Genomic DNA, 60948 nt, shown 5'->3' on the forward strand with positions numbered 1-60948 from the left:
TTTCTTGAGAGCTCACAAGCTGTATGTTAAAAAAAAAAAAAATGCTGGGTGGAAACACGAATGTTAAAATTAAAGTTTCCTAGAAATTCGGCACTGCATCTGTGTGATTCTGTTCTGCTGTGACGCTAAATACGACGTGGATACGAGGCACAAATATGCCAAATTTTTAAAAGAAAGAATCCCTACAGGTCTATAAAACAAATGCGGACGCGGTTCAGTGAGTGCTGTCAATGCCTCCGTCCTTGCATCTAACTGACAAGGCTCACTGTTGTCAAAATGACTTTAGTAATACAGACAGACCTCTTCTTCTCTCACTGTTCTATTTTTTGTCTTTCCGCCCGTGTTAACATTTATCCGTGTGGTGTCTCTGAGAGTTATTTCAATTCTCTCTGAGACTGAACAGGACTCATCAGATAAGTGTCCCCTTTAATTAAGAGAGGTTGCATACATTAACGGTACTGCTTGAAAGAGGTAAAGGGCCAGACATAAAAATTAAAAATGAACCTTAATGGCTTTGTCTCTGAGGGACATTCAGTGAGCTATCACTGCATCATTCACACAGGAGGATGGACTCAGATACAATGACTCTTGTCGTACATCCCTTATTTCTACCTTAACCAGCAGCATATGGAGGGAGAGGAATAGTTATTATATTTCGTCTAGCGTGTGTCCATAAATTATATATTTGTAGACGTAGCTTTTCAGGTGAACATTGTCAAGGGTACATCAAGCAATGGTTGAGGTTCATCTCTAAGGACATTCTGAGAGTTAAACATTAAAGACTAGATCCAAAAGGAATGAACTCTGCCTGCTAATTGTGCAAGAATTATGCAGCATTTGTGCCTGCAATATGCTCCTCTTTTTTTTTTCTTTTTTTTTTGTACATCTATTCACAAAGGTTGTTGCACTAATGATATGCAAACACAAACATACCCACAAAGTATTGCAGCTGAGTGTAATTTACCTTTGTTTTAGATTGAAGTTTCAAGTGTTTTGGGTGTTTCTCCACATTTCACATGCCACTTGGTCCATTATGTGCATGGCAAATAGCCTTCAGATTGTGCATCTTTAATGTGCACACAAAGAGCTCTCCACAATCAAAGTTTAAGATGATATGAAGGGAGAACTGTAAATTTTCCATTATGGGTTTTAATTCAGTAATGTATTCCTATCATATAAGGTATTATATGTAAGATAATTAAAATCTGTCATTTTTGTCTTTTTTGTGATACACTGTGATACACTATTAAATGATTTTACTGAGTTCAGGCACACAATTAGATATGGTAATTATCATATATTAATGTTGAAGTGAGTAGATTCAGAATATTTTAAACAACCATCAATTTGTTTGGTGTAACTTTAGATAAAGATTGGACTGTGTTTCAATGGAAAAAGGTCATGTGATCAGATGAGTCCAGACCGACCCTGTTACAGAGTGATGGGCACATCACGGTGAGAAGAGAGGTGAATGAAGTGATTACCCATCATGCATCATGCCTACAGTACAAGCCTGTGGGGACAGTGTTATGATCTGGCATTGTTTCGGTTGGTCAGGTCTAGGTTCAATAATGTTATTCTTCCCTGACGACACAGGCATATTCTCAGATGACAAAGCCAGGATTCATCAGGCACAGCTTGTCAAAGAGTGGTTCATGGAGCATGAGACATCATTTTCACACATGGATTGGCCTCCACAGAGTCCAAACCTGAACCCCACTGACAATCTTTGGAATGTGCTGAGAAGACGTTGCACAGTGGTCTGACTTTACCATTAACATCACAACAACTTGGCCAAAAATCCTCTGGACAGATATAAATGGTGTGATATTTATTGCAATATTGCTTAAACATTGTGTGACATAAACAATGCTAGGGCAAATGCATCCCTTAATCAAACCCAAAGGTGGACTTCAGTTTTTGTTGACTGGGCACTGTATTTCCTGTCAATAATCTACAGAAATGTTTGTCAAAATAGACCCCTGCTATTAATGTAGCATGTCTGAAATATGTTTTACTAATACATACACTTAAAATAATGCTATGTGTCACTTAATATATCTGGGATTTTGCAGTTACATTAGTACTGATGTTGTGTTTGGTGCTCACAGTGGGATATGTGTCACAGCCACTACAAACTCTAAAGGATTCTATCCATCTTTATACACAGCGCAGCAGCAGTAACTGTCTTAACAGCACATCAGATGCAGTGTCATGGTCAATAATGTTATGTGTTCAGCAACTTTTTCACTCTGAGATGGCGGGTCAAGGGTATTTAGATGCAAAAAGCAGTCTAATCTTGAGTGTTTTATATCACAGTAACCAAAACTCAGAGATAACACACATACCGACCTGATCCCTCCAACATCTGACTGAATATTTTGAGCTTGATATCATTACACATTCATTCTAAGTCATTCAAATCCTCAAAAGGTCCAAGATTTGGAGAAAGAGCGTGATATAGAAAGAAGCAATGACTCAGAGGTGAGTTTGCGTTAGTTAACACCAGCTTTCTGCAGATGGTACTTGCACCTGTCAAACAGCATGTAGAAAATTTGTGCTGGTCTTTTGTGAATTAGACGGTTTTTGCAACAAAGCTTTTCTGCATAAAAAGGGACAGACTTTGTGCTGAATGTATAAATATCCCTAATTTACATTACATTGGAGCTCTCTCCTCGGCAGCGCAGTTTGCAGTGAATTCCAATATATGCAGGCAGTTTGTGCTTTACACACAATATTGTTTGTCTAGTCTGCATTGGTTTTGTACCTGAAAAGGCAGCACAATCCTTTTATGGACTTGGTCCTTCATTAAAGGTATTCTAGTCAATTTTTACTCACCAATTTGTGCTCAGATTATGGTGAAATTTGTTTTTATGTTAAGGGCATTTAAAAAATTCTGTACATACTTTAACAGTTTAAAATCTCATATTTTAGGACTACTGAAGCTGACCAAAAACTAGAACATCTATTATTGCCATTATAACCATGGCATATTTTTGAAACCACGTGTTTAGAATTTCTTTTTTTTTTTTTTTTCAATAATCTTTTTTATTAAGACACATTATCAGTCATACATATTCTCTCGTACGGAATAGGCATGTCCAGTTTTCCAAAAACCAAGACACTATAACAAAAACTTAATACTAACCCCCACCCCCCACAACACACACACAACACATTGGTCCATATTCACTTAATTAGGAATGTGTTTAGAATTTTAAACATTCATAAATCTATCATAGACTGAGGCTTATCTTCTGGAGAGGGGATGGCTACATCTGCCAAACAGCTTCGAGGGTTGCATGAGCTCATAATTCTATTCAGATCTGGGAAGGAAAAAAAAAGTAGTGAAAAAAAGCTCACTCTTGTCAGAGACATCGCATCTGTGAGTTAGGTTGTTGTGTTTCATGTTTTCACTGGAGGAGGCAAATGCATATGTTCTAAATACTGCGGGAGATAAATCCCCTGAATCCTCAGCCCTTTCAAACTAACCTGTTTGACTTGATGGATGAGGAAAATGCAGCATTAGGCTACAGCCTCCAAAATAGGATTATTCCATTATTTATGTCTATGTATGATGGTGGCAAAATGAAAAAAATGCCAATCTTTTTGCAAACATTAGTCACTGTTTTGCAGAATTGTCTATAACTACAGTCTCCACAAGGGCAGATATTAGGAGAGTTTTTAAAGATCACAGGTTGGAAATGCTCAGTTTGGTCCATGATCAAAACTTTAGATTTATTATTCAGACCATTTCAGTCCACTCTAGCTCTGCAGATGAATGATGACAAACAACAGGCACAACACAAAGTGCTGGGCAGAATAAAAGCCGGGGTACGCAGGGATCACTATATGCCTCTGCATTGACTTCCTTTAAGTATAGCTCACAACAAAAGGCATGGTGTAAACATAGACATAACAAACACACTTATACCAGAGAATAGCACCCACAGATGCACTGTCTGCATTCATGCCCTTTCACTCATGACCTGCAGGAAGATTTGGCAGAGTATTCAATAAACAAGGAAGTTGAGTAATAAGTTCCAACAGATAGTTCTGCAGAGATAAGAGACACAGTAATTGGTTTGTAATGACTCAAACAGCTGCATGATGTACAGTTATAATTGATGCAGGAGCTGGCTGGCAGGAGAGTGGAAAACGAACTGTCAGGGACACTCTTCAGTGTTTCAGAGACACAGAGCTGCAACTTGCCTCTCACTGAGGCTTTCAAAAGATTAAAGTCTGAAGGCAAGGCGTCTAATTTCACAAACTGAAATGCATTAGGCATCTGTTTGTTTGTCTTTTAAAATTTGTCTTGGGATGAGCAGATGAAGGAATTTGTGTCAATACGTTCTTACAAAGTACCGACAAGATAATGCTGTTGACGCAGAGCTGTGAGAAGTGGAAACAAAAAACAGTCAAAAACAGGCACAGTATTGAGATACTTCACATTAATCACAGATTAGAATAATCAACATACTTCAATCAAATCATTGATTTATAGTGAACGTCTGATGCGGGAGTCACAGAGCTGAGGCATAGGGCTGTTAAAACAAAGACGCCACGGCACTTCACAATGTTTGGTTCCATATGAGACGAAATTAAATAGACTTTGGTGGATCATCATAGCAGTGGCGATTTCTCATAGACTGCAAGGGAAGCCCGGCTTCCCCTAAAATTATGAAAATTAAATGGTTAAATATGTTCGGTTGTGTTGACATTTTATTGACTACAAATGTGTTAGAACACGTTCATCTCACAGATGAGTTCGTTCAGAATCAGCTTTATCACAAATCAACGGACGCGATGTTGTTCACTTCTCATACATTTCCATTGCGCTGTTTTCTCATTCGATCTCTGTTCAGTGCATTTTGTCCGTAGACTGCCGGGCGTCTCTGGGCTTCAATGGGACTGAGTGAACAGTTTTTTTTCATTGCGTCAAAACTGGACGGTAATTGGATAAATGCCACGATATTGTCCCGCCCCTGGACGCCGGGCGTCTCTGGGGGTGAATGGAGCTGTGGGCGGAGCTCGGCCGGGCTGGGCGCCAGAATCCCACGTGCTGATTGGAGGATCAGTCGAAAGGCTGAATCCCGTTTGATTGACAGCTGTTTTCAGATCTACTCCTTCACTTACACAGTTTAGTTTAATACCGCCGCGCATTCTGCTGTGAGATGGAGAGAGAAACCACTACGAAATTACTCGTTCATTTCTTGCACTGTAAATAAAACACACTCATTGTACTTCCTTGTTTCAATTTAACATAATTTCAGCGTTTTCTTCTTTCAGTTACATAATTTAATCATTTCTTGTTCGAGTTTAATATCGTTTTGTAGATAGTTAAATCAATCATACTGTTGGCTAGGTCGGGGTGAAAGGAGCATCTCTAGTTTAAAAAGGCTGAAGTCTTATAATCATAACACAATGGGCCAAGGTAATCTAAGCAGCCTAGCTCTGATGGACATTCAGAGGACACTGGTCCAGTCCCTGGAAAAGACGCCTACTTGCAACGATAAGGTCACTGAGCATTTTCTTAAAAAGGAACGGAGGGCCGAATGTATGTTTAAATAACTTGACAATTTTTTTTAATGTAAGCCGACAATGAGCTTCCCCTGTCTGAAAGACGAGCAGCCGCCACTGCATCACAGTGTACATAACTAAGGGGAACCACTGCATCAAAACCTAATGACAGCTGCAGGAACCAACATCACAGGTAAGAAACACCAGAATAGGGAAATAAACGCCTTCCCTCTGCAGTTCTCACCTCTCAGTCCAAATCAAAAAACTAACTGTAAAGATGAATGACCTGACATTGTCTCCTCCAGAATCCCCAGCCATTAAAAACAAGTGCATATAGGTTTATTCTCCTGTCAATGCCCCGGACCATAGTGCTGATGAAGACCTGGAATTGGTCCCTGAGTATCTTCAGTGGTAGTTCACAGCTCCTAATGTGCTATGTGATTATGCTAATTGCTAACGCTAATGGTAGGTACTGTGTTTATTAGGAAAGGTAAGACTGAATTTCCCTACAGGGACAATAAAGCGAGTTCCAATTTAAACTTTTAACCTTTAATGCTGTTATGAAAAAGTGACACCACTGTTCCGAGTAGAGCAGTAGAATAGTCTCTGATCACATATTAAACTTCCTTCCCCATCTGAAAACAATGCCAGAAGTCATGTGCCCTCTCAGAGTACTTGCATTACAATAAAAGAACAGTAATAATGGATATTTTTATGGATTGTCAGTACTTGCTGCTTTATTACTAGTCGCTATTTTTACACTTTACTCTTTGATACTGCCCATACAGATAGATGCCCGAGGACGACCGAGAGCAGATTTCTCAGTTTGGCAGCATCCAAGCATTTAACTACCATTTTCCACCACTTGACCTTGTTTCTATTGTTTTGTGGCCTACAGGTATGAGAAAAATATTTTATGGACACATCATTAAACACCCCAAAGTAGTAGATGTTTGCAATTAAATCCTCATTCTTCAAATCATAACCCACTTTCCATTGGTTTAGGATGTAAATGTACATAGCTACCAGCATAGAAGAAGGCTCAGCACGTGTCTGTCAAAAAAAAAAAACCATGTACCTGCCATTATTATGCATCTCATAATACTGTACTAAGTATAGTTTAGGAGTATGAATGTATGTGACTATAGGGAGAGGCATGTTGTCATTTTCTCTCCTGTATGTGAATTGGCTGATGAAAATTCAATGTAACAACCCATCAGTATCATTTGTACGCATAAATTATGAGAAAACCGGATAAAATAAAATGAGATAGCAGTGCTTTTAAGACTTCAATAGCACAAGGACAAGGGACAAGGACATGCAGCAGCGCCTGTATTCAGTCAACTTATACAGGATGGTCTTGTTAATAGGAAAAACAGGTATGTGGATATAAAGAAAATACAATAAATTGTTGGAATAAAAATAGCTACCTGTCAGGTATACTGTACTATTTGCTGCTTCTCACATATGGTATAAGAGCACTCCAGCGAGACAAATACAAAGACTACTGAGGCAGTCGAGGAAGAAAAAGAGAGATAACCAAATGCACACCCATTAACTGAGAAGAACTATCAAACAGGCCAACACAGGTGAGTCACACATCATTTGAGACCATGAGGAAACTTTTCTTTCTTATATCAGCTCTCTGAAAATGACCCGGGTATAAAAGTACTGATTACTTTCTCCCTGGGGTACATTTGTCTGGAAGATTGTTTTGTCTACTCTTGGATGGAGCCTGCCTCATGAGTGTGGTGAGTGTGGATCCGAAATAACTTCCATAATTTGTTGCCAAGCGGATGCTCATAAAGTCAAGTTAGGAAATCCAAAAAGTTTTACTTCTATGAGCATGGGTCATTGTTGGACTTCTGATATGACTCCCTGGGGTGATAAGTGTGGGATGCACATGAACCCTGTTAATACAGCTGCACTAAACAATTCAAGCTCCAGTGCATCAGGTTCATTTAATGGGTCTGCACATGATTCACAACAATGGAGCTTACAGTCTAGTTTGACCGCTCGGCAGGAACCACCGTTGTCCAGGCGGTGTTTCAGAATGTTCACAAAGCAAATACCTGCCTACAAACTGGACACACAAAAACCAATGCGCAAATATACGAGCACACTACCTATTTCTGCACACGATTACTGCTGGGTACAGGCAATTATCACGAGTGGCAGTGTATAATAGGATATCTTGGCACTGGCTCCTGAAGGCTAGAGTGCAACTCTTCATGAGTTAATGGAGATCTGAGAGGACGGGTGGAAAGTGGAGTCACTTCAATGCATTTCAAAGCTGTGTCTGTCTGCCTGAAGCCTTCTCTGCTTCCTACTCAGTCAAGCTATCAATGTGTCCAGATTGAACAGAAGATAAGGGCGTGCACTGTACATACTCACCCCACTAATAGCTTTTGGAAATACAATACACATGAGTGGACAAAACATGAGAAATATCCTTCAGGTTATTATCCAAGTCCAGTACCACACCACCAAGCTAAGACTTCAAAAACTTTCAATGGATTAAATTACAGTAAGAACTCTCTGAACTCTCACTAAAAATTAATGTATCTATTAAAAGGGGAGCACCATGTGGGAGCGAGAATTGTGTGTATGCTGTGACTGAGATACTGAGTGATAAGAGTGGAGAGGCTCTTGTCATCATAACAGCATGGGGGGTCATCATCCTTTGTCCGGTCTGTAAGTGCTCTTGCTTTTTTTTGGCCCTTTGGTCACAATGGGATGAACTTCTGAATGACTTTTCAAAGGAAAAGATCATTCAAACCCTCCTGTGTCTCTACAGTCCCACATTTCTGATGAAGGCAATTCACAAAAAGTCAGCAGGGGATCTTGTGTTGAAAAACTGAAAGACCTTCCCAATGGCTCAGGTTTATGTAGTTGTATTATATTGTGCCTATATTTGCTGATATGACCACAAACTTTAAAGGCAAAGTATTTACATTAAAAAATCCTCAGCATAATACAATAATCCTTCACAATCTGTCTGGCATTTCTGGGGTTTGTACCTATAATCAATAACTGCATCACACAACATGTTGGGTGGAACATATCAAACACTGTTCATTCTGGTCTCTGCACTGCAAATAGTGTGGTTAAATTCAGACAAAACTCTGGGCAAAGACACCTATGTCACCTGTCTGCCTCAGACCTGTCAGTCAGATGCCGACAACAGGGGACGAGGAAGAATGTGCATCAGTTGTATGTTTTCTAGAGCGCTGCCATAGAGTTATGCAAAGGTGCAGGCAGCTATATGTGTGTTTAGAAGCATAATCTCTAGGGGGAGGGAATAATCTGAAAATAACATTTTATTTTTCTGTTTAACTGCTTTTTACATTGTCACTCTCCCATTCAGTATTCGACAATAATTCTCTCTGCTTCATTTGCTGAGCGGACAGAAGGAGCAAATTAACTTCACCTTTTAACATAAAACACCCATAAAGTACAACAATGAGCTATAAATTACGCTGATATGGATACACTGAGGGAAATGCAGCACAATTTACAAACCTAATTTCCATAAAAGTTGGGATACTTTCTATAACACAATAAGAGCTACAGTATTTATTTGAACCATGAAAGTACGAAAAATAAAAGATTTGCAGTATTGTCACTGATAACCTTAACTGTTATTTCGCAAACAGAAATAAATTCCATCTCTTTTTTTGTTTTTTTGTTTTTTGCTGCCACTGACAGACAATGTGAGAATTATTGGATGCAATCTGCAACTTCACCACTAGATGCCAGGGAATATTATACACTGAACCTTTAAATTAGAATGTTTTCTCTTTATTTCACTTCCTGACTTTTTTCTTTAAAATAAAACATCCCAATGCATCTGTAATTTTAAGCATGTACACAACAGATTCTTGTAACACCGCATATGTTCCTGTGCTTTAGACTCTCAGCTAACGTGTTTGCCTGGTTGGAAATATTAGGATCAATATCATGAGTGTCCTTCCCACAGCAGGGATGAGGACAGTTTTCGCATACGTACCCCAGAACCTTCACAAAGTAGCTCTCAAAAGGCAAAAAGGTGAACTGCCATCATATTTCATCGTCATCAAGGTCAATATATTTTTTACCGTCCAGCTGGTTTGTAATGTGGAGTATTTAGTGTTTAGGATATGAACAGGATACACTGGAGGAGACTGAGCTGCTTAGTAATACTAGTAGAGGGTACAAAACTGCCTGTTTTATTAACCGGTTGACCACATTATGAAGATTAAAACACTGAGTGATTCTGCAGAGCTTAATCAAATCTATTTCACCTGCAATCAGAATGTCTGCAGCCTGAATGGCCCTTCATTAATGTGGGCTATTTTATTAGGCCGATATATTCAAGTTCATTATGTCATGTAAAGGGTTTGGTAAAGGCCTGGTTGTAAAAGATTTGGGCGCTTGCCAAATTTTATGGTATTAGCTCTGTTAACGGTTGCTTGAGTCCACTTGAGACTATATGGTTCCTTTCAGTGGCTTAGAAGTACAGATGGATCAACAAAACTCTTCAGATGGTGATAAATGGCAAAAAAAAAATAATAATAATTTAGTATCTTTTAGCTGTCTATAGTTTAAAAGATTAAGAGCTTACTTGTGAGAAAATGTCTAGTCTCTTTATAGGTAGAATAGAAAAAGTGCACACATTCTTTAGTGGAAGGACTGCTATTTATGTAAAAAAGAATTACAGATTCACATTAATTTGAAAAAAATCTGAAAAGTATCTGAAAAGTAAGCTGCTTCTATACGCGTTTAACTGAACGTCACATCCCTATGAAGACGATTAAACCATTCATGATTCAAACAAAGAAAAACACTTCACTACAATGTGCAAATCAGTTTCAGTGTCAGCGGCTGAACTCCAACCACTATGACGTCTTCTCTCCGCAGTCTAGGCCTCTTATCTTGTCTGTTTTGTCTTGTTAAGTCTGATACCTTGTTTTCCTGTTGTTACATTTGTTATGCATGATATGCGCTGACAGATACACCTTAAGGATCATCTTTTTTTATGTGTTACTGTCCCAGCTATTTAGAAAGAAATTTTTCTGGATGTTGAAAAGTTACAATAAAACTGCATTAAAATAAAAGTAGCGTGCAACCAGCATTTAACTATGTAAGAAGTATAAAAGTACAGATATTTGTGTTAAAATAGGTAGGTAGTAATTTATTCATCCATTTAACAGAACATGATATATACATACCTACAGTTTGGATTTCTATATTATACATTGGCAAAAAGCAACAGCTTGTTTATGCCTACCCTATTTACAAGAAGGAAAGTTGCAGAAACAAAACAAGATGCAGCAGTTTTAAACAATAATATAAATAAAACAAATAATATAATCTAAGCAAAATCTTAGATTTATACAGATAATTGGCTTACTTTATCCTAATATTTTATATTTATTGAATACCTTAGTTTTAAATATCCTTTTAAATGTAGTGACTGATGTGCATGTTTTTAATTCTTTATCAAGGTTATTCCATAATTTTACTCCAAATACAGATATGCATATGCCTTTTGTGTTGGTCCTTGCCTTAGATTTCTACAAACATTTTAATACGAGGAGTAAAAGTCAGAAAAATAAATAACTGAGGAAGGTATAGATACCTGAATACTGCAATTGCACACAGTGATGGAGTATTTGTACATAGTTACCTCTCACCTCTGTATATTACAAACTGTATGTGCGATGGTGCAATTACAAGGGAGGAAAAAGGTTGGAGATAGTAAACCAGCTTTTTAATGAACCTAATGAGTCACATCTGACACATGGCTACACAGCAGCTATCGCAGTAATAGTAATACTGGGAGAGCTCAAAGACACCCACCTGCCTGGAAAATCTGTGCACACTGTACACAAAGGTGATTACTCCTGTGTTAGTGTACAAATGTACACACATACACACAGCTAAATGCACATACTGTCTGTACTATCACATCCTATACACTAGACACACATGCATTATTAGATTCATAGAGGTCTACCCTATCCATTCTTCCCATTCCCTCTGCATCACTGTCCTGAAGCCAAACTATTGCAGATAGGGAGGCGTTCATCATGGAATGAATACAGACATAAAAAAACAGGAACGCACATAATCAGAGGGAGAATGTAGGAAGTTAAATTAGAGTGCATGGTCATGTAAGGTAAGGGGAAAGTACAGTATTAAAATGAACAAGAGGAAAAACAAGAGGGACATGGAAGAAGAAGGCAGAAACACATTGGTCATGAGGAGGAATGAATAAGCAAAGAGCCTACTGAATGTTTCAAGATTTTCTACATTTTCTTTTAGTCGGACCAGGCTACATTCACCGCTGCCTGTAGCCCCAGTAGACCAAGATGACTTCACCGCCACACACATGAATGCAGCGTTTCAAGTGTTCCGTGCATCTTCAAACAGCTTATGAGAGCCTTATCATGTCAGTGCCAAGCAGAAAAACTTCACACAGACCTCCCATTGACGAATCTTTGAGTCTGTTTGTGCGTGTTCGTACGAATGTGTGCACACCAGCAATTTGACAGCACCGTCGAAATATCCTGAAACAAGCCGTCTTCATTTCAAAAGCGGAGGGGAAATTGTGTCAGTTTCACTTCACCATTCTTTGTAGTCAAGTGGTAGATTTAATTAAGCTCCCTTCTTTTTTAAGTAAAGTAATCAACTCCTATAAAAGTAAATAAAATGAATCATCGCTTTGATTTAAATCCTGATGAGTCGCTTGCTATAAAGCAGACGAGGTGATGTGCATGAGGTGAAAGGTGGGCCCCCTGGAAAGATGGTAAGTGACAAGTAATTTATTTTTCCGTCACACAAGGACTTATGGAGGTGACAGGCATGTCTCACCTGGCACCCGTCCACCCACGACTTCCCTCTCTTTCAGGAATAGAGAGGTTACAAATACCTTTTGCACATGCACACTTAAAGCAGGTTATGTATAAACCCAAATCTACACGATACTATCACTTATCATTGCAATGATTTCAAGTAATTACATTTGCTCCACATCGTTTGCTGCTCTTTAGCACATCTTGCCACCTGCATAATGAATGAGCATGGGACACGGTGCACAATAACTCATCCAATGAAATAGAAAATGCAGTTTCTATGTATGGACTCTAGTGGAGAACATCCTCATTTCCTTAAATCAGTCTCATATCAGCTGCGTGTCATTCGAAGAAAGGCTGCCTGACCACTACTGTCTAAAAATAAAGAGACAGTGTATTATTAAGCAGAGCAGAAATACAGCATGGAGGAGCACCTTGATAAAACTTAAAACCCCAAGGGTGAACAGCAATAACTCCATTGAGCTTCTAAAGCACTGAATATGGTCCCCTATTTTTAGCACTTCTGTGATTATGATGTCTGACTATGTGAGCTGGCAGCCAACACTTTGTCACTCACAGTGCGTGCTGAGGGTGTGTTTGCAGTGGAATCGGCAGCAGTGCTGAAGCAGGCATTCTATACAACTTCCCTTCTTTTTTTGTGTCACTCAGTCCTAAGAATCCATTGGAGCTGAGACATCAATACTTGCAACTGCACTGAATTTTAAACAACACAATGTGTTACAGCACTACAAACAGTCATGACAAGCTTTTCACATGAACGAGTAGTGAACTGCTTCTAATCTCGTACTATACCTAACAACAAATATCACTTGATTTCGACAGCAGGAATAACTTCCAGTATAAAGTCAGAGGAAAATGACTGATATTTGATAACATTGTTCAATATTGCTATGGCGATGTGACTTACAATACAGAGATATCATTGGAACATCAGTATCAGCTAGAAGTGCACAATAAGGTTTACTGCAGTTACAATGTCAGCCTATACACTATCACATGTGACAGTCATTTAATTACATTTAAAAAATTACATTTGTGTGGAATCCACTTATTATCTGAACCTATAATGAAGAAATGACTGATCAGTCTCTATTTCAACAGGTGCAGTTTATGGTCACATGACTATCTGACCAGGTTAAAGGGACATCTACTATAAAGATCCTGTATACTCACAAATCCAGATGCCTTACAACATAATGTGATCAAGACAGGAGGATTGTTTTGTGTGTTAAAGCCAGTAAGATCTGGATATATTGTTCTCCTTTAGAATCTTATAGCTTGTATTCTGAAATAATGTTAGTTCTACTATTTTCTGAGTATTGTGTTTTGACATCATGGTAAGTGTTTTCCCTGACTCCTACATTTGTTTATATATATATATTTATATATATATATATATATATATATATATATATATATATATATGATATTTTGAATTCTGTGACAATGACCTTGTTTAAAAAAGCAAATAGATCCTTGATACTGTTTGTTCATCTCAAACACAATTGCTAAATTGCCCACAAAACACTGTTTCTCATTCAATTGAGCAGCCCTGGTATCAACCATTCATTATGGACCTTGTGCCGTTGGTTATCAGCAAATAAAATGAAATTCACCAATGTTTATCTGTTGAGTTATATTCATAATAGTCTCATAAATTCCTATAATTAAATTTGAAGATAAAATAAAGTAGAACTTTATTTTGATACAATGAATATACCGTTTCTTCTCTGATAGGAGCAAGAAAGAAGTAAGTAATAAATATAACAAAATAAAGAAACAAAAACAGAGCTATCAGCCGCTGGCCAAATTGTAAACACTCATATCAGCCCAGAGTTTCACAATTCACACATCCCTATAAAACAAACCAACCTCACAATCTCCACTGAAATGACACCAGGTAATCTAAGGGCATTGACAGCTAGATGGAGCTTCATGTATTTGACCAAATAATGTGAATGCAACTCATTGCAGTTCAACCATTTGCACTAGGTTATTACCCCTGTTCACATCACAATGGCGGTTATAATACTGTGGTCAGCACTAGAACCCATACAGCAACCACAAGCCTGATCAATCAGACGATTTGTGGGAACTGTGCTTTTGCCGTTTACTGTCTTGTTAAGAGCAAAGTATTATGTAATATGTTTACACAAACCTGTGCAGTTCCTACATTTTCAAACCTTTCCTCCAATGCCATCTTTTGTTATGCTGTATGGAACACCACTCTCATTCAGGAATGCCAGCACTGGGCTTGGGCTCTGTCAGACACAGTCAGTGAAGCTCATCCACCCACAGACACCACATTCTGCATGGTACATACTGTGTAATGTGACAGTGCACAAGTGGAGTCTGGAACAAAGATCAAATCTGACATAACATCCATTTGAAGAGTTCACTTTATAGTATGACAACTATTTTCTGCCTGCTTCTTATCTGAGTCAAGTGTACATTTAAGTGCAGGAATGACATTCATGGCATACAGCTGGTAAATCGCAGTTAACATTTTCTTGTGCATACAAAAGTGATGCAAAATCTTTTGTTGGCTGTGATGAGTGACCATGATGAATCTGGAATGGTGATTCTTGACAAAATCCAGTTATTAGAAGAAATTGTACAGTTACAGTATGTGGAAAGAGCTCAAAATCTAAAATCAGTTGGAGCCTATAACTAAACACAAATGTGCAGCCAAACAGGTTGAACACACACCCATTTCCCTCTGCATATAAGAAGTCACACAGTGAAACATGATAAAATACAATGCATGAATCATGCACCTTTTATATTTTAAGAAATAAAAATGTATTTTAAGATGAGTAAAAAATAGAGGGTGGATTTACCTTCTTCAGAGCTGACATTCTAGGTGGATCCTCCTCCTGCAAAGCCTGTTCACATGCTGAGGTCCCAAGCCAAGTTTGGAGGGTGCGCAAATCCTAACTCAGCCCGGTGCTGATGCTGAGCCATGAGGTGGCTGTTTAGTATTCTCATCTCGCCTCCACCTCATCCTACAGCTGGCTCTGTGTGCGCACGCCCCAAAAAAAGCTGCTATGGCAGGACTCGACCACAAGGGGAGCTGGAGCCTAAAGCACAACATTAACAAGTTTAAATTAATATTAAGAAAATAATAGAGGTGGTTTATTTTCACCGGATATGAATGGAAATATTAAAGAAAATTTTAGTTGTTAATATTTCAAGAATAAGCACTCACATCAATCTATCTTTGATAAAATATTCTACTTTTACCTTATATGTTGAGATAAATCCTTTATAATTTTGTTATATTCTACTTGGTGTTCTAAACCGGGCTTGTATATATGCCGATTTGAAGAATACATAACATTTGTCATATCAGTCCAATAACCATGAATATAAAGGCTGTATTAAGTTTTTTACAACGAAAACCAAAGTAAATAGTCAGTAATTTGAATGGAAAATGGCAGTATCGTGGTAAAAGTCGAGTTCCTTCCTCTGCAGTTAACTCCACTAGTGTCTGTCTGATGGAGCTAGAGGACGCAATGCAGCCAAAACACACCGCTTGCACTTTAACAAGCGGTTTATACAGATTTTAAGTAAATCTGGCCATTTCTTTAGCTAAGTGCAACACTGAACCCTACGTAGTTAAAGTATCTCACCGCGTATGCTATCCGATAAACGTTAGAAAGCGAGCTAATTAAGCTAACATGCCGGTTAGCTGTGAGCTAACTCGGCTAACTCGCTAGTTTAGCACATTAGATACGGCTACCTCTACACCTGTAACTTCAAAGTTTACATGTTCTGTTCAGTTTGGTTAGATATATCGACATGGCACATAGGAAAGAAGGTGAGCCTCACCACCCGTCGCTCACAATTTTAACAACTACATCATTTAAAAGTCGTGTTTTGTAGCTAGTCTGTTTTTGTTTAGCTAGCTAGCTACTCACGTTTCTACTCTCGCGTTAGATTTTTAGTAAGACTGTAAACAAGTGCACGTGTTACACTGTCACATCGACAACTGCACACCTGTTTTATACTTAAAAGATTAACTGAGGGAATAAAAACTACGTAGAAGTAATTGTGATCTCTTAAAGTTGGAGAGTAGATCTTTATCGTTATGCATTTACCTTCAAGAAAAAGCCAATGTTTAACATTTCAGTTTATGCTAGTGTCGTGTTTTTCTTTGTCATTTGTGACAGTGTTTCAGTCCAAAGTCCTCCAGAAGCTCTACCCTGCACCTCCAAAACTGGAAAAGGAATCCGGTTCACCACACATTGTGCAGTCTCTTGCCAAAAAAACCCACGTTAAAAGAAAATCTCACCAAATCACTGATACTGGTAAGATTATACTTCATACTCCAGTGTTTTCCATCAATAGTTTGTATCTATATTTAGTTTGTTTACATTTTTCCACACTGTATTAACGGTACAGTACTGGGGTTTCTTCTTATGAAAATATATAGTGCTATTTTTAAGGAAAATCTATTTAATTTAATCTTTGTCTTTCCTTCCTCTTCCATACACATAAAATTGTTTATTCAATTAAGTGATCGTTTAAAGTGATAGTGTTACACCCCGGCTAGGGGACCCTAGGGTGCAACATGAAAAGTGTGGTCACCTTTCCTCACTCCCAAGCCACAGAGACAAACCCCAGACATGGGTTGTGCAAGTTTAACAAAAAGTGATTTATTTACATGGTGCAACATAAAGATACTGAAAACTGGACAAAAAGGCAACTGAAACTTCGGGGTGGGCTCTGGCCAAAAGAACAAACAAAACTGTACTACCAAGAAATGAAGCTGACCTGCAAAATAAAGAAACCATGGGTTGTAACAATAGAAAAATTTGGGAAATGTCAGTTTTTTCTGAAGCCCAAGACTAAATTGTCTTGTGTTGATCAAAATCCAAAAATACTGTTTAGAAAATACATTAGATATTCACATTAAGAAGATGGAATCAATATATGTGGACTTTTTTTCCTTATACGATTTATTCTGACCGATAATCAAAATTAACTCTTACTCATGCAGTTTATTTAATATTCTACAGCTAATTGATTAATCAGTACAGTTTTACTAACAGCTTTATATCCTCTTTTTTGTTTGCCCTGTTAGGTGATGCCGGAACTACACACAGTGCAGTTGGTCCCACCAAACGTATATACACAGTTCTACCTCCTCCAGCAGACTACATGATAGTGGCAGAGCAATCCGCCACACTCCCACAACAAGGAAACATAAATAGTGTGGAAGACCCAGCTGGTAAGATGACTGTAATTTTACATTTATGGACCTGCACAATGTGCTATAAAACCCAGAAAGATTTATGATATGTTGTTTCTCTAGGTTGGCTCTCTCTAGTATTAGAGTCACTCTTCTTGATTGTCTTTGCCACTCTGGTTATGGAAACAGGCTATGATAATCAATTATGTTCTTATGGGAGATATTTAACCCTTGTTGATGCCAAGTTTGTGACGGAATTGCGAGCTGAAACAATGCCAAGGTTAAATGCTTTTGACCTATGATGCAAAGAGCTGAGCTCTAGTTTAATTTAAGGATCTGCACTTGAGTTGATGCATCATTGTTCATTTTGTTTGCAAGAACCAATGGAATAATCTGTTTCTAATATGAGTCGTAGGTCATTACATCAGTTCACCTTTCTGAACTAATCATCTTCCTTAATGCAGGTTTCCATTCACCTGACAGGCATCTATTTTATCTCACTGAAATGTAGGAGACTTGTTGATTCAGACTGATGCAATACAATTGCAATGTACCCACAGCCTCAAGTATAAATCATGAGTTTCAGCCTGATTAACTGCACTCATCATTAGCTTTGCCATGCCTTAATTGATTATATTTTTTGTGTAGTCTGTGAGCATGTAGGTAAATTTACATCCAAGTGCTGTTTACGGTCGGCTTATATTGAGCTTTATAAACCATTTTCAATAGGTGTAAGGTGTAACATTTTGCTTAAAAACATAAAATAGACATAACGTAGAAATAATCCCTCTGAATCCTCACTTCTTGGTCAGTATTTGGTATATTCACCTGCAGTGATGCAGTCTTCGGCCTGTATTTTCTATTTGCTTCTTGCTTTGCTGTGTTTGGGACATTTCTGGGTCTTGAGTTTGTATCTCCAACCAACAACAGTATACCACAGCGTGTGAGAGGCAACGTTGATTTTTACAGCTCTCATCTTTTGATCGAACCCTTCTGCTCTTTTCGCTCATCGAATAGTTCAGTCGGAGAGATCACACTCTGTGGGAAGCATAGAAACACACACCTTTCAGATTATGGCCTCTAACAGACCTACTGGAGACAAACAAAAATGAGGAAGCTTGTGGTTCAGCTGTGTATCCTCTCTATAAGTAGAGTTTTGCTAAAGAGTGGGAGTTTTTATTTTTGTTTTTAAAATAAAAGTGCTGTGACACAGTCAGGAAATAACAGGGTTCAACCTTAAGGCTTGGCCACTTGCTAAACAAGTACAATTCCACTAATCAAGAAACTACCTGATTAGGCAAGTGGTATAAAAAGCATTATTCATGTTGATTTTTTTAGGAGCTATTGGTAGAAGTTGACTGACGAGGGAGTTGCCTTACTTTCTTCTCACTCATGAAACGATGGCATTTTGTAAGATCTGAATAGCTGAAGCCTAAATGATTATTTTAGTTATTTGATGAAAATGAGTTGAACTGTGTGGCCTTAGGGGAAATGGATGAAACTCCAACATAGGGCTGCACAATATTGGAAAAAACTGACATTGCAATTTTTTTAAACCCTGCAATATATACTGCGATATAAGAAAATACTGTGGAGTGTATAATAGCTGTGTGGTGCAGACGTAAATGGTCAAATAAGTTGTGTTACCTCTCATTGTGGCAACAATTGCAAAGCACTATTGACACAGAATACGTTATTCAATATAAATCTTCTTGTAGCTGAAATAATTCCAGATAACTGACATTGCTTTTCTTTTTGGCACCAAATCTTCGTTAACAGTGATTTTTTTCTGGTTCGTTGTTCATTTTCAATGTTGTTACCAGCAATTCACTCCAAACTGATTAAGAAAGATTGTGACTGGTGGATCACTGTGCGCAGTGTGTGTTAGGTACCCTTGAGATGAGAATACATTGAGTTCATTTGCCTCCTACATTGCAGGATCTGCGATGTGACTATTGCGTACATGTACATCACAATGACGATGCTCAAACGATATATTGTGCAGCTCTAATCCAACAGTGTATTACAGTTTGCTGCAAGTTTGAGAGAAAGGCAGATAAAATGGAGTCGTTTTTCAAAGACAGATTTCTTACGAATTCAGCTGTGTTCTTTTAAAAACAGCAGACAGCATCTCATTTGCACAACAGCTAAGAGGGCTGCCAACAGTTGTCAGTAAACATAGAAATTAACTTTAGACTTGTTATGTTTTATAACTGCCATAAAACAATTTGTATAGTGGAAAGGAAATATTTTACTTTGGAGAAGGAGATCTCTGGCCTACTCTGACAAGAAAACTTGACCCATAAGGACCCAAACAAACACTGTCGACCAATGGCATCTACTGATGGAAATGTTTAATACCCACTGGTCCACTAATACTATCAATCAATGTAAATAATTGGTGTAAAATACAGTTTGTCATCTTTTCATGGTCATCAAATATGACCCATTTAGACATTTAGAGGCTCCGTAGTCAACATGGAAACACCGCCATCTTTTACAACATTGATTCACCAGTAAAACCTATGGAGTTTGATCAATGACAGTAGATGAGAACATTTGTTTTATGTTCAGTTAATGATAGATTTTGCTGAAAAAGTCACAGTTTCTTCAGTTTTTTCAGTTTTTGATGTGATAACCCTCAACTTTAATCTGAGCTTTTATGAACATCTACATGATCAGTGAATTGAATGTAGGAAAATACCTGATTTTCACTGGAAAAATGCAAAATACAGAGGATTATTTTATACTAAATGGTGACAAATCACTTAGGAAATGTTAAGTACAGAGAGAAAATCATTTGGGAACTGCCACAAAAGTAGCACTGGGTCTTTATGGGTTAAACATGAACCTTGACAAAAGTTTTCCTTTTTTCTCCCAATTTCAGGGCTTTTTTTGTTTTGTTTTGTTTTGTTTTTTTTTTAGTTCACTCATTCTCTGTCCCGTGTCCATTTAGAGCAGAGCAGGGACCCAGTTTGAACAGTTCTCTTCACATACACAAGTGGGAAGTGTTGGATACTTTGCCTTAAATGATAAAATGATCCAGTGTAATACAGCATATGCAAAAGAAACTGTACAACAACTACTAACTCTTTAGTTGATTAAATATAAGATGTTAAAAATAAATGGGACTAAACTTATATATGTGAAGTTAACCACCTGTGTGCTGGAAAACCCAAACCTGAACCACATTATTTCCAATCTTTAGTCCAGTTCAGACCTATAGTCTAGAATGATATGAGCATAACTTTATCCATCATACAGCTGATTCTGTGAGACTGTATTTTCAGGACTCTCAACTAATACACCTCTGTCACTGAGCTTTCATGCTGAAATGTGACTTGTTCTCCCCATTTTTAGAATCCTAATGTCTTTGTGTCTACAGCATGGCGTATTATTTAAGACGTTCATTCAGGCTTAAAAGAATCCCCTTGTTTTCCACATTGAGGAGCACAATGACGACTAACACGTTTTATTTTTAATCTACCATGAAAGGGCCCTTTAGAAAAAAAAAATGTTATGAATTTTGCATATTTCTAAATGCACGAAGATGCTCTAAATCCTGCATCAAAATGGTATACCCAAATGAAACATTTGGTACAGACATTTGGTTGCAAATATATCCTTTTTTTTTTTACTAAAATACACAATGAACTGCCTTTTTCTATGTTGTTTTTCCCCAAACACTACTACATCCACTTCTGCAATATGTCAGGCTACTACCTACAGCTGTAAGCAGGTCTCTAAGTAATCAATGGGAGCTGCTTTGTTTGACCTCTTACAGCCTCTTGAGTTATTAAGCAGACTGGAGGTGTGATGAGGTGGTGGGTTAGCAACAGTGTCATTTCTGCATCGGCTCGCTTTCTCAGTTAAATTTTTTCATATACAAAGGTACAGGATGTTTTGTAAGAGATTTAATGCTGAGTTACCCAAAAATAAAAGGAAAACAAATTAAAAAGTCGAGCTAAAACAGAACTGCAGAACACCTAATTATGACTTTCACAAGGGAGGGACATGTAATAAATTTGAAAAAGCACACTGAAAAGATAATGTGCATTTTAAGCATCTGTTTCTTTTACATCAGACATAAAGCTGGAATCCAGATAAAGAAAATGCTTACAAGCAGCATTTCTGACATGTATTATAAAAAGATTAAAGGCCTTTTCACTTCATCTGCTTAGAAAACACGACTTGTTGCAGCAGATTTCTTTTCCATCAGAGACTCCACCAACTCACTAGAGCTGATTTTGCTGCTCAGACTGCAATCAGCTAAAAATCCTGAATATCTAATTAGTCAACTCTGTGCTGCACTGATTGGTTGGAAGGAAAATTCAGTACCTGAGTCCCGTATTATTAGCCACTGTGAATAGAATTAAGCGTGCTATTATTTTTTGTCCACAGAGGAGAGTGTTCATGAAAGCAATGAAGAAATCGACCAAGGACCAGAAGAGAAGAAGAGGAGAAGAAGAAAGAGGAAGAAGCCGAACCTTCATCCTGATTCAGAGAAGGATCCGATAGCCCCGGGCCATAGTCAGACACCTGGGAACGAGGGAGAAGAACGCATTAGTAGAAACAAGAAAAGGAAGTTAAAGAAGAAAAGACACAAAGAGAAGCTGCTCTCTATGGGTTTGATGCCTCGCACTGCTGCGTTGGAGTTCACCTACCAGAGGATGGAGCAGGAGGAGGAGCAGGAGGAGGAGAGGGCTGCTGAGGTCCTGGACTTCCTCAGGACCACAGTGGAAATCTATAAGTCAGATTGTGAGTTTTCAGTGAACTTCGATGCTCTATGTCACAGGTGTCAAACATACGGCCTACGGGTAAAAACCGGCCCACCAAAGGGTCCAGTCCAGCCCCTGGGATGACTTTGTAAAATGCAAAAATTACACTGAAGATATTAAGAATCAGTATAGTTCAGGGGCTCAAGTGGGTCAGAGCAGTAAAATATTATCATAATAACTTAAAAATAATGACAACTACAAATTTATGTCTTTGTTTTCATGCAAAAAAGTACATTTCCATGAAAATACCTACATTTACTACTATCCTTTCACAAAAAATGTGAACAACCTGATCTTAATATGAATAAATGTATTAATATTTTGTCTGTTACTAAATGCTTTGTACATTTTTAGATCCACTGTGATCTGTAAGTTGTAGCCTAATACACGTTTAAATGATAAGCATATGAAAATTGCAGTTATTTTTCAAATTGTTCATGCTATTCACATTTTAAGGAAACTTTGTAGATGTAAACCTTTTCATAATGTACTTGGACTTTTTCGTTCTTATTATTTTACTGGTCTGGTCCACTACAAATCATATGGGGCTGAATGTGCCCCCTGACCTAAAATGAGTTTGACACCCCTGCTCTATGTCCTTTTTTGGTTTTTCAAAGTTAAAAGTCTCCAAAATCAACATTCATCCAGGACAATAGTTGCTTTTTAGTCATTGTTTGTGCTTTTATTTACAAACATTTCGACACTTTTACTTTTACCAACATAACATTCAATGCTGCCAGATGCTGAGAGAATGTTGAGCAGAATTCATTCTACTACAGCACTTTTTTTTTTCATTTTAGAGACACAATGTAACAGCAACATGGATTAAATAGTATAGACTTAAGAGTTACCTGGAATATCTGGAATACCTGAAATATCTAGGTATAATTGGCTAGAGGTCTAATTTATTTCACATTTACAACAGAAGAACCAGAGCCAGATAGGCCACAGTTATAAGAGTTAGAAAGTTTCAAAGAGTTTTACAGCAGAATCACAGCACAAAATCTAATGGAAAGCAATTACGGTCGTCAGTCAGTGTTTTAATCAAGGCTTTGAGCTCACGAACACAGTCATTAACTTGCACGCTATCCTGAAGTGTGAGCCATGACTTGGATGCCAAAGAGGGAGCTCCATGGTGCGCAGTGATTTTGTTCCTCTAATATTAAATGTTTAAACACATATATACCTGATGTGGCTTTGTAAATGAACCTGCTCGTCTGCTCTTTATTTTGATCACACAGAGACTAGACAGTAAATAAAAAAGGTTTAAAAATATGATATCATTTAAAAATAAGTAACAGCTGCTGTGTATTTCATATAGTTTACAAAGATAAATTGTCTGTTTTGTCAATTCTAAACTTTAGAACTTTTGAAGGGGGAAAATTAACTTTAAAATTCACTTAATATGTACGACTAGGAAAGGTTTTGTGTTTCAGTCAGCAAGGTGAGACTGTGGAACAGGTTCAACATGGAGTTAAAGCAATGTTCAAGCATGAGACAATTTAAAAGGGGGTACAAAGACAGTTTTTAAGAGGTACAGGGATTAGGCAGGTGTTGGGTGTTATAAAGATGGACAAATATGTGGTATGTGTACGTATGTATAGGTGTGTATGTGTGTATATGTGTATGTCTATGTATGTGTATTATAGTATATAGTATAGATATGCTTAGACTAGGAAGATTGTTACTGTTATTAATTAAAGAAGGAGAAGGAGTGGGAGTTTATGAGCTGTGCTTCTTCTCCTTTTCGAATATGTGTTATATGTCTTATGTTTAAATGTTCTGTTTACTTATTTTCTTCTGTTTTGACATTCATATTCAAAATAAATTCATCAATCTAGATAAAATGCTGTGACATTGATGGTGTTTTTTTGTGCTCCCTCAGCTTCGTTTCATGCAGGCGAGCTTTCTCTTCTATCTGATGGGATAGAGCACCTTCTAAGCAGCATCGCTGGTGGTCATCAACCCACCTCAGTCCTGAAGCAGCTTCATACTCTGAAGACCTATGTTCAGCAGAAAGATTCAGGCAGACTAACAAAGGAACTGGAGGAGCTCCGCAACACCACCACCATGTCTGCAGGTCCGCATCATTCTGTTGTTACGTTAATTCACGCCTGTCTCTGTCCACACTGGTCTGGTCTTGTTGTGGTTTCCCCCAAACACCTCACTGACCCGTTCCTGGCAGGTTAATACTTGCCTCAGTGTGTCCATGCTTGCCTCAGTCTGTGCATTGTTATAGTGATCTTTATTGTTCACCTGAATATACCTGTCCTTACTTGCCTTCATCAGCCATTGCCTGTGAGAACCTGCCCTCGATTTGCGACACTAGGATTGGTCTTGTCCCTATTACATATCACACACAGGTGACTTCTATCATGACTGAACTAACATGTCGGAGCTTGTTCATTTCGCCTTAACTCGATCAACATCCGAAACGTCTCATGAGGCCCGAGACACGTTTTCACCTGTGAGTGCATCGGTGGTTTTTCGTGCTTGGCTACCCGGGTTCATAATAGGATCAGTAGGGACTTTACCACTCTCACATGCACACTAGTACGTGCACGACAAGGAGAGAGAGACAGAGTGAAAGGGACCGGCCAAGTGGATTCAAGACACTGGCGTATCAATGGTCGCACAACCGACGCTTGTCTTTGTGTGTCCCCGTCGCCAAGACAACACAGTGTAAAAACCAGTGTGTAACTCATGTGCAGAGCCAGTGCTCCAGCCTCAGTTGTGTCTCTCTGCATGCACCTGCTCTACAGCTGCCTGGAAGCTTCTGTAGCCCCTCATAGCACCAGCCTCACTTCACATTACTCATGTACCACCAACTTATTTAGTTTATTTATTAGGTTTTTAAACACAGGTGCATAGGCATTTTACCAGTTTCTTTTTCTTTCTTTCTTTCTTTCTTTCTTTCTTTCTTTCTTTCTTTCTTTCTTTTTCAGTATTCCATCTGAGTTGACTTCAGCTGACAGGACAGTTTACATTTTCTTCTATTTTAATATCTTCTTTCCAACCTGTAAAAGCAGCATTCTGCACTTTTATTTAATCCACATCTACTGTCATGCAAGAACTAAGCTCATGCTTGTGGAAATGTGTGATTTTTAAGTCCTTGAATTGAGTTGACTGAAGCTTTTCATTCTACAATCTCCAATCTGTATTAGTAACAGTTGAATAGTCTGAAGGTCTAAAACAGCTTTCTGTTTAATACCTACGACACCAAACCCCAGAATTCCTCTGTTAGAAGATATTTTTGAAAAGTTGACGAACTAAACTTAAATTTTTCATTAATAAATAATGGAAAGACTGCCCATAAGATGTACTTGCAGTCAGGTAGCATGCAAATTCAACAGTGGCTGGATGATTTGATTTATTATGCCTGAAACACAGAAGTAAATGTATTTCTCTGGTACAAACACTGACTGTTTCTGCTTCTTTGTTGTCAGGAGTCACAGTAGCTGAAATGTTGCTCTCTCTCTCTTTTTTGTGTTTTAGAGGAAACGACTGCAGTCATTACGCTGTTCCAATACTGGATCACAGACATTCTTCCTATGCAGAGAGACCAGACCACAGGACTTTCTACAAAACATTTGAGAGATGGTGGACTGGCTCTGTAACTGTGGTGTTACTAAATGATAATCAGTTAGTGACATTTCTCTCTGTCTCTATAATTGCTCATTTCTGTTTTCAAATTCTGTATTTCAGAAGCATTTAGTGCTAAGATGATGTATTTATTGTTTTTGTATGATTAAATATTTTCTGTTTTTGAACTTTGCGTGTGTGTAATCCTTTTTCCATGCCTTGTTTTGGAAAAGTCCCTTAATCTTCAGTTGGGTGAACCTCTGAGTAGCCTTAAAGTTCTTATTGACCATGCCGCCTTATTTACCTTTTTTGTTAGTCATGTTCTTATGAGGTTGAAATTAATGGAACAGTAAATTGGGTTTAATATCACACTTGTCTCCCTCATCTAACCTCTAACAGCCTAAGAAGCAAATGTCAGCTCTGCTGGAGCTCCAGTATTGTTTACTGACATATGACATTTAAACCCGACTGGCTAACCTAATAGCTCCTCAATTATCTACACTACACACAAATCAATTTCCAACTGCCTTTTTAAATTTGCACCACATGGTGGATTGGTCTTCTCGGAGGCAATGCTGATGACATTAATAGTGTCTCAGCAGATTTTCATTATAGGTCTCAGTGATTAAGAATGTCAGCTAGCCACAGTAACTGACCTCCACTTACACTTGTTACCTTTATCTGTCTGCCCAATATAGCTATGGACTTTGTTGATAGTGTTTGGGAATCAGTACCACCTAGGGAGCTATTAGCTTGTCCTTCAGCTCCAACATACCTGTCCACAGTTCAGGGAATCTATCCTAATGCATTTACATGTAGCCTGATGCCAAGGGATGAGTTCAGGAAAGGGGCAAAGAATTATCTCAGTAGGAAAAAGCCACTATGTTGACCTGAGTCATCCCAGCTTTAGAGGAACTGTTTTTCTAAAGTTACAATGCAGCAGTAGAATTAAGCAGGATGCTGTTTACTGTACACGCAACACAAAAAGTTTGTGTGTATGTGTGTGGATGAACGCACCAGGTGCTGTCTGATGGAAGCTCATTTGCAAGAGGAGACATGAAGGTCATTATTTGGTCTTTATTATTGTCACTTCTGTGTAATAAAATCCAATTTTAGTTTTTTAATATAATAGTTTAAATGCTGTGTCATATTTTGGACCTGGGCACAAAGTCTAGTGAGCATCTCATGTCTCTCTGTGGCATTCTGACTTAGCAGCATTATTGCTAGGTACTTAATATTATTCATTATATGCATGAGTTGGGAGGCAAAATTGAGTTCTGTTACCAAAGCTGAGGAAAAAGGTCATTGTTGCCTGCTTTCACTGGAGAGAACTCCTCTTTTCTCTGCTGAGAGATGTCATTGGTACAGCTTCCTCAATATTAGACCTTACTCTGAGCTGAAGACCCCAAGGTCAGGAAAGATATTAAAACTTACAGAAATTCGCTGACAAGGCAGTGGATCCACTCCAAACATCTAAACTGACCTTTGGACCTTTGCAGGACCAAAAGAGAAGACGATGGAAACATGGTTGAAGTGTCTTAAACAAATTAGGATTTTTGGAGTGACTGTATGTGCATATATGACCATAAATGCACTCATTCTCTGCTCTTCAAGTATGAATATTAAGACTTCTTTCATTGCGCACTGTTTTTAATACACTATAGCAAGAGAGGGCAAAGAACTCTGCATGATTTTATTTGGTTTATGGTTACAGGTTAGTTTTAAGTTAGGGTTAGGGTTATATATGTATAATGATGCTCTGTAATATTGTTCCATTATGATTCCATTTCAAGTTGATGTCGTCTTTTTCATTAAATCCTGGCCTTTTGCTACATTCTTCCATCTGTTTATATTGACTTCTTTGTCCGTCTGTGCCAAGTCCTGTAATCCCCTTAGTCACACCACCTGCAGACAGCCCGTTATGTAAAGACGAAAAGGAGACGTTATAAGGACTGACCAGACTGTCCTGGATCAGATAGCTGAGCAGAGGTTGAGGTGTTCGTGCACTCTCCGGGGCAGACCCTCTGTCAGCGGGTTTCCCGTCCTGGGAATCCAGGGAGCCCTGGAAGAGGAGCCAAAGTGTTATCTGGTCTATAACTCAGTCAACTGAACAGGAAAACCATCGCTCCAAAATGTTCTTCAGAGTCCCAAGACTGACTCCTGGCTACATCAGACTCCTGCAGGTAAACATGAGCCATTTAACATGTTTTAAAGTCTTCAGTGGTGATAAAGTAAGATATGATGAATAAGAGACGAGTAAATAACAACCCACAGGATATTTTCATGTGAAGTGATATTTGATCTTAGGTGCATATGGTCAAGTCATTAAAACTGCCTGAACTAAAAAAAAATATATGGCGCTGAGTCATGTTTGTCTTGAAGTTTATGGTAGTTCAAGCACAAAAGAAGCTTGTTTTGATTTAAGAGCCTTTAAACAAAAAGGCAGAAAGCCCTTTTAATGTCATGGATGTAAAGTCTAGATTATATTGTGTGTGAAATGATGTATCTCGACTAGTCCTTAAGTAGCAGCAGAAAGTGACAGATGAAATAAGTGCCGGTTCTAAGAGCAACCATTGATGTAATGAAGTGTTTTCAAGGCACTGGTTTTATGAGTATGTAAGAAGGTTTATAGACAGAGACAGTGAATACAGTAAGTTAGTTTCACTCAGCTTTATCTGTCTCAGTAGATTCATATGAGACAAAATGATGAAACCCAGACAGATGTGAGCAATCTAATTATACACACACCCTCCACAAATATGAGTGTATCCTAGGCTAGTGTTTTGGTAATTGTAGGATGTCTTTTGTTTTTGGTCATAAAACACAATCACCTTTTTGCTGGTGTTTATCACAAACAATAGACACATCCAAGCCTGTGACAGTCCATTGCATTGTAAATGGAGATGAGACTTGGATGAGTGAGCGACAGGAATGGCTTGTTAACTGTCTGTGACACAGCTCCATTAGAAACTATGACGTTTCTATTATTTGCTCCCCTCTGCTTTTTATTATTGTCAAGGGCCCACTGAGGAAATTGCCCGTGTCACAGAATAGACAAGCTTTTTATTTATCAAAAGAGGCAGACTACCATTTGGCAAATGAGAGAAAATGGGTTTTTAATCTCTTGGGGTTTGGTGAGAGGGCTGCATGGGGTGAAGACTGAGGTTAGCATATTGTGGCTCAGTCGTTTAATGTTTTGGAAGGAGCTGCAATTCATGTTGTTTTCCTTGGGCTTGAAATGAACCTCTATTCATGCATATTTCAGCAAAACTTTTGGAAGTTATTTTTATACCTCTTTATTAGCCTTTCATACTCTATACCATACAAGGAGAGACCAGATGATAACATTTCATTTGACACTTTTGCTTCTTTTTCAGACGCAGGCTTATCATAATGTGGCTGTGACACCTCCAGCTGAGAAGGCCATGCCTGGTGTGGCTGTGCTGCTGGGGGCCCTGGGGATCGGGATGTGCGGCTACAGCTCCAGGCAGTTGGCCCTCTACCACCGGCCTTCAGTGCGCGTGCTGCAGTGGGCTGGCACCTGCACTGATGCCACCTTGGCAGCATCTGCAGCCCAGAGAAGCCACCTCCTGGATGTTACTCGCCGTGTTCCCACCTGCCACGAGATCCCACCTCCATCCTTTGTGGGCCAGAAAGTCTCCTTAAAATAACGTGACGATCAGATTGGATTACTGTAGTTTGGCTAACATCATAGGTTGAACTCCAGTAGCTACACTTCTGCACATTTCAGATTGTAGCAATGCTGGCCCATTACACAAATGCGGCCCATGTGCTCTCTGGAAATGTGCTAGTGTGGATTTCTGAGGGATTTCAACCTATATGTTACACGGTTTGAAGTATTCTTTTATTGTTATTGAAGTGTGGTATCTAGTGCAATGCATGTATAATAGTTTCAACTGTTGCATTATGACACCGACAGTGATCACTTTTAAATGGGCACTGCAATCTGAATGATTAATGATGTACGTAATGATGCTGGATCTTCCCAAAGACTGTAGCTGAATGTAGCTTGAATGAGCTAACATGTTTCATTTGGAGACATTGTGTGTCTCTTTGAAGCCTGGCATTAAAAAAAAAAAAAAAAGAAGACTGATGCTTGGCAACATCCCTCTGTACACAGATGGTTGGCATCCCTCTGATATATGCCCCCCACCCCCCACCTCCTCTTCAGGCAGACAGCCATGGGTAAGTGCTTGAGCAGCCCATCCCTGCCCATGACTTCAATTGATTTCCACTGAGGAGGAGCAGGTGCCATCCATCAACAAGCTTTGGCGTTTACTGGCAATGTTAAGAATCGGCTGTCAATCAGAGACATTGTAGGAGGACACGGATTGGCTTTGTGGCCAAATAAGTGATTAGTTTCTCCTATTTTTAAAAAAGTAAAATAATCTTAAATTGTGGTCAGATGGTGAAAGGAGAATCAGAGGGTGGTGGCACAGTTTTGTAGATACAAGAGAGAGTTATACACATTTAATATATACAACTGCAATACATCAACAACATTTGCTGGTAGCAGGCAGGCAAGGTATGATGTGATTCCCTTAGATTAAGCCTGTGTCCTCAGTGAGGATTAACCCAGGTGGAAAATCACTCTTGGCACACACTCATTAACCTAATCTGGTATTAGGGAGAAGGACCCATGAGCAGAAGACAATTCCTGTGCAACCCAATTTTGCACCATTCCCCCTGCAGTGTCCGCCATTCGTCCCACTGGCATACACATATACATTTATATTTTTTTATAAGCGACCGGTGTTTCTTTTTGTGTTTACACCGGACTTTACACTTTAAAGCAGTGAAAAAGGACTTGGCGAGTCACTGAGCGTGGTTGAGAATGAGTGCCGTGCCTTAGGGGAAGCACAGAGATCTGTTTTTCAGAGACATTTATTTCTCTGCAATTAGGCGACAGGAGAAGGAAGTACTATACTCCCTTCTGGAAGGATATGAGGGAGTAGGATCGTGAGAAAGTTGAGTGTTTCATAGAGGTCAGCCAGACCTTGTAATCCATTCCTTTTTTTGCTGAAGAGCCATCCTTGTGTGTCTGCCAAATTGGACCGGTGGCTAGTTGTGTCGGGTTAGGAGTTTTGAGAGCTTTAATAGTGGCCCTGCAGAACCCTTGCTCAGTAGGTCAGCTGCAAAATTGATGTAATCCACTCAGCAAAAAGGACTAATGGCTGCAACTGGCGTCATACACTACCAATTGGTCACCTTCCTCTAGTCCGACACCCATATGAGACACCTGTAAGCAATTTCATAATGGGTTTGTAATGGCCTCAAAACAGTGTCTGTGAAAACTGTGTCTGCCACCTTCTGTACACCTGGAAGGAAAAAACTTATATTGGTTCTTTTACAAGATGATTTTGGTCATCAAATACAGTTTCACATTTAAGTCTGAAACATTTGTCATGCTGGGAACAAACTGCACTGCAATGTCATGTTCAGACATCAGGCTCCCATGGGTGTAAAATCAGTACTGGATGATCTTAAGCACTAGATTTGATGAATCCCTTCTACTGCAGCGGTGCACAGTGAGCACAGAGCTCAGTGAAACCGTATTGATCTCGATCAGAGAGTGAAAGACAGCTCGACTCCTCATTGCAGCAAACATCCTGCTTCCAGTTTATGAGGGAGATCTGCCAAGACGGTGCACAGATGAAAAAGAATCCAAAAACATGTTTGGTGTTACGAATTTTGTGTTGAAGTAAAACACTGGGAATGTTTGAAAGCTCAGCACTTATCTTTTAGTTCGCTGTGGTTTTCATGCATTAGCGGTCATTCATCTCAGCTTGTGATGTCTACAAAGTGGAGTTGAGCTGCGTTTGTTCTGAGGTTTGTTCTTGTAGCAAATGTAACTAAGATTGAATGAAAAGATATTCTGAAGATATGTGAAATAAAAGCATTCTGCAAGCGCAGCTCTCTGCTGTTAGTCATATCTGTGGGTCTAGTTTTATAAGAAAGTTAAGTGATGTGCAATCAAGATATTTTTGTATCAAGATGAAATATCAAATTAAAGCTTTTTGTTGAAATTAGCCCTTTAGATATTTTAATTAATAGTAGGCGTAAGGTCACATTCAGCAAGAAATCCATCAAGAACATCTGCATGTATTATAGATGGATGGATGGATGGATGGATGGATGGATGGATGGATGGATGGATGGATGGATGGATGAGTGGGTTTGGTGGATGGATGAGTGGGTTTGGTGGATGGATGGATGGATGGATGGATGGATGGATGGATGGATGGATGGATGGATGGATGGATGGATGGGTGGGTGGATGGATGGATAGATGAGTGGGTTTGGTGGATGGATGGATGGATGGATGGATGGATGAGTGGGTTTGGTGGATGGATGGATGGATGGATGGATGGATGGATGGATGGATGGATGGATGGATGGATGGATGGATGGATGGATGGATGGATGGATGGGTGGATGGATCTTATATTCTTAGGCAGCTGTGACTCAGTGTAGATGCAAACACCACATTTCTGAGTGTGATTAATAAGAAACACAAAATCCATCCACAATATGAAACCCTTTGCGTGTATTTGCATGTTTTCAGTAGTTGTATCGTACAGTATTCCAGTGGTTCTGAAAGGTTTCTCCATGAGCGTAAGGATCAAATAGGGGATGTTACCCAAATATACACCAAAGGGTTAATCCAGCCCATGGGATGAATTTACGAAGTGCAAAAACTACACTGATGACATCAACAGTCAATGGTGTCAAACTCATTTTAGTTCAGAGACCACCACATACAACCCTTCTCAATAAGACCAGACCAGTAAAATACATAATTTATAAACAACGATAACCCCATTTTTTTCTTTTTGTTTTGGTGTAAAGAAAGTAAAATTACATGGAACTGTTTACATTTATAAACTATCCTTTCACAAAAAATGTGAATAACCTTCATATTTTTCTTAAGAAATTTCAGGCTGTTCATGTAATTCACTTTTTTTTTTTTTTAACAGAATAGGTTCAGTGTGTAAACATTTTCATGATATCATTTTGCTTTTTCATTTTAAAAGAGAGAAAATTTTGGAGTTGACATTATTTATAGGTTATTATTTTATTATTTTACTGGTTGAGATCATATTAGTGTGTATGTGGTCCCTGCTCTAAATGAGTTGGACACCCCTTGGACTAAATCAGGGGTGTCAAACTCATTTTAGTTCAGGGGCCACATACAGCCTAATATGATCTAAAGTGAGCCAGACCAGTAAAATAATATAAATAATAGGATAAGAAGTTTTGAGTGAAAAAAATAAATTCCGTAATGAAAATGTTTACATCTACGAATTTACTTGAATATAACATAAACAAATATGAACAACCTGAAAATTCTTTAGTAAAATAAGCGCAATGTTAGCAATATTACACCTTAGTTTATCATTTATACATGTGAATCATAACTTAGAGATCACAGTGGATCTACAAATACATAAAACATGAAATAACAGGGAGAATATTATTAAAATTCCACATACTTCTCTTAAGACATTCAGATTCAGATTCAGATTCAAGTTTATTTGTCATTTCAGCATATAAAAATACACAGAAACGAAATATTGTATTCAGGTCCCCGACTGTCAGCAGCATTTAGTAAAAATTGTATAAGTTACTGATAAAATAATAAAAATAATAAAATACTGATATAAAAAAATAGCAATAACAATAACATTAACACCCCCCTAAAAATTACTTATAAATAACTAAAAAAAGTATTATTTATAAAGTGCACAGCAGTAAAGTGCCAATTTAAAAGTGCATTCTGGGCTCAAAGTTCAGCAGGAGTTCATCATTCTCACTGCCTCTGGATAAAAACTGTTTTGGAGTCTGGTGGTCCGGGCTTGGATGTGCCATAGTCTCCTGCCTGATGGGAGAAGGGTAAAAGATCCATGTGCAGGGTGGGTGGTATCATCCATGATATTCACATTTCAGATATTCACATTTTTTGTAAAATACTAGTCGTTAAATGTGAATATTTTTGTGTAATTTAACTTTTTTACACTAAAACAAAGAGACAAATTTACAGTTTTCATTATTCATAGGTTATTATGATAATATTTTACTGGTTCTGATCCACTTTAGACTGAAATGACCTGAAATGATTTTAACATCCTTGATTGTTAATATCTTCAGTGTAATTTTTGCATTTCACAAATTCATCCCAGGGGCCGGATTGGACCCTTTGGCGGGCCGGATTTGGCCCCCTGGCCGCATGTTTGACACCTGCGGACTAAATAAAATAGGCCCCCCACCCCAGAGGCAACAGGTCTCCGTGTCCTCAGCTTAAGTGCACCCTCTAGCGGACGCATCCTGCTGTTGTTATCCCATCGTTGTCAGAAAGTTCTGGGTTTTTTTTTTTTTTTTTTTTCTTTCTTCTGTTCGCTCTGCCCTGCGGATTAAACCCGGCTGTGCTTTTCCAATTAAGAGGGCTTCCATAGTAAAATGTTCCTTGGATTAAACTATATTCCACGGAAATACGTGTTTCCCTCCCACGGTGGAGACGCCGCGGCAGTGCGCTTGGATGAGCAGCTGTGGAAGGAGCGAAGCGTGGAGTGAAGAAGCGGTGACCAAAGTCTGAACAAAAGGACTGGGGATTTGTTTACCGTTTGCAAGGGTTTGTATCGGATTTTTATCACTCTTTAAATGAGAAAAGTCATTTTATTTTATCATCACGAGGGAAAACTTGAGTTAATTTCCCCTAAATTCTTTTGGGTGTTTGTGCGTAAAAGTACGAGTGCCACTAATTGAAGCTCCTGTTTTTGGCTGCGTTTGGAAGTTTTTATGAATAGAAAAAAAAAAAAATCTTTAAACCGTAGAAGCTGTTGCCTAAAGTGTGAAGTAATCAGGGCTGGTTTTGTTTGCGTCGATTGCCCAGAATGAGCCTCTGTTTGATTGTGTTTGCCTTTGCGCATTCCTATTGTTAACACTTTACTCCAATCCATACCTAACCTGACATGCCACTTGCTTTGTTTGACACATGTGGTCACAGTGCAGAGTCCACTTTCTGCAGCTGATCTCACTGCTGTCCTTAAGACTCCTTCTGTGAACACCCTGATTTATATTTGTGCCAGAGACAAAGTCAGTTTTTGTTGAGCTTAGTCACTACATAATTTTCCACTTGGGTCAATGTGTTGACTCCATTCATTATCTTTGTGGATGTCCTGCCTGGTGTGTGTAGGTCACCTCCACACTGCCACTTTGGTCTGGAGTTGAGAGAAAAAGCAACAAGCACCTGCAGGCCAGCTTCAGTGGCCTGGACCCCATTACTGCAGCATGGGCAACTTTTCCAGCAAAGACAGTGGACATGGAGCCACAGGTAGGTCCGAACACACCCACATACACACCCCAAATCTAGTCATCTAGTCTCTAAGTATGATCGATCAGTCTATTGTTTTTGGGTTTTTTTATGTGTTTCTGCTTTATCCAGTTGTTTTACATCACACAGATGATTGGCAGAGTGTGATTTCTTTTTTTTTTTTTTTTAATTCAAGTTTTTATTTGGTACATGTTTTACATTTACATACACATATACCATTTTACATTGTTGTTGTTTTTTTTTATATATATATTTCTTTTCTTTTCAGAAAAGAACAAAACAATCTGTACATTCATTTTCCTATGTATATCTCCAGTGCCTTCACTTATTGTCCCTTTTTTTTAAACAACAGAGCATGAACTGTGAGAACCTTAGTCGAGATTTTTTTCTTCAGTGTTTTTATTCCTCCTTAGGCATGAAAAAACCAATGCGATCGAGTTTTTTTTTCTACGGAGTTACAAAAATATCCATGCATTTCATTTTTGAAGCAAAGAAACATGTGTTTAAAACCCAATATTAGAAAGTGATATGAAAACAATGAAATAAAAACATTTTTAATGCTGCTAATCTGATGTCTTCTCACATTTTAACATATTCTAATGCTAGTAATTACTCACTTCATGGAGATAATATGCAAAAAACATCAACTTCTTGTCTAACAAATAACAATTGATTTACACTTAAACATGTTAGTGCAGATCAGGTTTATGAAGAAAAACAAAGTTACAGTAATGGTCTGAATGTCAGTGTATGGGATGGTGCGTAAGTGTTCACTGTGTTGGCTGATATGGAACTAAAACATCAAAACCCATGAGTATAGAAGAGAACAGCTGGAGAAGAACTGTCCACTATAGTGGCCTGTGCATGAAAGGGTTAATAAAAAAATAAATAATAAGAACAACAGTAATATAGTAGCTAAACAACAGTGGATGTCATGTTTTCTTCTATTTTAGTGTTCATAAAGTCCATCCATGGTTTCCAGCATTGATGCCCTCATGTTTTGAGGTTTTTAACCCTTTAACCCCTGATAAATTATTTCAGGTAAATGTCCTTTTGTGAATTTGTTTGTGTCATCAAAGCTGCTGTAAGTATGGGCTTGTGTTCCTTTTCTTCAGTGGTTTTACTTGACTGTGTGTTTTAGGTCAAAACAGGGTGGAATAACAGAAAAAGACAAAGAGAGGAATTGAAGTTTGACAGGTTTTTACTAAATAAGGCACTCAGAATGAACATCAATAAGAGCTTTAGCATGTTGAACATGAACTGTAAACTGGAACACACTGAACAACAGCAAAGATTTGAATTTTGCCCCAGTAGTTTTTGTTTTAGGGCTCTTTTCTAAATTAGTCCAGCTGCTTTTTGACACCTGGTTGAACTCCATAAAGCAGTTACATGGTCAGACCTCGATAAAAACACAGTAAAAAAAAATGAAGGAAAATCATAATATCACTGCAACCAACCATAAAAACAAAAACCACATGGAAACAATGTGAATGGTGAATTTTTATGAATATTTAAAATAACTAAGTGGCATGGCGCCAAGGACGCTGGTAAGTAAATCTGACAGTGATATGAATCAGCCACTAGGACAATGTTCAGAGTGCAGAAATTGGACCACGGCACTCAATACACTGAACTGACACAGAACTGGGAAGTCACACATCACACTACCACATCTAACATTTAGCTCCGCCCACCATCTTCAGCCTCACTGACTGCACAGAGCAAAGAACACCATAAAACAACATAGAGTATTTAGAACAATAATTCCTATTCTATACTAAATACTATCACTAATTTGTCGTTTCTTCCATCAGTTGCCACAGTACTGTGGTAGCAAAATGCACAAAAGAATGCACTGAAGTATACCCCATATATCACCTCAGTACTGTGGCAACAAGGGGCTAATGAGTTCGTGGAACAGTATCCATGATTGGCTCTAGTACAAATGTTAGCATTTGATTGGCTCTGTGACAATAGACAAACCGATATTTTGTGCCACAGTACTGTGGCAGTAACCATTACCGTAAAACAAATCATAGATTCAGAACGTGCAGCGCTGACACATCAGGGGTTAAAGGGTTAAATAATAAGGGCAAAATCTGTAAAGGTTCTGATATATGAAAGCATTAGAGGATGGTGTGTACAAAAGAAGAGAAGTAGTGGAAGAGCAGGCATGTATGGATGAGGGGTAATCAAGAAAATGAAAGCAACCAAAGCAGAGGCAAGTAGAGTGTGTGAGTGTGTGAGTGTGTGAGTGTGTGAGTGTGTGAGTGTGTGAGTGTGTGAGTGTGTGAGTGTGTGTGTGTGTGTGTGTGTTCTGAGCGGCAGCAGGAATCTTGGCAGCCCTCCTGTGTGTTGCTCAGTGAGTGGTCATTCTCCTCGCGTCCCTGTGTGATTCGTTCTGGCCCCGCCGGGCCAGCTGTGATGAATCGGCAGAATTCCCCGGCTCAGCACAAGGGCAGCGGATTAATCATAGGAAGCCTAATGCTATCTGACACACACACTCACAAACCTTAATGGATGCACACACACACACTCCCTCTCTCATTCAGTCAATCTGCCACCCATGTATATGGTTGGACGAGCACATTAAGGTTTGGAATGAAGAAATAAAAAGCAAGGGTGGCATGAGAAAGTTATTAGACAATCCTGTCATTCTTTCATAGTGATTTGGCCTCAAAGTAGGTGGTGCATAACTGCCAGAGTTTGACTGGAACTCTTACATCATTAAAATATCACTTAATAACAGTGAGGTTTTTGTCCAAACAAGGGAAAGGAGACAAGAAAAGAAGGAGACATGATGTCCAGTGGTTCACATAGTTTATAAAGTTTGGGAATATTTGTGGGCTATTGCTGCAAATCATTCTATTTAAGGGAAGTATTTGTCCTGTGAATGTCGGTGAATTTGGAGAATGAGTGTGGTAGCAACATCGCGGATGAGTATCTGTAAAGGAATGTCTGTCTTATGGACAATGGCCAATGAGTGCCACACTTGTTTGGTCACTTCACTGAATGGTGTTTTCAGTGTCAACATGCCAGATGAGTTGTCACTGAAATGATGTTTATTCAGTCTGTCTATGCTGTGATTTAAGTGATGCATACTTAACAGAAGTACACTTTAATATACTCATACTTAACTTGTGTATTTCCATTATATGCTACTTCATACTTCTACTCTATTAAATCGCTGAGGCAAATGTTCTTTTTTTCCTCCATTACTTAAGTTAAAAAGTTTTGTTTTAGCTATGGAGATGAAGATTTTACAAAACTTCATTAACAGCATAAAAAGTCTTAACAGTTAAAACTAATTTATCCAAACTTTCATTATACAGAAAGTATTGTTCAATCTGAATCACATTTCCTTTGTCTTGGAGTTGTTAACAGCTTCGTTTAGAGAAGGCTTCATTTCAGTAAATGTTCAAATTATCAAAGTTCCTGTCAAAATTCCAAGATTATTGAAAAAGTCCAAAAGTGAAAATAAGGTTTTGTATTATGTTTCTTTTTTTTTTCTTTCATTAATATTGTGATGAGTCCTCAAATGTGTCCAGTGTCTGTGGTTATTATTAAACTGAATATCAAGGAGTTCAACCCATGTCTGCTTCCAGCATCTCCATCAATAGCACTCTGCCCTAATACTGATGTTTGTTGAATTATCCAGTGATGTTAAATGTAGAAGTAGAAATCACAGTGTTTATCTCAATACTTAAGGTACATTTTGCTGCTAATACTTATTCTGCTTTAATTAAGTGGGATTTTTCATGCATATACTGACAATAGATTTGCTATATTGTCCATCAGTAGGATCAGTAATCTGTCACAATGGTCATCAACCCATAACGACCCAAACAGCCACTGGCGACCAAATCCATCTACTGATCTAAACTGTTTAATACCTGTTGATCCACTAATTCCATCAATATGTGTAAATAACTAGTGGAAAATGCAGTTTGTTGTCTTTTCATGGTGATCAGATGTGACCCATATGGACGTTCAGAGGCTCCATAGTGAACGTGGAAACACCGTCATCTTCTACAACATTGATTCACCAGTAAAACCCATGGAGTTGGATCAATGACAACAGATGGAGAAACTTCTTTTATATTCAGTTAATGATGTATTTTACTGAAAAAGTCACCTTTTCTTCAGTTTTCTCTATTTTGACATCATAACCTTTGAACTTAGGCTGAGCTTTTATGAACATCTACACAATCAGTTAATTTAATATAAGAAAATAGATGATTTACACCGAAAACACTCAAAACAAGTGGTGCCAGGCCCAACAAACCCCGCCCCTCACACGTATTGTAGTTTATTGTGGCATTGGTCCACCTGATGTCATCATATCTATGCATGTGCTGATATAATTTGGATCAATTGCCTCTATGCATGTGCCAAGGTTGGAGTAAATTGAAACAAAATTGATGTTTTTATAGACATGTGAAATCTCGCCTGTTATAACAAAATGGGAGTTCAAAAATTTTTTAAACATTCATAAAAAATTGGAACTTTGACCTACTTTTCCCAAAATGTAATAACATCTATTCTGGGTCAATCTGTAAACCAAATTTAGTATGAATTCAACCAATAGTTTTGCTGCTACAGTCATGTGAAATTTCACCCATTACAAATAAATGGGGGAAAAAAAAAAGATTTTTAAAAATTCATAAAAAAAATTGAACTTTGACCTATTGTTACTAAAATATAATGAGATCTATTCTGGGTCACTGGCAATCTATAAACCAAATCTGGTATGAATTAGACAAATAGTTTTGCCCCTGGAGTGTTAACAAACAAAAAAAAAATAACAAAAAACAATACTCCTTGTCTCCCATTTGGGGGGTGGGGAAATACAGAGAATAATATTACAATAAATGGGGATAAATTGCTTAAGAAAGGTTAAATACAGAGAAAAATTCATTTGGGAAGTGCCACAAAAATACCACTGGGTCTTTAAGGGTTAATACTCCTAACACCCATTTTACTGTGACAACTTCATCTGACTTGAGCTGTTCTTTTCCTCCAGGGGCCCATGGGGATAGTTTCCACACTCCTCCTGTTTCACCTCAGAGTGAAGGGCCTGGTGTCCCCCAGTTCTCAAACTCACTTCAGCGTTCTTCAGCAACTCCAGTTTCATCTCCAGCGCAGTTGCCACCCCTTATATCCAGTGGGAAAAAAATACAAGCTAGTATCATTCCCTCTACGCCGAGCTCTCCTCAACCACCGCCTGAATGGAGGCCTCATCCACCTGCCAACTCCAACAGCTCCACGGCTGGGTCTGGAGGTAACTCAGCGCATGGAAAGTCAGGAAACAATGCAGGAATCAAAGGACATGTTACAGTGGGAAAGAATGGGGGCCCTCCGACCTCTAGCCCCAGGACTCCGGTCTCCCAGGGGAAGAGTGTGGCCCTCAGTCCCACAAAAAGCCCCATTTCTCTGTGTAGCGTCTCATCTGTGGAAGGCAGATGTTCGGGTGAGAGCTGGAAAGAACGGGACAGCGGTCTGAGTCAGTCCCTGCTGCAGGGTCAGGAGGCTGGGGATGAGCTGGAGAAGCTGCTGGAGGAGAGTAGGATAACACTGGGTATCACTGCCGATCAGGATGCGACTATGAACACAACAGGTAAGAGGGGTGTGCCCTACGTTACAGTTCTTTTCCTGATTTATTGAGTGCACACAGAAATGCGGCAAATGAAAGGAACAGGTCGATATGAGTGGTCTCTTCCATAGGGTATGAAGGCTTATTGATTGATTTGATGAATATGAAGATGATGTGAATCATACGGTCTTTACATTCAGACAGTTGGTAAAACCTCTGAGCACATGTTTTCTCCTGGAGAGGAAATTCTGAGAAAATCCCCAGAGGTATGTTTTTTTTCTTAGTATGTCCACTTTTGCTTCATTGTGCACATACTCTTTTATCCAACTGCTGTGAGCTTATATACAGGGGTTGGACAAAATAATGGAAACACCTTCACCTCAAGATGATAATGCCCCAATCCATACAGCTAGAATTGTTGAAGAATGGCATGAGGAACATTCTAATGAAGTTGAGCATCTCGTATGGCCGGCACAGTCCCCAGACCTCAACATTATTGAGCATTTATGGTCAGTTTTAGAGATTCAAGTAAGACGTTGATTTCCACCGCCATCATCTCTAAAAGAGTTGGAGGGTATTCTAACTGAAGAATGGCTTAAAATTCCTTTGGAAACAGTTCACAAGTTGTATGAATCAATACCTCGGAGAATTGAGGCTGTAATTGCCGCAAAAGGCGGACCTACACCATATTAAATTATATTTTGTTGATTTTTTAAGATTTTTCCATTATTTTGTCCAAACCCTGTAAATCAAGGCTGTCCTTGTAATACCTGGAAAAACCCTTCAAACTAAAGCTAAATAAAAGCTCAGCTATAACTTGGATTGTCCTCATATAAAAATCAAACTACAGCTACTTAAGCACTTATAAAATTGTCAAAAACTAAAGTAAAATCAAAACCTACAATTAAAGACTCCATTAAGAACATTTGCCAAAGATTGTGGGTCTTCTAATCACATCATTGAATACAATGTCTTAAAAGAGACTAAATTCAGTGAATTGACAGTATTTTTCTGTTCTTTATCACACAGGACCTTTTTTTTTCAATGGGGTCAACCCTGTTTCGTCATTAAAGTTAAACGTTTCTGGCTCTTCTTTGTTCTAAGAATTTTCCAAAATCACTCCTAAGCTAAAGTCCTCACTAGATGATTTTATGTTACATAGATGAGGTAATATACAGATAAAGATTTTTTTTTTTAATCTCCAAAGAGAAATTAACGTGGACAAGTAATGAGTGAATTGCTACATGTGACCATATGTTTCCATCTAAGGAGACCACCACCATCAAAACACTAAGAATGGAGGTAGAATGATGCTCCATCCCTTCAGTATCATTCAGACTTTCTGGCAGCATGTGTTTGTCCAGCACATAACTGAGACACTTCATGTTGCCTTTGTCTTTTAATGTCACTCATCTGTATGTATCACACATGCACATTTTTGTGTGCATACCTCAACAAGCCTAACATTTCATTGTTTCGAAGGAGTCAAAGACATTTCCTTGACATTTTTCTGTACTTGAAATGCATGTGATGCGTTCTGACATTTGTATATTCTTTCCTCAGAGGTGATGAAGCATCTACTGACAGAAGTGAAAAGTTTGAGAAGTACTTTGCAGGTAAGATTATAATTATAATAATAATAATAATAATAATTATTATTATTATTATTATTATTACCCTGCCCCCTGAAGGGGAGGCAAGGGGTATTGTTTTTGGTTTGGTTTGCTTGTTTAATTGTTAACATTCTAGCAGCAAAACTATGGGTTGAATTCATACCAAATTGGGTTTATAGGTTGCCAGTGACTCAGAATAGATGTCATTACATTTTGGGAAAAAAGGTCAAAGTTTCAGTTTTTTATGAGTATTTTAAATCTTTTTCCCCCCATGTACTTATAATGGGCAAAATTTCAAATGTCTGTAGCAGTAAAACTATTGGTTGAATTCATACCAAACTGGGTTTATAGATTGCCACTGATCCAGAATAGATGTCGTTACATTTTGGGAAAAGCAAGTCAAAGTTAAAAATTTTCATGAATTTTTCAAATCTTTTTTTTCTCCCATTTACTTATAATGGGCGAAGTTTCACATGTCTATAAAAACATCAATTTTGTTTCAATTTACTTCAAACTTGGCACATGTATAGAGGCAATTGATATGCTGACATCAGCACACACATAGACATGATGACATCAGCTAGATTGATGCCAAAATGAATTACAATATGTGCGAGGGGTGGGGTTTGTTGTGCCTGGCACCACTTATTATTATTGTGAATTAAACTGGTTGCCTCTTCTTTCTATTTATTAGGTTGCATGATATGAGAACCTGCAATTCGCAAAAACATCATTTAGTTTTACTGTAACATTATCCCTTGTGAAAAACAAACTAACCTCACAGTTTCAACCGTATTGACATGATATAGTGAAGGCAGACAAGGGCTTAACAGAATGCAAGGCCCTTGTATCTATTATCTGACATGTTTGCATGGTATGAGTGTATTTCCAAGCTCACTGCATTCACAGACTTCTATTATTCTCTTTATTTCTTTTGTGATGTATTCATTGTGACACTAAAGATGATTCATCGACCAGCTGTAATATTAATGCTCACAAACAAGTAAAACAAGTAAAAACCCTTCAACTTTCATCCTCAGTGTCTGTGCATTTCCCACCCTGCTATTTTCTTGTCTTTAGTTCTATCTTTAACTCATTAGCAACACTTTTTTTATAGAAAGAACGTATGCTTGTAGATAAATATAGCAATGTAAACAGGAAGTAAGCACTCCACTTGTATTGGAGTCAGCATAGCGCTTGTAACCTTTCATCCAGGAGATAACACACCCCACCCTCGGTCCCCCTATCACAATAGGCTTTGGAATGGGCCTCGCTCGGTCCCCTGGGGGATGCAGCGCCGCTAATGGAGGTCTTCCTGTCCTCTGTTTCTCCCGAGAGGCTAAAGGGGAGAAAACCTCTCAACTTTTGTGTTGTATCGCATTCTCACAATGTAGTTCAGCATTACTTATGGTCTTATGTAGACAAATTATATTTACGTTCTGCTAATAATGTTAACACTGCACCTGTTGCATTTGTTGTTACAGGCTTTTATATTCAGTTTTATCTCGTTTAAGTCAGTTTTATTGATATATTGCCAATTATAATATATGATTAATTCAGATCATAACCGTAAAAAGACTCTATGGTGAAAAAACCCCCACAAATCTTCCAGTAGCTAGCCCAAGGCGACAGTGGGGAGGAAAACGTCTAAATAAAAACAGTATCGAGTGAGTTTTACTTGGAGAGTACTTAAAAACCACCCAGCTCTTTTTGATCAACCCACTATTATGTCCCCACCACACATACAGTATGTCAGTATTAAAACTAAAGTACAGTATGCATTATAACCAGGAGTGCTCCTCACTATTCTTACTCAGGCACTGTATGATCTTATGAGGATGGTAATATTCTGCAGTAATTTCCTGTTAGTCGTTCGTTCCAATTCCTGACCCTCCCTTATGAGGATTGTAGCTGGAGGCTCCCAGTTCCTCTAGATCTGGCAGAGATTATGACAGCTGGAATATGACCTGCAGTGTGTCCCCTCCCCTCCATCTATTCTTCTACTCTATTCTTCCCCCTGACAATCTTTTTTTTTTTTTTTTTGATAATTGAAGTCTCAGTGTGTAAAATGTAGAGCAATCTAACTGGAGGAACAAAATGTAATATTCATAATCATGATTTTAATAGTGTATAATCACTTCCAAAGTTGTGTTTCTTTACTTCAGAATGGAATCTATGTATCTACTGAAAGAGAAGGTGTGTTTTTTGTCTATTTTGTCTGTTTTGTAGTCGATGGCATCTACTATTACTGTCATTTATAATATTTGAGCATGGAATAGAGTTATTAAATAAACACTTGCACCTTTTTTAGAACAGGGGAGGGGGAATTAGTTGCACTAATACACACTGAAATTTTAAATGGATGTAATGATTCTATATGAAAAAAAAAAACCCAACAACTCTGTGCTACTTATTTCTATTTTGTGTATTTGTACAAATGTTTTGGTCCGATTAGGTGCTAATCTGACACTCATGACTGTTGTGTTGTGACTCTCCCCTACCCGCCATCTTCATTACCCTCATCCCCTCCACTCTTTCTTCCACTTTCCCACATCTCTCCTGGAGGTATAATCCGTACACAGGCCAGAGAAACCTCAGAGAGACTGTGGTGTAGTATCCAGAGGGTAACCGTGTATTTGAAAACAGGGCAATCCAACACTGTGTTTATACGGGCCCTCAGCAGAGCAATATAAGCTAGCAAAGCCCCCTGCTTTATGAACCCGCTCTGTCTGCTCGGCCGTCCCGTGAGCCTTTTTGTGGAGAGCAGGAGAAGGGGAGTGAAATGCGGAGGAGGGGGTTCACATTCGGCTGTTCGGGACACAAGACTTGTTTTGTTTTGAGCTGTGTGGTGAGGTGGAGAGAGGGCGGGGGGGGGGGGGGGGGGGGGGGGGGGGGTGCTGCTGCTAGGACTGACTGACTGACTGACTGACTGGCCTTGTGTTTTTGTATGTGTGGTGCACGTGAAACAGAAGACTCTCAGACGTGTACAGCTGCATTGGAAGTACTGGCCAGTGCGGTTGCTTGTAGCTTTGGAGGTAGCCTCCTCCTTTCCCCCACTGTGCCTCTTTGCCTTTTCTTCATTCCCTCATTCTTCCTGCTGACCTCAACTCAAACAATTACCCCACAACTTTTGCTGCTATACTCTCCCCTCTCACTTCACCCATCATCTATTTTGCTTCCCCCCCCCCCCCCCCTTCCTTGTTCTTCTTCTTCTTCTTTAGACCTGCTGTCCTGGTTTCTAAGCTCATTTCCGTCCTCTGTGTCATTTAAAAAGCCATTATTCATCCAGTCACATTCTGTCAGCAAAGTCCCTCTAACCATTCATTGGGTTGTATATGCACTTTCCACTGTATTCCCAACTTGCTCTGTGCTTCCAACAGCAATAATGTGTTTTAAATGTAGTTAAAATAAGTTATACATGGTTATCCAGCATTTAATTAACTACTAAGAATGTTATCTAGAGTACCATCTGTCTGTGCTTATGGGCACCACCAGTCTTCAATTTGTCTTAACCAACAACAATGAAAACTCTCCATTCATGGCTGAATAGCTGGTGTGTGTGTGTGTGTGTGTGTGTGTGTGTGTGTGTGTGTGTGTGTGTGTGTGTGTGTGTGTGTGTGTGTGTGTGTGTGTGTGTGTGTGTGTGTGTGTGTGTGTGTGTGTGTGTGTGTGTGGTTAGATTTGGTTCCCTCCTGGAGATTTAGTCGATCACAAAGGCCTGTTTTGGAATCAGTTCCAGGTGGACGGTGCTGGTAAATTCCAGGAATCTCTTGGTTTTTCTCTTTCTTTTTGATACAGTGAATTGACTCAAGAAGACATGTATCCAGGACCCACAGGGGCGTACTGGACAAAGGGGTTGTGATGATAAATGGGTGTGCTGTGCCTTATTTGTAATGCAGTGTGAATGGCAGTCATTTGGGACCTCTCCTTTTATGGCTGTTTGTATTTGAAACTGTGCTGCTCCTCGAAGTTATTTTCATGTGCCAGTTGGGGGGCATCAGGGCCACTTTGCACATGTGTGTGACTGCTGCAGAGGGACAGAAATTATCCCTTAATAGGTGTAAGACACTATTCAACCATTTTCTGAGCTGACACTACAGGCTGTGGAAAGCTGGAGAGAGGACTCATTACAGATTTGGGATGTTTCCCCAAGTATGTGTTAGAAAGACTGGGTGTGGAGGCGAACCAGGGACAGATGTTTGGAACACACAAAAACACAATTTCGCAGTGTGCTGGAATCTTTCCAGGAATTGTCAGGAAATCTGATGCGTGTCAAGAGAATGGACACGTGTATTTTTGTGTGAATGCGTCCCTGAATGCAGCATGGATATCACATCTGGTCCTAGAGTGGGGCACTGGGTCAGCTCTTGAGGGACTGCCTTTGTGTATGTGTTTTAAGATTGACAATCCGCACCTTTATCTGACTGTGAACTGAGGAGGCCCTTCCTGTTTTCTTAAACAGACAAGCTCCAGTTGAAGTGTCCACATCCAGATAACAAAGACTGAGTGAAGACAGGATCCTTACAGTCAGAGTGGGTGTTTAGTATTGCTTAACCCCTAAACACACAAACATCCACCGGCCACCAAAAGCATCTACTGACATAAACTGTTTAATAACTGTTGATCCACTAATTTTATCAATACAAGTACATAATTGGTGTAAAATACAGTTTGTCATCTTTTCATGGCCATCAGATATGAACCATTTGGACGTTTAGAGGCTCTGTCATCTACAACACTGATTCACCAGTAAAACCCATGGGGTTCGGCAAATGACAGGAGATGGACACATTTGGTTTTATGTTCAGTTACTGACATATTTTACTGAAAAAGTCACCTTTTCTTCCGTTTTCTCTGTTTTTGATTTAATAACCTTTGAATTGTCTCTGAGCTTTAATGATCAATGGACTAAATTTTAGGAAAATACCTAATTTACACAGGAAAAAAAAATGCTAAATACAAAGGATAATTATATTATTGTGATTATAATAAATACTGATAAATCACTTAAGAAAGGTTAAATAGAGACAAAAGTTAAAAGTTAATGTGGGAATTGACACCAAAGTAGCACTGGGTCTTTATGGGTTAATATAGAACTTCTCCAAACATGGCTAATGTGTATTTGACACATTCTGCTGGAGAGAACGTGTTCTATAACTTACCCTGAGACAAGTGTGTGAGAGAAGGGAACAGTGTGGTTTGGTGGTGAGGTAAAAGAATAAGGGAGGTGTTTTTGTGGGAGCGAAAAAAGGAATATGATATGTATGTGTGTGTGTGTGTGTGTGTGTGCGTGTGTGCGTGTGTGTGTGTATCCAGTGTAATCAGGTCCAGCTGTGGCTTAAGTCACTGGTCAGATGAGGGAGCGTCTTGGCTCAGATACCTCCTCCTCCTCCACATCCCATATCCATTCTTCATCTAATTACCATCCTTCCCAACCCCTCCACTCACACACACTCTCATCTCTCTTAGTTTACACTGCAGCACAGTCAGTCCACAGCCTCCTGTAGATCAGCGCCTGGTTCTACAATCCTTTATCACCCCTCCTTTTTCTTTTTCCTCCTTTCACTCCGTTGCTTCTTTTTTTTTTTTTTTTTTTTTTTTTACATTGACAGTTGCTAAACTTATTTTAATAATCTGGTATCGTTTACCTTTTGGCTTCATTGGTTTTGAGGGCCTCTCTTAATGTCTGCATACCGTATCCACAAGGCGGTGTTTGTGCATGTTAGAGGCAAGAATTGTTGAACCGAAAGTGGAAACTTTCTGAACTCTTTCTGTTTTAAGTCTAATGAATGACAGAGGATGACAAGAAAAACAGTTATTAAGAAGTAGCTGTGGTGACACAGACCAGTTACATTATACATCCTTGGACCAAGTTTGTGCTGAAACTATTTTTTTCTGGCTGTGTCCAGACTCGGTGGATATCCTTGAGGGACAGTTTTGGGTTTCTGTCATTAAAAAAACAGAGTGATTTCAAAACAGTAGTAGGCTGTTTTTATTTTATATAACTCAAAGCAAAACCTTTTGGCATAATATTCAGTTATGCCACATTAGAGTTGACTTGGCAGCTCCACTCTTTTGTACTTGCTGAGGCTTGCCACTCGATTCAGTTTAACTTGGGAGTCCCCTAATGGGCTCCAAAAGGGTATTTGATTGTTATTTTATTACAGTAACTATCTGCTGAGGGTTTGTTTTTGGCAGACGGATACAAGTTGGATTGAAAAATACAAGTTTTTATTCTTTCTATGGATTTAATGTAGAAAATGTTTAAGAGAATAATGGCTATTTAGATTGAATGAGAAACAGTGGCAATCAGTGTGTCTGCTGAAAAGATTACTGTTTAATGTATACTTTGAAACAAAATCTTTACATCTGTATGAACTAGGGATTACTTCAGATATAGGGCAGCTGTAAGGAAATCAAGCCTGATCTGGATTTTAGATCACAAAATAAAACCAGAATGTCAAGGATCACAACATATAGACATATTTTAAGACATAAAATGACTGATAATTATATCTATCCATTTTCTTTTGCTGTAATATCCACTATTTGTCATTCAACTTTTTATAGGTTTTTGAAGGATTAATAAGACTACATTCACTTTTTTATATTAACATTAACAATTTCAGTGGCATTCATTAGCATAATCCCTATTCCTATAAACATATAAAACCTTATACATATAAACAGGGGAGCAGGAGTGGGTGGGGGGGTGGGGGTAGGCGATGGTGCATTCCATAAATAACGCCACTTAAATGAAATGAAACTTACCATGCTTTAAACAACGTCCAACTTCTATGCCTCACTTATACTGCGGATCTTCACAACTTCTTTTTTCACAACTTCTACCCTGTATCCACTGCTCTATGGGCCCCCCCACAAATGCTGGGCCCCATGAATTTGTCATGTTTACCCCCCCCTTATCGGCACCCCAGCATATAAAACAAATACGACACAGAAATAAAAAAAACAACTGATAATCATTATAAATATAGCATAATGCAGAATAGATTATGAAAATTCCAGTGCAGTCAAATACTGTATGACTAATGAGAATGAACAACACCTATTATTCATCCCTTAAGGGAAATGTATCCAGCTCACAGTCATGATGATGTGTGTTCAAGCATGTGGGATCTAGTGAAGATTGACTAATCCAACTTCCAAGTTACAACAACTTCCTGTTTCATGGTGAAAACGCCTAAATGCATCATGACACCACACTTACAATGTTTGAGGACTTAAAATTTTTATCAAACATGTAACATTTGCATCAGATCCAATGCTGTAGATGCACCAAGTTCAATGTGGATTGGTGAAATTAGCAGGAAGCAGTCACCTTTAGGGGGCGCTGCGGAGCCATTTTGACACTGTCATATGCAAGACTTATAAAACATGGAATTTGTCACCACCTTATATATATTATGTTATCAGAATGGGCACAAAGTGTAAAAATAATAAAAATCCATCATAATAACTTATACTTCCTTCCAGATAATAGGGTCTTTGCTTCAGATTCGTTAGTGCTTGTCATAAATAAATTAGACAAAACATCAGTAGGACAAACATTATCGCACCAGTGTTTGTCTCTTATAACACATTTTCTTCTCTTAACAATAACAAAAAGTCTCTCCTGACCTGTAAATATGACATATATTATTAATACAGGTACCATCTATTAAAGTGTCGCATTCTGTGCCATAGGGTTAACCTGTTCCTCATATTCAGCTCTAATTTGAGTTTTCTAATGATGAAGGATCACTAGCAGCTGATATAAAATCTATGACGTAGAAGGTAAATGCAGATTTTGGAAGTCCTTGTCAAACATGAGGATAGATGTAGGTGACGGTATATGTAGCCACTATTGAACTGTTCTAATTATTTCTCTCCATTGCATGAAAAAGTCCAAAATTGTTGACAATATTGCACATTTTTCATAGTTTATTGTAATACACCTGCTCAGTGGTTTTCTTATGGTGTCATCTAAGGACTCATGTCTTCCCCAGGTCATTAAATTATAATGCAGTTGTTCAGAAATAGGCTCATGAGCGTTTTTTCCGAAATAGAATAAACACGTTTTGATCACAGCAGTGTTACTACACAAAAGAGTAAAACTTACACACCAACTGTTTTACCTAATACACATTATTAAGTGAAAATTGTTTTTGGTTCTAATATATCATATATTAATTCTTGCAGTCAATATTTGTAAATCCATTAAAAAAACAAAAAAGTTTAGTGCTACATCTTGCCAATAAATGCTAAGTCTTTCAGTCAAATGTCTGTGTTACCATGGCAATGCCAGTCCTATTGCATTAAAAAGCCTCTCTTAACCCTTACAGAGAATTTTGTTTTGTGGTTAATTAAATTACACTTTCTCTACATTTAACCTTTCCTAGATGATTTATTTCTGTTTATCATTTTATCTTCAGTATTTTTCAGTGAGAATCGGGTACTTTCTTGTATTTAATTAACTGATCTTGTAGATGTTAGATTAAAGCTCACAGTAAATTCAATTATTATGTCACAATAACTGAGGAAAAAATAGCATTTTCTGCATTAACTGAACCTAAAAACAAGCGTCTCCAAACACTCTCATTTGTTAAACTACATGAGTCTTACTGATGAATCAGTGTAAAGGTGAAGACCCACCGACCCGATTTTCGGCGGTCGGGTGTCGTCGGGCAGTCTGGCGAGGTCGGTGACATGAATCTGTTTGGTTTGTTCTGTGCGATCGACCATTGTCTTTTTGGCCGATTCAACATGTGTAATCGGCCACTACCAGTTGTTCAGTCGGGCCAATCTGATTGGTTGAGGGATAGCCCTTGACTAGTGTATCAGTGAAGGAGAAGTTTCCATGTGAATCCAGCTATGCCAAGGTCCTTCACACTATTATTGTCTTCTATAATAGGCCATTCACTGCTCATATCGTATCTGAATGAGTGTCAGTCAGTGTTGACTATGGACTTCATTCATTCCATGATGTGAACACTGTTAGCATTGTTAGCATAGTGCGATTTCTCCGCAGTTTTCGCCTTTGTTCTTCCACAAGAAGAAGCCTGAGAGCTGACAATGCCAGTATCTTCTTATGACTACCCATCCATTCAACAAGTACAACAACAACTCTTCTTGACTTCTCTCTGCTGACAATAATGACTGACAACAGCGAGCTCTGTGCTTTCGTCTAGAAAGATGTTCCGTCATCTCCGGTTTTACATCTAGCACAAGTGGAGAATGTACGCTCAAGTTGGTGGTCGATTTGGTGTGTTCTTCACACTTTTTTGACTGTGTCAGGGAGATGACAGCCGACCAATCAGTCAGACTACCTTGTCTGGCGACGATCAGTAGTCAGGTTGGTGTGTCTTCGCCCTTACAGGAGATGGCGGTGTTTCCAAGTTCACTACGGAGCCTCTGAACATCTAATACAGTCATGTCTGATGCCAGTAAAAAGCTGAAAACTGGGATTTTACCTGAATTATTTCAATGCATTGATAGAATTACTGCTTCAGAAGTTCTTAAATATTTTCAATCTGGAGATGCTTTCGGTCTTTGGTGGCCGTTTAGGTCTGTGAGTCTTAACCACACACTTTGCATCCAACAAAATGATGGTTTAAAGTATTTATATCTTACTTGCAAGTTGTATACTTGCCAATTTGAAATTATTAAAACAATTATATAAGTTACTGGTGTTAAAATATAGCACCTTGTGTCATTTAACCTGTTAAACTGTGGGTCCTTTGTTTCCAGTCAGAACCATTTCAGTATAAGATAAAGCAATGTATTAACTAATAGCAGAAGCTTCATTCATATAAACCAAGTTATTATTGGAAAACAACAAAGATAAGACCAAATTCTGGATCATGGCTTTATAATGCAACATTTTTTTTGGTCTTTTTCAATGTCTTTTAGCAGTAGAGAAATAATAATAGTTGTACTGTTGGATGTGCTTAGTGTTAGCATAGTGGGGCAAAGTTTGTCACATGGGTCTGTTTTATGAAATTATTCATGACAGTTAGCTTGTTTTAGATATTTGTTCATTTAAGTGGTTGTTGTTTGGTTGTGTTCTGTTGTTCAACAATTGGTTTTGTTGAGCATTTAGCCGATGTTCTTCTGGTTATGTGGATGTGTAGAATATGTATATTGCTACAAGCATTGCAGACCATTGCCATGGCAATATAGATGGAACTGGGGGCAACTGGGCTTAAAGGGGTCATATTTTGCTAAACCCACTTTTCTTAGTCTTGATTCATTTATTTGTGTATTTGGATCCTAATAGTTCCAAAAGTTTGAATTTGAACTCTCCAGGTGCTGCAAAGCTATCTTTATTCATTACGGCAAAAATCGAGTGGATTTCTGCAACCCATTTCAATTCCTGCATAATTTGTTACGTCTTTAACTAGTTATGTCACAAAATCTGCACATATAAGGTCAAGATTTCGGACGAACATTTCTCCAAGTATGCCATAATTGTTTGTCAGTAGCAGCGGTTGTAGTAAAACCTGAAAATATGTCCAAAGTTTGAGCCGATTACCTAAAATGTTCAGTTGTTGGTTGAACAGGACAGAGTAGCGCAGCCAACAGCCTGGAGGGGGCGGGGCCTGAAGTGGCTCATGTGTATTTAAAGGGCCAGCGCTCAAAATGACCTTTCTGGTGTCATCAGTCAGAAAAAGGGTTGAAGATGGACCCGTGGAGTTGAATTAATGAAGAATTCAAACCCAAGCATAGCATTTACAGTTTATGTAGACCACAGGGAAAAGTTTTAAAATGCACAATTCCATTTAAAAAAGCAAAATATCACTCCTTTTAAGAGACTACAGTTCATAAAGAGAAATACCCTGTTAATTCCTTTTCCAGACGGAGCGTGGGGAATGGTTGCAGTTCCAGTCTGACCTCCAGGTGGCGGTGTCAGTGGCGGATCGTCTCCGAGCCGAGGCCGAGGAGGAGCTGACGGCGTTGCGAACGGCCCATAAGGACGTGGAGAGGGAACTGGCCGCCGCCCAGCAGAGACAGAAGGAGGCGGACATGCAGCTGGTCACCCTGAGGGGGGAGCTGAGGGAAAGCAGGCAGACCCTGGCCACGCTCACTCTGACTCAGGGCAAAACTGACCCCCATGACCCCAATCAGAAATCAGATAAACCCAGCGGTGAACCGACAAACAGCTCTGACAACAAACAGGAGATGCACAGAGGCCGGGAGGGAGTTCTGTACAGGCTGGGATGTGAAAGGAAGGAAAGTGGGGGTCAGATTGAAGCAATGACTAATGTCAGCGAGGAGGCCAGGACGCACTCTAAAGGTGTGACGCAACGTTACCTTAAAAATGTCACCAATGAGGAAAGGAACGGACAGGAGGGCAGATCCAGTGAGTCACGAAGGACAGTAACCACAGAAAGGTCGAGGTATGACCCCCTTCCATATTTATCTGTAGTATGACACATTGGACCATACTGTGGTTTCACAAAATATAAAGAAACAAGTCGCATTCCTGCAACACATCACTGAGGTGTTTTCTGTGTATTAGTCGAGTGTCGCCATCAGTTCTGGAGTTTCACAGTGTCACTACTGGATGTTGTGCCTAATTCTACTCCCTTCCAAAATCTGCTCTCCCTTCCTAAGTCAGCCATGAAGAGGACAATGTGCACCAAATTCACCCTGTCACAACTTACTGAGAAATGCACCCTGCTCACCCTGACTGGTTAATTTTTCTCCATTCTGACTGTAGGGTATGAAATTAATTGTGAATTATTCAACCTCTTAACACCATCATAACTGTGTAGCAATAAAGTACACTGAACAAAATATAAATGCCAAACTTTTGTTTTTGCTCCCATTTTTCATGAGCTGAACTCAACAATCTAAAACTTTTTCTATGTACACAAAAGGCCTATTTCTCTCAAATATTGTTCATAAATTTGTCTAAATCTGTTAGTGAGCACTTCTCCTTTGTCCTTTGCTGAGATAATCCATCCACCTCACAGGTGTGGCATATCAAGATGCTGATTAGACAGCAGGATTATTGCACAGGTGTGACTTAGGCTGGCCACAATAAAAGGCCACTCTAAAATGTGCAGTTTTACTGTATTGGGTGGTTCAGGGGGGTCAGAAAACCAGTCAGTATTTGGTGTGACCACCATTTTCCTCACACAGTCTTCTTCATGAATTCTCTGAAACACCTTTGGAGATGGCTTATGGTAGAGAAATGAACATTCAATTCACAGGCAAAAGCTCTGCTGGACATTCCTGAAGTCAGCATGCCAATTGCATATTCCCTCAAAACTTGTGACATCTGTGGTATTGTGCTGTGTGATAAAACTGCAAATTTTAGAGTGGCTTTTTATTGTGGCCAGCCTAAGGCACACCTGTGCATTATTGCACAGGTGTGTCTAATCAGCATCTTGATAGGCCACACCTGTGAGGTGGATGGATTATCTCAGCAAAGGAGAAGTGTTCACTAACAAATTTAAACAGATTTGTGAACAATATTTGAGAGAAATAAACCTTATGTGCATACAGAAAAAGTTTTAGATCTTTGAGTTCAGCTCATGAAAAATGGGAGCAAAAACAAAAGTGTGGCATTTATATTTTTGTTCAGTGTAATAATAAAATTGTAAGATATTGCAGTTATGTTTCTTTTTTTTATTTCATCACAACAAGAAACTAGAAATCACCAGAAATAAAAAAAAAAAAAAACAAGAAGCAAAAAAAAAAGTTTTGTTCTTTATCTGTTTAATATTAAAGACTATACAAACTGTAAGTATATAAAATTTTCAAAAGTTAAATCTTAGATACACAATGCACAAAATATATAACAATAAAAACAGATACTGCTGAAAACTACATCACCCGCGGCTGGGGATGCAGTTTTTGACATGGAGTAGAATTCGGCACAACACAGGACAGTTTGTTAGTTTGATTCCAGGGCCAAAACAAGTGTGAGTGGATTTCCAGGCTTGTCCTAACATTTCCCTGTTCCACTTCAGGAGTCTGTCCAGATTACCTGCATCCTCCGACTTCCCTCCTGCACAGAACAGAACATCCCAGTCCAATACTTCCACAACAGCTGGATCTGCAAACAAGGTGAGATACCTGAACATAAGTGGGTTCATATCAGGAAGATCTTCCATAAGAGTCGGTCTGTTATCAAGATGGAATCACATGTATACTCGGTCAGAGGTTTTCTTTGTATCTTGTGTGTGACTATTTTTGTCATGTTTTTTTCTTGCTTTTAAGAACACGGTGCAGCTAAAAGTTCGACGAAGCCTGGATTGGCAGGATGGAAAATCAAGCACTGACACAGGTATGTGTGAGTGTATGTACAACAGACTTTACTGTGTTTATAGTTTGAGTTTTCTTCTTATTTTTATTTCAGAAAACACTTCCTGGGACAGTCGTATATCCTCCTGAGACCCAGAAAAGTAAAAGTTTTGGCTTTTTCTACATTAAATAATTACTTTGATTGGAACCGGCCTTTTTTCCAGATACTTTATTTATTTATTTAATGGCATATTCTCTGCGATGGACTTTTTTTTTCCTACCTTTAACCTTTCCCAGTTGATTTATTTCTGTTTGTTATGTTACCTTCAGTATTTTTCTATGAAAATCAGGTATTTTCTTGTACCTACAGGGTGGGGAAGCAAAATTTACAATGAACATTTAGTTGTTTTTTCTCAGCAGGCACTACGTCAGTTGTTTTGAAACCAAACATATATTGATGTCATAATCATACCTAACACTATTATCCATACCTTTTCAGAAACTTTTGCCCATATGAGTAATCAGGAAAGCAAACGTCAAAGAGTGTGTGATTTGCTGAATGCACTCGTCACACCAAAGGAGATTTCAAAAATAGTTGGAGTGTCCATAAAGACTGTTTATAATGGAAAGAAGAGAACGACTATGAGCAAAACTATTACAAGAAAGTCTGGAAGATACTATTAAAGAAGAATGGGAGAAGTTGTCACCCGAATATTTGAGGAACACTTGCGCAAGTTTCAGGAAGCGTGTGAAGGCAGTTATTGAGAAAGAAGGAGGACACATAGAATAAAAACATTTTCTATTATGTAAATTTTCTTGTGGCAAATAAATTCTCATGACTTTCAATAAACTAATTGGTCATACACTGTCTTTCAATCCCTGCCTCAAAATATTGTAAATTTTGCTTCCCCACCCTGTAATTTACTGATCATGTAGATGTTCATAAAAGCTTACAGTAAATTCAAATGTTATTATATCAGAATAGAGAAAACTGAAGAAAAAAATTACATTTTCTGCAAAATATGTCATCAACCTGGGTCTCAGGAGGATATAATGGCTTTTTTAAAAAAAATTCTTTAACTATTTCTTTTTGTTTTACTGTTATCTACGCGTACTGACACTGGGTGCATGGGTGGTGGGGTGTGTGTGTGTGTGTGTACTGATTTTTATATGTAAAGCACTTTTTGCTACATTTCACTGTATGAAAAGTGTTATATAAATAAAGATTGATTGATTGATAATATTTCCAAAATGTAAAGAAAAAATGAGGTGATGTTACTGTACGATGGCTTTTCTTTGCAGGAAAACGTGAGGAATCGCTAAATAAGTACAACTCTGCCCTCACTGAGCTGCCTCCCACAAAGTAAGTACACACACACACACACACACACATACACACACACACACACACACACACACACAAATACTGTATTATCTGTTTGTTTGTTTTTTTTAATGTAGGTGTGTTTGTCTGATTACTGTCCAGCACTGGGGCTCAAACATCTGTCTTAACCTAAATCAGCAGTAGATGAAATTTGTTTTCTCACATACTCTGAGTCAGTACGTGGGATAATACTATGAAGTCGTAACATTAACTCATGCAGTGTGGGGCCCTCGGCTGCTTTTGTATCGCTGTTGTCAGGTCCCAGGATGGTTTCAACCTGCTGCTGCGTCGCCATGGAGGCTCTAAGAGAAACTCACTGCTCCGCTGGTGTCAAAACCGAACACAAGGCTATAAGGTGAAGGAGATGAATCAGTCAACATGTCTCTTATTGTTGATAATTCATTGCAAAGTGACCTTTTGTGTGTATTTTTGAGTCTTACTATTTTATATTTTTGCTTAGAAATGTATGTTATGGCTGAAAAAAGCAAATGAAATAAATCTATTGTGACTCACCTCTAGCACTTAATCCATTTACATATACAGTCGAACTCCGATGATTATCTGATTTCTATAAGAGTCTAATCTGAAATGTTTTATCAGGTAACAACACTTATCTGATTATGAGAAGTTGGATTAACATGCCTGGATTTCTCCCCCAACACTCGTCTTCATGCATGTATGCCCATTAAGCAGATTTATTTTGTTCTTTTATATCTGCGCCTGTGTTAAAAAAAATAAAATAAAATAAAGTACCATAATGGCCAAAGAAAAAAAATGAGCCACAAAACTCTGAAAATTAGGAGCAATCAGATAATTGTAATAATTGGATCAGACGCATTTACACGCAATAATGGAAAAACCCTAGACATTTCAGTCTATTATTGTATTTCTTTCAAGGTACGGACATATGTAGAAATGATAGACTCAAACTTCCTGTAATTTTTTTCCTCACTTTTGACTGTCACTTCCATTTTCTGCGATTTCTTTTTTTTTTTTTTTTTTAATTTTACACCTGTGCAGATGTAAAAGAATGAAATAAATCAAATTAACGGATATATATGCATGAAGACGTCTGAGAAATCCAGGTGTGTTAATCCAATTTATCATAATCAAATTATGCAGATTATGTTGTTTACATGATCACTTGAACAATCAGAGAACTCCAGAAATCGGATAATAATCAGAGATTTACATGTTCTCAGTAATTAATTAATTAATTTCAGGCTCAGTAATAAGAAGTTTGAGTCTGTCGTAACTTTGTATGTACGAATGAAAGAAATCTGGGTGCTTCTATGTAACTAGTGCCTAAAAACAGGACATAGGGCTAAAAATTCAAACTAGATGTAGACAAATGTTTTGAAGCAAGTTTGGAAGCACTTTGGGTCGATTTTAAAAATAAATACTTACTGAGATAAAAGAGAAACTATTTTTCAGATAAAACACATTTTTATATTATTTGAAATACATGTAACATGGTAAAAAGGACACGAAAATTATGTGCTACTGTTTTTCAAATATCTTTTTTTTTTCTCTCACAGTTACATTTTGGGAATTGAATTAATTATGCAAGGCAGACTGTTTGACAAAAATGACCGCTGTTGCAAAATCATTCACAATTTATTTGTGTTTAAATTGGCAGATTCCGCATGTAACGCCAGAGGACACAATGGGTTACACACAAAACCTGGAATGAGACTGAGATTCAGGAAAAACCCACATGTCTGGATTACAAAAACCACTAGGATCTTCAAATTTAACACAGTGTCTTTATTTATAGTCTATATAAAACCATTTCAAGCCCTGTTTTCCAGATCAAATGCACTGACACCTAGGTAGCTTTTCCTGTCCCAATTTTGGTCCTATTTTTGGCGCCAATATTTTATCAAAAACGTATTAATTTTGGTATGGCTCAGAGCAAGAGTATACTTTTTTTGCATTTATCTGAAGTCATCATTAGGGGGAAATATGTCTAAAGTTCTCTTATTATTGGATCTAAAAAGCTGGAAAGTGCCAGGTACCAAAATGAACCCAGTTTCATAGAAGCACCATCCAATAATGGACTGAAACAACTAAACTGGGATTTTTCTATTATTGCATATCTGAAGTGCATGTAAACGTGTCGTATCCGATTATTACAATTATCTGCTTACTCCCACTTATCAGATTTTTACGGCCATGTAATCGAGGCTCAATGTCCGTTTCAGCTTGAAGGACTGCAGCCCATGTTCACCGTCTCCCTTCTGTCTCCCCCTTTTATCAGAATATCGACATAACCAACTTCAGCAGCAGCTGGGCCGATGGTCTCGCCTTCTGCGCTGTGTACCACACCTACCTCCCCTCTCACATCCCTTACAGCACCCTTTGTCCCGAGAACAAGGTATTATCTGCGTGTGGCGCCTGTGCACTGGAGGGGACCAAATGATTTATAGTGCTCCGCTTATCGATCGTTCTTTTCTTTTTAGAGAGAGAACCTCAGTCTTGCATTCAAAACAGGAGACAGTGTTGGGATTGCACAATCTCTGGTAAGCCTGCCCTTCACATATTGAACACACACATAGTTGATTTTTATTGATTTATTTTCTTTACTGCACGGAAATAATCTTTTTTTTTTTAATTGCTGTGACAGACGGTGGAGGAGATGCTGAGAGCAGGTGGTCCTGACTGGCAAAGGGTCTTGAGCTACGTAGAGGGCATGTACCGTCACTTTGAGATGTGACCGCTGGAGGTACAAGCAGAAACTCTAATAGTGGATCCTTAAGGACTCATCAGTACGCTGTCATAGCTTTGTTGGGTGGATCACTGGAGAATGATGCGCTTCTTTTAACACAAAAAACTACATTGAAAGCTACGATATTGAACTTTTTGACATTAAAACTGTTTATGTTTGTGAATCTGGAGTGCCATCACCTTCTCATGTGCCTTAATGGAGGCAGTCTGAAGCAAAAATAGACCGTACTTCATTACATTACAGTATATAATATACAGTCGCAGAAAAAAATATTAGACCACCCTTGTTTTTTTCAATTTCTTGTTCATTTTTAACACATGCACAGAACAAAATAAATCAAAACAAGTATTTGAGAGAAATCGACAAGTGTTAATCTGATTTCTCATAGTCAGATAGCTGCTGTAATTTGATAAAGCATGTCACATTATATTGTTTACATGATCACTTGAATGATCTGATGACTCTAGAAATCAGATAATTATTGGAATATTAGTGTACATATATACAGGCTCAATGTACAGTCACGGAAAAAAATTATTACACCACCACTTGGTTTCTTCAATTTCTTGTTCATTTTAATACCTGGTACAACTAAAGGTACATTTGTTTGGACAAATATAATGGTAACAACAAAAATAGCTCATAATTTAAGTTTAATTTCAGAGCTGATATTTAGACATTTTCCATGTTTTCTTGATAATAAACAAAATCACTTCAGTTCTTACATCAGTAGCTATAACATTGTACTGACAAAAACAGTGCTTTTAGGCGTTCCATGTTTTCTTTTCTGTCTGTTTTAGTCACATGATACACACAGGAGTTAGTACTTGATTGCATAACCATTGTTTTTGATGATTTTTGATGGTCTGATAATTTTTTCCATGACTACTGAATAATACTGGTTTTATATGCAGTGCCACTCATCCCACAAGTCAGTGTGTCATTTTTATACTACCTGCATTTTTCTCACATGCTAAAGCTTCCTATTGTTGGACTGTGGTTGCATGTACTTTTCAGATGTTTTGCTCAAAAATCAGGTGGGACTGCAGAGGTGTGAATCAGACCAACCATAGAGCAGGATAGGCTTTATAGTACA

At 38.5% G+C, this 60948-nt stretch overlaps 3 protein-coding genes across 4 annotated transcripts in view; 2 read left to right on the plus strand and 1 right to left on the minus strand.

The window, feature by feature from the left end:
• dlgap2a (discs, large (Drosophila) homolog-associated protein 2a) overlaps positions 1-15381 on the minus strand; it is a 226565-nt gene extending 211184 nt beyond the window's left edge. Inside the window, exon 1 of the mRNA XM_030127700.1 lies at positions 15218-15381. Within this exon, the coding sequence (XP_029983560.1) occupies positions 15218-15235 (18 nt within the window). The 5' untranslated portion in view covers positions 15236-15381. The remainder of the gene's footprint in view (positions 1-15217) is intronic.
• Positions 15382-15875: 494 nt separating this feature from the next.
• erich1 (glutamate rich 1) lies at positions 15876-26119 on the plus strand. The gene is made up of 6 exons (XM_030127701.1): positions 15876-16197; positions 16550-16687; positions 17464-17610; positions 21973-22329; positions 24235-24429; positions 25845-26119. The coding sequence occupies exons 1-6, from the start codon at positions 16179-16181 to the stop codon at positions 25964-25966; spliced, it is 978 nt and encodes a 325-aa protein (XP_029983561.1). The 5' UTR covers positions 15876-16178; the 3' UTR covers positions 25967-26119.
• An 8112-nt stretch (positions 26120-34231) lies between these two features.
• LOC115414373 (cytospin-A) lies at positions 34232-60070 on the plus strand. 2 transcript variants are annotated; one of them, XM_030127695.1, is made up of 12 exons: positions 34232-34581; positions 35146-35283; positions 40307-40900; positions 42440-42492; positions 53344-53885; positions 55467-55563; positions 55717-55783; positions 57043-57103; positions 57383-57479; positions 59385-59501; positions 59587-59646; positions 59751-60070. In XM_030127695.1, the coding sequence occupies exons 2-12, from the start codon at positions 35241-35243 to the stop codon at positions 59838-59840; spliced, it is 1821 nt and encodes a 606-aa protein (XP_029983555.1). In that variant the 5' UTR covers positions 34232-34581; positions 35146-35240; the 3' UTR covers positions 59841-60070. The 2 variants fall into 2 exon arrangements, with proteins under 2 accessions (XP_029983555.1, XP_029983556.1); XM_030127696.1 differs by lacking the exon at positions 34232-34581 and having other exon boundaries at positions 34632-35283.
• The last annotated feature ends 878 nt before the right edge of the window (positions 60071-60948 follow it).

The sequence above is a fragment of the Sphaeramia orbicularis genome, chromosome 22 (assembly GCF_902148855.1).
Source record: "Sphaeramia orbicularis chromosome 22, fSphaOr1.1, whole genome shotgun sequence".
Classification (NCBI taxonomy): domain Eukaryota; kingdom Metazoa; phylum Chordata; class Actinopteri; order Kurtiformes; family Apogonidae; genus Sphaeramia; species Sphaeramia orbicularis.

Excerpts from the sequence above, each read along its gene's own strand:
- LOC115414373 (XM_030127695.1), top strand. The coding sequence starts at position 35,241 with ATGGGCAACTTTTCCAGCAAAGACAGTGGACATGGAGCCACAG. Across the intron at positions 40,901-42,439 it reads TGCGACTATGAACACAACAG|AGGTGATGAAGCATCTACTG; the intron begins GTAAGAGGGGTG and ends TTCTTTCCTCAG. Across the intron at positions 59,502-59,586 it reads CCCTTTGTCCCGAGAACAAG|AGAGAGAACCTCAGTCTTGC; the intron begins GTATTATCTGCG and ends TTTTCTTTTTAG.
- erich1 (XM_030127701.1), top strand. Across the intron at positions 17,611-21,972 it reads TAGTGTGGAAGACCCAGCTG|AGGAGAGTGTTCATGAAAGC; the intron begins GTAAGATGACTG and ends TTTTGTCCACAG. Across the intron at positions 22,330-24,234 it reads GGAAATCTATAAGTCAGATT|CTTCGTTTCATGCAGGCGAG; the intron begins GTGAGTTTTCAG and ends GTGCTCCCTCAG.